At 36.7% G+C, this 62,782-nt stretch overlaps 6 protein-coding genes across 12 annotated transcripts; 2 read left to right on the forward strand and 4 right to left on the reverse strand.

The window, feature by feature from the left end:
- Positions 1-18,005: 18,005 nt before the first annotated feature.
- On the reverse strand, positions 18,006-18,781 carry LOC116174301 (ubiquitin-related modifier 1). The gene is made up of 5 exons (XM_031492199.1): positions 18,639-18,781; positions 18,515-18,588; positions 18,385-18,466; positions 18,287-18,335; positions 18,006-18,232 (listed from the first exon to the last, which is right to left on the reverse strand). Exons 1-5 carry the CDS (start codon positions 18,674-18,676, stop codon positions 18,164-18,166), a joined length of 312 nt encoding a protein of 103 aa, XP_031348059.1. The 5' UTR covers positions 18,677-18,781; the 3' UTR covers positions 18,006-18,163.
- Positions 18,782-18,806: 25 nt separating this feature from the next.
- LOC116174300 (2-oxoglutarate and iron-dependent oxygenase domain-containing protein 3-like) lies at positions 18,807-20,157 on the forward strand. The gene is made up of 3 exons (XM_031492198.1): positions 18,807-19,097; positions 19,148-19,736; positions 19,788-20,157. Exons 1-3 carry the CDS (start codon positions 19,036-19,038, stop codon positions 20,052-20,054), a joined length of 918 nt encoding a protein of 305 aa, XP_031348058.1. The 5' UTR covers positions 18,807-19,035; the 3' UTR covers positions 20,055-20,157.
- A 604-nt stretch (positions 20,158-20,761) lies between these two features.
- On the reverse strand, positions 20,762-26,682 carry LOC116173766 (armadillo repeat-containing protein 8-like). Of its 3 annotated transcripts, none has more exons than XM_031491448.1 (7): positions 26,473-26,682; positions 25,528-26,349; positions 25,311-25,480; positions 25,006-25,116; positions 21,785-22,005; positions 21,055-21,732; positions 20,762-21,007 (listed from the first exon to the last, which is right to left on the reverse strand). In XM_031491448.1, exons 1-7 carry the CDS (start codon positions 26,506-26,508, stop codon positions 20,943-20,945), a joined length of 2,103 nt encoding a protein of 700 aa, XP_031347308.1. In that variant the 5' UTR covers positions 26,509-26,682; the 3' UTR covers positions 20,762-20,942. The 3 variants fall into 3 exon arrangements, with proteins under 3 accessions (XP_031347308.1, XP_031347309.1, XP_031347310.1); XM_031491449.1 differs by having other exon boundaries at positions 20,762-21,005; positions 21,051-21,732; positions 26,473-26,681; XM_031491450.1 differs by lacking the exon at positions 25,006-25,116.
- A 2,476-nt stretch (positions 26,683-29,158) lies between these two features.
- On the forward strand, positions 29,159-37,008 carry LOC116173173 (zinc finger CCCH domain-containing protein 18). 4 transcript variants are annotated; one of them, XM_031490489.1, is made up of 11 exons: positions 29,173-29,314; positions 29,373-29,616; positions 30,706-31,368; positions 32,357-32,556; positions 33,443-33,758; positions 34,370-34,640; positions 34,688-34,889; positions 35,084-35,247; positions 35,307-35,494; positions 36,182-36,400; positions 36,450-37,008. In XM_031490489.1, the coding sequence occupies exons 3-11, from the start codon at positions 30,720-30,722 to the stop codon at positions 36,752-36,754; spliced, it is 2,514 nt and encodes an 837-aa protein (XP_031346349.1). In that variant the 5' UTR covers positions 29,173-29,314; positions 29,373-29,616; positions 30,706-30,719; the 3' UTR covers positions 36,755-37,008. The 4 variants fall into 4 exon arrangements, with proteins under 4 accessions (XP_031346348.1, XP_031346347.1, XP_031346350.1 ...); XM_031490488.1 differs by lacking the exon at positions 29,373-29,616 and having other exon boundaries at positions 29,159-29,314; XM_031490487.1 differs by having other exon boundaries at positions 29,169-29,616.
- A 4,090-nt stretch (positions 37,009-41,098) lies between these two features.
- Positions 41,099-42,152, reverse strand: LOC116173174 (cleavage and polyadenylation specificity factor subunit 4). Its single transcript, XM_031490491.1, has 2 exons — positions 41,977-42,152; positions 41,099-41,925 (listed from the first exon to the last, which is right to left on the reverse strand). Exons 1-2 carry the CDS (start codon positions 42,077-42,079, stop codon positions 41,153-41,155), a joined length of 876 nt encoding a protein of 291 aa, XP_031346351.1. The 5' UTR covers positions 42,080-42,152; the 3' UTR covers positions 41,099-41,152.
- A 1,049-nt stretch (positions 42,153-43,201) lies between these two features.
- LOC116175132 (adenylate cyclase type 2-like) lies at positions 43,202-53,098 on the reverse strand (the record flags this gene model as incomplete). Of its 2 annotated transcripts, none has more annotated exon segments than XM_031493241.1 (15): positions 43,202-43,786; positions 43,830-44,216; positions 44,624-44,843; positions 44,889-45,032; positions 47,493-47,588; positions 47,763-47,880; positions 47,930-48,088; positions 48,134-48,637; positions 48,689-48,838; positions 51,789-51,928; positions 51,976-52,120; positions 52,173-52,291; positions 52,340-52,489; positions 52,539-52,907; positions 52,958-53,098. In XM_031493241.1, coding segments are annotated over 15 exon segments (3,126 nt in total), but the record flags the coding sequence as incomplete, so codon positions are not given.
- Between the last annotated feature and the right edge of the window lie 9,684 nt (positions 53,099-62,782).

Raw genomic sequence — 62,782 nt, forward strand, 5'->3', positions numbered from 1 at the left:
CTTATTTTGCACTTTTGAATTAACATTTTTAGCAATTAAAAACAAACTAAATAAGAAACTAATGGTTTAAGTATAATGTCAGGACAATAAATATTTGCTGGAGAAAGAATCAAGTAAATTTAAACCACATGCATATTCCCTATTGCATTTGATAAAAGAACAAATCTTTAAAACCTAAAACGAACAACACAAACCACTCCTAATTAAAAGAAAATGTTTCTGCATGTCAATAATTAAAACTATTAATCGAAAATAATGGAAACAATAAACTAAATGAATGAACCTAGACGCGATTTAGTCCAGTCAAAATAAACAAATAACAAAAACTCCGACGGGGCCGAATTTTGGTAGAGACCTTGGGTACACCAATAGAAATAAAGTACCAAAAGTCCCCATAGATCCCACGTGTGCTAAAGAAGTTATTCAAGGTCAAAGTCAAAATTTTCGGTTTTCTATTTTTTTCGAAAACGGTTGAGAGGTTCCACCCTGTATATACAACTTACGACGATGCACACATTTTTGAGAGTTGGCAACCACGCAATTTTTAGGAGGGGAAAGCGATTTGCGTCATCTTGAGAGCACGAACAGGGGTTACGTTTGGCATCTCGTTTTGATTAGCGGTCGTGAACGCGTCGCTCCATAAATGTTTGTTGTTATTTTCCAGGTTATTTTGTGTCATTTAATGCAGGTAGTAATTTTTGCATTTCTTGATATCGTATTTGTGTTTTGTATGCCGCATTTTACATTTTGTGTGTTTCAATCTTTGTTTTTGAAATTTACTTGTTTAAGCGCAATGCAGAATGACATGTTTAATACCGTTATCTTTTTGATTGTAATTGTTTACGTTTTTGGTGTAAAGCTTGCTTAATTTATGTTTATTGATGTTGATTACTTGGTCTTGTCCATGAAGTAACATTCATATAAGTTTTGACATTTTATTTTATTATGTGGAAATTGCTTTGATGTATGTAGTGACTTATTGTTTGTAACTAACATTTTCTCCGTGAATGTAGCAGTCACGGGGGTGGTAAAAACTGTAATCAAATTGAGTTACGACACCTAATTCCGTGATTATCTTCGGCATTCAACTGTAGGTTCGAAACCCCGAACGAGGGGCGATGTTACCTACATTGCAGGGGCGAGAGTATGCTAATCAAAACTCTTCGGTTTAGAATCTATGTGCGATAAATGAGCTACGACTCGCTAAGTTCCATATATTTCTGCCGATAGTTGAATTTGCCTACAAGGCCATGTAATTTTCCATCTTGCTTGCAACAAAATGACTTTATTGCACCAAAGGTGAGTCACATCCTGTACCCTTCATCTTTTCTCGGAATTTAGATACGTGATACCTTTAGTGTAGCCAACATTGTGTACTATCTTCGTTAACTAGTGCTCAAACTTTTACAAATTTTAAAAATTATTTTGTAAACTAACTTTTGGACTGTGTTAATCAAACTGCGAGGTCTTTCTACGTCGTACTCTGTTTACCCTTAGCAGTTACTTTTGCGAGAGTACGATACTTTTTGGCTTTACTTGCATTGCTTATGTTAATCTACATCAACTAAATTTCCGGGCTTTCACCATCTTAATAATAACGATCATTATTAAACAAACTTTTCACAATTTCAGTGTTTTATTTTACGTTCCTTCCCTACTGTGCTTCAGGTCATAGCGATGATTACAACTAACGTAAGGGGGCCCTGCCTTAGATGTTTCATCACGTGCCACTTTTCAAATTTTGTTTAGTTTTGGAGGGAATAGTCATTCGAGTGGCCATTTTTAAACGTTACCGGGTTGACTTTATTTCAGTGTTCTTGTAGCGTGAAGGTAGCGTAGAACCTGGGGGTTAAGTACAATACACGGTAGGTTTTATTAAACATGTAGCTCAGAGAAAAATTGTAGATCATTTTATGATCTACAAAACTGATCCTTATACTTTTTTCTTTAAGAATCACCATCGCATAGCAGTGTAAGCTTGATACAGATGCCGGTGCACTGCGGAATAGGGGTCAATGAAAAGGAGGGCGAGTGAAGGCAGTGGGGTTTTTATCGGGCCCGAGCCTACCCTAGGAATTGCTACCTCCGTTGTCAGGGTCAGGAGTAAAGATTAAGTTACCACTCAATTCCAACCATCAACCGGACTCAGGCACTCCAGGGCTTTTTTTAACAGGGACCCTTGGCAAATCTGGGTCTTCTAAAATTCTAAAACTGAATAGAAGCCAGATTAGGAAAATCACCGGAGTCCTCACGAGGCACTGGATGGTCAACTAGGTAACCTGCATAACATATACATACAACGTGCAAGTGCTGACTTTTGTTCGGTTAATTTAAATAAACTTTTTTTTGAATGTCGTTCATTTTCTTTTCTTGCAACTTAAGTTGATCTTCTTTGATCTGCAGCTCTTCTTCTAATTTGTCTACTCTCTTATGTAAGATACTAGTATCTTCAGCTTGCTCTCTTACCACCGCCAAACTTTCCATTATACCTTTTTCTTCAGCCTCTTCAATTTCCCTCTTAACTCTTGAATTAATCTACTTACATTTTCTTCTTCTGTATTTTCCATACTTAATTTCTTCGATTTCTGATTCTTCACTAGTTATTTTTTCATCTCCTGGTCTTATATAGCTAACTGATCCGCCAACCACTATGCTCATTGGACTATCGGTATCCTCCAAACAAAGCTTGTTTTCCCCTTCCAGCACTCCAACTATAACAGATTGGTTGGTTTCTTCGTATGCCGATCTTACAACTCCCACGATTGGCATTGAATTCAGCTGCCAATTTTTCTCAGGCTTCAGCCTTTTGTTTATTCTTCAACATCGGACTTTTTCTTCTCTATCAGATGCTTGTTCATACTAGTTAATCAGGAGTAACCAGTAAATCAGTCTCAACGCTAGTGAAATTTTCATATACTTGCTGTTGTTTTTCCATCTTCACAGAACGCAAAAATACACCGAAATAATCACGTTCGACGATCGCGACGTTCGTTATGAGGTTGATTGATAACCACAGAAATTATAGTTAAACAGCGGCGTTAAGTTTCTGGGTATTTTTAACCCACAACTGAAACATTGGGCCTTAATGGACTGTAATCGAATTAAATTAGTAAACTCGTCATGAGACATTTTGAGAGAAAATCCGCCATTGTAGGCGTTTAAAACTTTGAAGTAACTAAATTGGTTTTAGAGAACTTGGGGGAATGCGCGTTTTAGCATTCGATGCGACCAGTTGTGATCCAGATCATTAAGAGGTTCGCGTGTTGATCGTTGGTGTGGTCGGAGAGCTTTCCAGTTGTATCTGAAGTGACCAACAATTTAAGGTCCATTTTAAAAAAGTTAAACCGTTTTGACCGGAAATCATATTTCTGAAACTCCGAAAAAAGTTTAAAGCTTGTAAAGAAAGTCAGTTTTTATTTGGTGGAAGTTCAAGGAATATTACGTTTGGATATCTAAATAAAACTTTCAACTTTGTCGTTAAAAGTGCGCAATACAGTTTAAATGTTCGAAAAAGAAACGAAAACTACCTCTTCTTTAAAAAAAACCAATAAAATTGGCTGTGGTTGGACAGTATTAACTAAATTCTGTGCTAGTTAAAAAGTGGAACTCTGTAAAGAAAATTTCTTGGTCATCAACAACACGTAACAACCCCCAACGTTCCGTTATCTTTCAAATTTTCCCCGGAGTCACCAATTTCAAAGCAATTTTAAGGCAGTAGCCGTTCGATCCAACCGACATCTGATGAATCATAAGCAGTTTCCCATTGTTCATTGTCAGGAAAACACACTGACATTGCAAATTGTGAGCATTTCTATCTATATAACCACTGTAAATCTAAATTATTTTTTGGTTGGATCCGTTTGGCAAAGCAAATTACGAGAAATAAAATTCTCTTTCATTGTTATAATTTAATAAGTGTACATTTTGAGTGGTTTTACCGAACTGCATCAATTTGGATAAATGAATTATAGCAAATATTTTCATGATCATGTGCATGTGTTCGTCAAGAAAGTAATTTTCTTTACGTCATTTTCTGGAAACTTAATTTCTCATTTGATTAAAACTTCCTTGTGAAAATGTATGTGGTTTTTAATAGGTAGTAAACAGGTGTTTTTAACAGTGGAAATTAAGGGTATTTTGAATATTTATTTTATTACTGGGAAGCAAAACAGATTTAAGGTTCAGAGAGGGTCATTGAGTTGGATTTTATCAATATATTTACGTGAATATCACGTTGGAATGGTTATTACTTATTAACCAGAAAGGTGCACCCAAACAAAATTTAAAGATTCAAGTAAAAAGGGAAAGGATTTCATTTCATTTCATCATAGCCGGGAATTAGTTTAAAAATTTCATTGATAAAGTTCAGATCAAAAAGTGGAAGTTAAGGTGTTTATGTAATAGACAACAGTTTGTGTCCATAGAAATAAATCAATCAAATGCTGTTACAGTGCAGTGGGGAGTTCCTCGGGGTACCATACTAGGTCCCCTATCTTTTACACGGCGTTTAAAGACATAACATTTACTAAATCCTTGCGGATGATACCCAGATTTATACTTGCTTTTCTTAAAGGTGGATTTCAAAGTGCAGTAAATAATACAAATCTGGACTTTCAACAGCTGTCAATAAATTTTAATAAGTGAAAAGTTGTTATTTGGGAGTAGGAGGAATTAATAAATCTCATTTGAATATCTATGAACGGTATCATCACAAAAAATACCGCCAAGCCTTCGGCCCAAAAAAGTCATGAAACTTGTTTGGGTCGCACCTTATAGACGTAATTATAAGCAACGGAAAGTATATTTCGGTGAAGAGAATATACCAGGTTACTGGAGCTGAATTTGAGCGATTCCAAAAGTAGGTAAGTGTGGTGATTCCGAACTTGATGGAGGTAGAAATCCAGATGACGGCCGGGAGTTTTTTTTTTGCAGAACCTGGGGAATAAATTAAACGAGCATTGGTTGCGCCAATTTCTGTACTTTGTAAATTGAACCGTTACACGTTTTGTTAAGGAAATAAAGTCGGTTGTTATTTCTGGGAGTTACCTCATATTTTTTAGTAATTTTTACTATCTTATTATCAGATCCGTGATCTGAGTTTAAATTTTTTTCGTAATGGAAAAGTACTTCCACTTCCAGAGAGCTGCTGTAAACGAAAAAGGAAACGTTTTAATTTATTCGACGTTAAGTTCTAATTTAGACTTACTTGAACTTGTAAATTATGTGTCATTAAGGTTGACATTATCGCCGAATGGAGCTAATTCTACTTCAAACCTAAATGACTAAATTAACAAAGAGCACTCCTAAATCTTAAGCCGCAAAGTATTATAATCAAGATTTCCGAAATACTTTGGCCGTGCGCGCACAATACGGGAACCCTTGTTGTACGTGTGTGTTACTAATTTGGGGCAAAATAAACATCCTCCAAAATAATAGCAGAATTAACATATATTTTCATAAAGGCATTATGAAAACACGGTCTTGCGTACAACAACAATTAACAGACAAGCTGATATTCAATGGATCAGTTGTAATTACAATTGCAAATTAGTAACGAGCAATCCGTGAACTTCTGAAGCTAAAGACACGGAAAGGTCCCCCTCCGAAAATTTAACTTGCAAAATAGATCACTTGTCAACGTATAGATCGGGCCTGGACATCTTGTATACGACTAAAAACAAGTTCGTCTTAAATTAAGTTTTCCGCTACTCCTGAACTTTTCCAAGAAGGATGCCATTAAAGTCATCAGGGCTTTGCGAATCCTTTCTTTGCAGATTATTTCTGTTTAGTAACTTTTCTCTTTATAAATAATTACGGTATATTACATTTGTCTTGAGTGGAAAGTTTGTTGATATCGCTGAAGGGGTGCGTAGGATACATAAAACTGGTGTTTCGTTAAAATTCAGATCAAATAGATGTATCGGGGGCTGAAAGGGATAAAAGAATGAGCGTCGTAAGAGCTTTTCTGTTTTATACGGTAAAGTGTAACATAAACAGGAACCAATATAATTCTTTTTATTTTTTGTGATTTTCGCAGACGTTATGTAACCGAGGATTTTCCGTCATTTCCGGGATCGAGACGGAACGCGATACCATTTTGTTCTATAAATTTTTTTCTCGTACCTATCTAATTTAGTTCCTTGTTCGTCGTACATTTTTCTTACGGTTCCGGACAGAAACGTAATTAACAATAGTCTGTTACAGTTCTTATGAGGTACTTTATTATTCTTTATCAGTATCACTGCAATCTTACTATATAATAGAATACGTTGCTGAAGTCGTGTGCTACGATATTATTTATGACTTGCGCTAAAATACTATCATTTATCATTTAAACATATCAAAAAAACAAAAATATTTGATGAGCCATAAAAGTTACAACCCCCGCAATTGAGAACTGCTATATAGATAAGTATGCAGATGTAAATTTTCAAAAAAATTACTTCATTTTTCACAGGAAATGAACTTTATTTTTATAGGGCAGTTGCAAGGTTGGTTACAAATTATTGAAGCATAATGTCAAATGAATTTAAAAAATTTTAGTTTTATCATTTTTTTGCAGAAAAAAGCTTTTCGTAGAATGCTTAAGATTGAATTGGAGGATTGTAGTGCAATAAGTACGTAGTTATTTTTTGTGTACCACATTTGTTCTTTAATCATCTATGAGGGTATAACTGAAATTACATCCTTGTTAATGTAGATATAACCTTACATTTCTGAACTTGGCGAGATAAAAACCACTGGAACTGCAGAATATGCAATATCTAGTTGCGTGGAAATGATTAACGGCCTTAAATACTATCTGGGATTGGTAGTAACAAAAGTCATTAACCAATAACCAATTGGACACGGTTGTCAGGATTTACGATCCGTCATTGTATAGATGGGAACTCATTCATTCAAAGCAGTAAAGGTTAGTTTTTGAAAGAGATTGATGACTCGGCATTCAAAGCGACCACTACGGTCCTGAAAAAGATTCGGCTTCTGAACGAGAAAACAGTCGCGTTCCAAAAAATTGGGTTTCGATCGCGAAAAGGTTTAGAACAAAAATTCGCGAATAGTAAATATTACAACTTTTCCGTTGAGCCTGTTTTTCTGGAAAAAATTAAAGATGATACTTCTTGTTAACCGAGTGCAAGAATTTCTAAACTGTTGGGTATGGTCTTTGGTATAACGAATAATGGGAATAGTAGATCTCATTCTTTGCGGTTTTTCTGCATGGGCTTTTAGTCAAGTTGTTAGTGTTGGGAATAGCAATGTCTGTTATGAAAATAGATTTTTTATCCATAAGTCCGTTGTTGTCTATTATTGTGAATGATTTTATTTATTGTCCCTCTCTTGTTCTGGGCCCTCAACAGGCTTTCGCCCAATTACAGAGTGACCCGCATAATGCTTTTTAGGGATGCCTCTGCAGAAGGTCTTAATTTTGTCTGTGAATAGTGTCCTACTATCCCAATATATTGTATGTGTGTGGTTTTGACGTATTATCTGTGGAGTGTATTTGTAGTATGGCCTGTTACCGGTTACCAGCTCATGTTTAAATTAAAATTAAATATAGCAAAACCCAAAACGACGTCTGTTGACAGTTTTTACATTTGTAGATAATTATCACTTCCAAACGTGCACGATCTATTCTTTTTTTTTCATTACGCACGGGTGTAGGTAATGGGTAGGTATATCATTACCTCCAAATTATACACTATGAGCCTATACTCTCCTATACCGTTTTAACCGGTTTGTGTGCATTGATGGTTTTTGGTTGAGTGTATTTTTATGTTTGTTGTAGTTTGTGATTTGTTCTCTTGTAGTGTGATTGTTTAGTTTTGTAGTTATGTGTTACACTTGTGTTAATTTTGAGGAACAATTTCCTTGTGTAATCCGACCCGAGTCACTGCTAGTGTCATGTATCTGTATGCTATTTATCGGGCGTTTTTCCCAAGCCGGAAGTCGCCTTTTTTTGTTGGGTGCTGTTTTTTGTGTATATGACAATGTTGGACCTTGATGTTTTGGTCCACACGCCTGAAGTAATGACAGGTCGTTAATTACTAATCAAATGTTCGTTTCAAATCCATTTAATAGGGACATCCCGGCTTCATTTTTCATTTCTAATATACAAAGTACATTAAAAATAAAAAGACCCGCTTTTATATGCGAGCAAAATAAACCCAAAATAAATTATTGAAAAGCTGCGTTTTGAGTCCGAATTTGAAACGCTTCAGTCTAAATACGTCATAAACCTACAACCAATCACGTAGAAGTGAGCCGGCAACATTGTGCGAGAGTGAATGACAAGTGACCAGCGTCTGTGACAGATAACGAAAGTTAGAAATGACTTTCTCCTGCAATATTTCCAAGTCATCTGATTGGTCGGGATTATTTCGTTACAGAGCCCGTACCAATACAGCACATTTTCATTATGATTTCCTAATCAGCCACTATTTTTAAATAAACTTTTACTGTCCAAAAAATTGTTTTATGGTTTCAGGTATACACTTATTAAATTAGAACTACGGAATTCAACTATAGATACTGTAAACCCCTATTATTCTGGTTGGGTTTGTTAAGGATAAACACAAACGAATATTGCGTTCCTAGCTTGTATCCAAGTTACTTGTTTGTTTCGTTGTAAAAAGATTATTTCCTAAAATTGTATAAGGAAATGTTATCTCCCATTTTCATCATCAAGCTTGTTTTGTTAAATCATTATGTGACAGTTCAGATTTAATTTATTGGGCACTTCGATTATTTTTATTAAAGGATGATTATATTATCTAGAGATAAGGATGCATTTAATCGGGAAAAATATGGATTGTTTTCAGAGAAAATTGTTTATTTTAGATAAGATAATTCTGCGTAAAATTTTCCTACGTGACTGAAAAGAGCGTATGGGACAGGTTGCCACGCTCCGTTAATTAGATGAAAAATTTCTATTTAAAGGGGGAAGACACTTGAAATACTGGAGTTAGCGCTATGAGGGGGCCTTTTGCTAATTTCGAGACCGAATTGCTGTTCTTGAAAGTTTAGAAGACGCGCGTCTATGCGTTAAATTTTAGTGGTAAAGTTTGCTCTTTTTCTTCGTATTCCTTGTTGTCTCTTTAATAATAATAATGCGTAACCAAGTACCGATTTTATTATCTATGTTTTATTAGATAAACTATTAATGGCTAACATTTTATTGAAACAGAACATTTAGAAAGATATTCCTGTCGCCTTTAGATTTACACCTTAATAGATAAACAAACACATATCATATTTGTTTAAACCGTTCAATTATTAGTTTTACCGTTAATTATAGGCGGCATTTTTGTAGCGCAATACCTACATTTCGAAAGTAATTAGTAAAGTTCGAAAATTTGGCAACGACGTATAAGGGTGGAAAAACGAACTGAATTGCAAATGTTTTTGTTGATATCCGCATTTTCGACTTGTCATCTTTGATTAAAGGTCCATCAACTTCTAGGGGGCGTCTAACAGTAAAACATCGAAAATCCAATCAATCAGTTCGTGACTTTTCCTTTATTACGTTTTCTCTCACAACGTTCATACCAACGGGAGATGACGTTTTTACCGAGCATATCGGCTGGATTAACGTAAAAAAGCGACAAGCTTTATATAGGTGAGATAAATGCGACGATGGAATTGTAAAACATAAATTTTAATGTCTCTAATTTATACGTACAACAAAAAGACCCGTCAATTCAATCTCGTCGTAAAAATCTATATGAAAATTAATAGAATCGTAAACTTTCGTAGTAAAGCTTGCTAAATGCATTAAATAGTGAAATAAATTTAAAAGCGCCTTGCCACCTTTAACAATGTTAAAAGTTCTACTTTTTCTTATCATAGTCCCGTATTGCCTTTTCTTCGATATAAAAGCTTCACTACTTCCTCGTTGATCATTTTTCATAGGTATGTTTAATGTATATTTTTACTGCATAAGTGGTTGATAACTCGAGCTATACAATATAAACGCAAGGAGAAAATATGTAACTGGCCTGCGATGCAAAAATAACATTCGCTCTCATTTTTATGGTAGGTACGTTATGGATTATACAACGGGATTGCATATAAAGGGGGTTGACCGCCCTTTATTTGAAATAAAATTTTGACTTGCTAAGTGCACTTTAGCAAAATAATTAAATGACCTCCGGTTAGTCCTTAACATAATTTTACGATGACCTTCTTCTGGAAAATGTCTCCTCTTCTAATTTTCTAAAAATTACCGCTTTTTTAATTCTTTTTTAAATATTGACGACAAAATAAATCATGAAATCGATCCAAATCCAGTTGTACTCCATTTTACATGTTTTCTATTCACAACGTACAGTATGATCCACTTTCGTGGACACGGTTCTTTGAGAATTACTTTAATTGGCAAAAGGTTCATACCAGAAAATATACCTTATACTATTCTCCTTGGCCTCATTTACTTCAATTTTTTTTGACAATTCTAATGTTGATGACTTCACTCAAACACATGCAATACAAACGGTTTCAATTTGTCCAAAAATTGCTATCTTTAAGAACGTTCAAATTGGAACTTCGGACTTCGATGGAATGAAACCCAAATTTTTCTTAGTCTCATCCAGTCAGCTCCTAGCGGCTTGACGTAACCCATACAGGTAGGTAATGTCCAGGTAGATCAACAGGTAAAAGGTAATCCAAACGAAATAACGACAGAAATTTAAACGAAAATTATAAGCAAGTGGTGCGAAAAGTTAAAGGAAAGAATGCTGCGTAATCAAGTAGCATGCCTGGCATTGTTCAAACGCAAAATACTAATCCGTAAAAACGTTTCAATGGAGTCGCCATAGACGTCAAAGAGAAAGAAAGAAATCACTCCAGAGATAATATGGTAAGCCAAAACAATAAATCCCTGTTAACAGGTATGACAAGAAGCCAATAAGAGTAATGGCCTATCAAAACAAAAATTCGCATCTAGTCAGTTCGAAGGCAAAAACTTTACTAAAGCGGAAAAAAATACAACTGCGCGGGCAAAATAACTTACTGCCGGTTTGCTTTAATTACTTCTTTCACAAATGTGTATTTTAATCAAACATCTGATGTGCTTTCGAGGATCCCATTAATACGAAATATGCATGCAAAAAAGAGAGACACAAATTGCTCAGTATGGGGATATTAAATAGGATTATACGCTAAAATCAATTTAACGATGTGCAAAGTTTGTTGTAAACTGCAGTAATACTCTTTGGTTGGACTAAGCCGGAATTTCCAGTTGTAACGTAATCCAATTTATGTGAATAAATCTGGTGTATAATTATTTTAATTCTGTTTAATTTTCTCTTTACGTTACGATATATACCCGAGACATAGTTGGGTCTAAAATTTCTCTTCTCGTTTCAGTATTTTTTTGCAAAATAAGTTGTAGCTGCAATGCAAATACTTGCGTTGAAACTGTACTTTTGTCATAAAACTTCGAACCTGTAATCGTAAATCTTAAAGTGGCCGTTCGCAAAAAATTACGATTATTCTTCTCATTATGCGGATACTAACATTTTCTACCACCATCCTTTAAATTGCTGTATTACTATTACTAGCGCGACTCCGCGGGCTACGCCTGCTCGTCTTCATCAATATCAAATCGACAGACATTAACATTTTCATTTATACAGAAGATTTAAATAAAGCCCGCGTTAATTCGCTGGAAGGAAACCGAATGTTGGGCACGAGGTTACTCAAAAATGAAATGTGGACGCGTTTCGGTAAACCGCGGGCATAATTTGAATTATTTAAAGCTAATTCGGAAGCTATGGGTTGTAAATTTTCGTATCTGTATTGTTTTCTCTTTAGTACTGCCGTCGTGGTCTAGCAGCACCGGATCGAACCCATGTAAATGCGATCATAAATTGAACATGATAGCGTTCAACGACTATCGTTAAGCGTACCTTCGCCATTCATTTATCGATGATTATATCCATTTTGTGCATAAATTACGTTTAATGTACCTACTACCTTTAAAAATGTAATATTTTTAACTAACTAAATGGCGGAGTTTTAAATTAGTCATCAAATCAAGATATGTTGCCAACGAATCGAGGTTTTTATGTCTCTAGGTATATAGCATCGAATCTGCATATAGGAAAGCAATTTAAATTTAAGTTTGAATTTTTTATCTACAAATGAAAATTTCTTTTCTCGAAATCGTCATGAAAACTCCATATTCATGCCTACCTTATGTCAGGAAATTTTAGTTATGACCCTAGGAAACAAGGAAATTTAGGGTAGTTTTCACAAAGCATTTGAAAATTCTAAATTAACAAGGGAAGTTTGTAAACATAATAAGTAACTGCAACTAAACTAAGCAGTGTTGGTTTGAAAGTTAATTAACAATGGATTGCATTAACATTAATTTTGGCTGGTCTTGCAAATGATGGTCATAAAGAGTTAAAGAGTGTTATAAATGTCATGAATTCGGACATATCAAGTCGACTTCTCCTAAGAATAAGCTCGACAAGACCAACTAGTTAAGAGTTAAACACTAAATAAGAGCTTGAGAATCTTCCACGGAAATGATCTTCGTTACTTCGTTGCACTTACCAATGGTTGAACTCTTCCCATATGAAATTGAAAAGATATAAGGGTAGTAATAACAGTACAAATTAATTTAGGCACGAACAGAAATACTGGTTTATTCACACCAAATATCAAATCAAAAATAAACTCTACAATGGGATAGCGTAGCACATAAATATTCAAAATTACCTATAAGTTACGTTACACATAAATCTGAGTATTGTTTTTCCAGTTTAACAAACCTCCAGTCAAGAATCATCGATTACCAAACTAATTACTAAATCCTAACAAATAAATTGATACAAATTCGCACGTATAGGGCCAAGTACAAGTAAAACATACCTATAAGGCCAAGAAGTGAGCTCAGTTCTCGGCTCTCAAAACCTGCAAACAAAAGACCTCCCAAGCCGCAGAGCTCGGTACACGATTAATTGAATAATGCCTGAAGGGCCTCGCTTTACTCGTAGTGACTTTTAACACAAGTACGGTACTTAATCGGCCATCGCTTCAGAAGGAAGCGGACTCCAATAGCATTCGCGTGACTAACTCGATCTTAAATTAACCGAGATCGCAAAGATAATAACAAATTACTTGAATGTGGTAGCATATAACCCAGAAAGCACAAAAATAGTTAATGCTAGTATGGTAAAAGCGTACAGAGGTTGCCTCTTTGTGGAGGATTGATTCTCGCTATCAAACCTCGTTCATGACTCGGTGACCCAATTCCAGAAAATGGCCGCTCGTTATCAGCAGGTGGAAAGCACGTCAAAGGAGTGGATAACTCCAAACTCGTACGTCGACGGGATGGTGGGTGAAGCCTTTCCGCACTTAAGATGGTACATTAAGACTAGATTTTGAACTAAAACTTAAATCCTACAATTAAAACCCAAAAAGAAAATCAAAGGTATCTCCTCTTTCTTGATAAACTTAAATGCATGCCTCTTAAATAGAAGGGCTAATTGTAGATGAATGCAACAATCGTCGATATAAATTGTAATATGACAAATATCATTCGAAACCTAAACAAAAGGTTCACTTTAATCTTGGAACTGTTTGAAATTATGGATTCTACAGGCCACATTCAATAAGAAAATTTTTTTTCCGGGTCGACCTGAGAATTTTTGTTTCGGGCCTCAAAAAAAGGCAGTTGCATTTCTTGGGAAAACACTTTTTCTTATTAATTTTGGTGCGTAGAATCCAAAATAATTCGTAGTTTTTCGATCAGACTTCTCAATCAAAAGTTATAGACTAGAAACCAATTTCGAAAGAAAATTCAAAGGGCTGTAACTTTTGAACTAGTAGCCCAATCTTGGAACTGTTTGAAATTATGGATTCTACAGGCCACATTCAATAAGAAAATTTTTTTCCGGGTCGATCTGAGACAATTTTTTTTTCGGGGCTCAAAAAAAGGCAGTGTATAACCTTCCTTTTTTACCAAAAATCGACTGCACCAAAATTTCTCGGGAAAACACTTTTTCTTATTAATTTTGGTGCGTAGAATCCAAAACAATTCGTACTTTTTCGATCAGACTTCTCAATCAAAAGTTATAGACTAGAAACCAATTTCGAAAGAAAATTCAAAGGGCTGTAACTTTTGAACTAGTAGCCCAATCTTGGAACTGTTTGAAATTATGGATTCTACAGGCCACATTCTATAAGAAAATTTTTTTTCCGGGTCGATCTGAGACAATTTTTTTTTCGCACCTCAAAAAAAGGAAGTGTATAACCTTCCTTTTTTTTATCAAAATTCGACTGCACCAAAATTTCTCGGGAAAACACTTTCTTATTAATTTTGGTGCGTAGAATCCAAAACAATTCGTACTTTTTCGATCAGACTACTCAATCCAAAGTTATAGACCAGAAACCATTTTCAAAAGAAAATTCAAAGGGCTGTAACTTTTGAACTAGTAACCCAATCTTGGAACTGTTTGAAATTATGGATTCTACAGGCCAGATTCAATAAGAAAATTTTTTTACCAGGTCGATCTGAGCAAATTTTTTTTTCGCGCCTCAAAAAAGGCAGTGTATAACCTTCCTTGTTTATCAAAAATCGACTGCACCAAAATTTTTCGGGAAAACACTTTCTTATTAATTTTGGTGCGTAGAATCCAAAACAATTCGTACTTTTTCGATCAGACCTCTCAATCAAAAGTGATAGACTAGAAACCATTTTCGAAAGAAAATTCAAAAGGCTGTAACTTTTGAACTGGTAACCCAATCTTGGAACTGTTTGAAATTATGGATTCTACAGGCCACATTCAATAAGGAAATTTTGTTTTGGGTCGATCTGAGCAATTTTTTTTTTCGCGCCAAAAAAAAAGGCAATGTATAAACCTTCCTTTTTTACCAAAAATCGACTGCACCAACATTTCTCGGGAAAACACTTTTTCTTATTAGTTTTGGTGCGTAGAATCCAAAACAATTCGTACTTTTTCGATCAGACTTCTCAATCAAAATCAAAACTAGAAACCATTTTCGAAAAGAAATTCAAAGGGCTGTAACTTTTGAACTAGTAGCCCAATCTTGGAACTGTTTGAAATTATGGATTCTACAGGCCACATTCTATAAGAAATTTTTTTTTCCGAGTAGATCTGAGCAAATTTTTTTTTCGCACCTCAAAAAAAGGCAGTGTATAACCTTCCTTTTTTTTATAAAAAATCGACTGCACCAAAATTTTTCGGGAAAACACTTTCTTATTAATTTTGGTGCGTAGAATCCAAAACAATTCGTACTTTTCCGATCAGACTACTCAATCCAAAGTTATAAACCAGAAACCATTTTCGAAAGAAAATTCAAAGGGCTATAACTTTTGAACTAGTAGCCCAATCTTGGAACTGTTTGAAATTATGGATTCTACAGGCAACATTCAATAAGAAAATTTTTTTTCCGGGTCGATTTGAGCAAATTTTTTTTCGCGCCTCAAAAAAAGGCAGTGTATAACCTTCCTTTTTTTTATCAAAAATCGACTGCACCAAAATTTTTCGGGAAAACACTTTTTCTTATTAATTTTGGTGCGTAGAATCCAAAACAATTCGTACTTTTTCGATCAGACTACTCAATCCAAATTTATAGACCAGCAACCATTTTCGAAAGAAAATTCAAAGGGCTGTAACTTTTGAACTAGTAGCCCAATCTTGGAACTGTTTGAAATTATGGATTCTACAGGCTACATTCAATAAGAAACTTTTTTTCCGGGTCGATCTGAGACAATTTTCTTTTCGCGTCTCAAAAAAAGGCAGTGTATAACCTTCCTTTTTTACCAACAATCGACTGCACCAAAATTTCTCGGGAAAACACTTTTTCTTATTAATTTTGGTGCGTAGAATCCAAAACAATTTGTACTTTTTCGATCAGACTTCTCAATCAAAAGTTCTAGACTAGAAACCATTTTCCTCGCCATTTTCGAAAGAGACAATTTTTTTTCGCCCCTCAAAATACCGAACGATCCTGGAGTGAAACTTTTGGACTCGATAGTCTACGTAACTTAAAAACAATATCCTTAAGACCATGTGTACCAATTTTCAAAGCGATCGCATGTTTCTAAACAAGTTATCATGCACACGGAAAAACGGATGGTCAAAAATGGATCTGTTCCAAAATCGCCAGGATTAATTTCATGAAGGCGTACGTATCATGTGCACGACGTACGATCCCTTTCAAAATTCGTACACGTATTCTTAAGGATATAACTGGTATAAGAAAGGTCCTGGTAGGTACCTCCTATATAATAATAATAATACGCTTTTACTACCCTTAAATTTGTAGGTATATAACAATAGCATATAAAAAAAGCTAACCCCATACATGGTATAACTTGATTTTTTAAGTAGGTAGTATTAAGACTTTTACTAGTAGGTATACTATTTTAAATTTTTAATGTATTTGAGTGACAAGTATTTGAATACTTTTTACTGTATTCGAATACTTTTCAAAGTATTCGAGTACTTTTTATAGTATTCGAATACCTTTGATAGCATTAGAATACTTTTGAAAGTATTCGAATACATTCTAAAGTATTCGAATACTTTTTATTATAGTACCTATTCGAATACCTTTGATAGTATTAGAATACTTTTGAAAGTATTCGAATACATTCTAAAGTATTTGAATACTTATTTTTTAAAGTATTTGAATACTTTTCAATGTATCTGTATCTAGTATTTGCTTGTGCTGGACGTAAAAGTATTTAGTATTCAAATACCTTTGATTTGTGTAAAGTATTTACTATTTAGTATTCAAATACTTTTTGAAAGTATTCTGCCCAGCTCTGAGTAGTGAGCAATGATCTAATGGCATGCAGATTAACAAACAATTATGTTGATTTATAATACAGCTGAAAGTAATCTGTTTTTGCATCTCAACTTAAGAACAAACTCATAAACCTCAACAATATTCATATAGTGTACAACTCTCCAGATTTCAGGCAATATTGAAAATAGAAATAACGCAGATCTCCGATAAGGTCAAACGGCTATAATAAACGATTTCCCACAAAGATGAAATGAAATGGAATCAATGAAACGTCGCCTCTTCATTCACTTAAAACTTGTTCCTGCGATTCGAATCGTTTTGAAATTCAAATCAAATATAATCTTGGCAATAATTATTCCTGTAAGGAGCTTTCTAGAGACGCGTATAATTGATTACAGTTTGGCTTTTCCACATTGTTGCCGTGTACGTGCAAATTTCCTAGCGATTTTGGGTTCGATCAATCAAGTTAAATAGGTACAGTGACACTACGAGGGTTCGCGATAAAAGCGTTTTCGTACAAATGCGGGAAAGTTGAGAATTAATTTTAGACTTCAGGTAACACGGATCTATCTACTACCTAATTAATTATAGGCACTTGTGCATACTTAATGGCCGTTTTTATGGAGAAATATTGATTTATTTGCTTTGCTGTTGTTAAAATGTTGTTTTAAACATTCGAAAAGACGAAAAAAACTAATATCTTTGAAGCGCGCATTTAAAGTAAATATTGTAACGTAAATTATTTACAATTACCTAGTTTATTAATGTACACATTAACTAAGATCATTAACGCCGGTGCAATAGTATTTCATTAGACTTCTCTATTTATTTTAATTTCGGTCCATGGGTGTGTGTATGCAGCTTTAGTTCTTATTAGTAATTGAGTTTCATACCAGGCGGCGTGTAAATAGATTTATTTTATCTTTTGCGTGCGACCGCGCCTTCTGGACAAACCTGGACATTAGACAATGCTTATATACCTAGTGTAATAGGATGACTACTTTACCGTTTCAGAAATTTAAACTTGTGTGTATCGCTTTACAGCGAACGTGAACAAAAGTATGTCTGGCGATAACAAGCGACAAGAAACGTATTAGGCCGACCGCGGTTGCCACGATCTCTCCGGACCTAAAAGTTGCGTTCGTTCCAAAGACCAAAATTATGAACAGTTTTCTACCAATAATAGTCTACTTATGTAGGTATTGCGGTCAATGGCGTACTTCTCCAAGGTCAAAGGGAGTTTATTTTTTTAATGCCAATCAATAGCTTTCATTGAAGAGTACACTTTTTTGTGTTTGTACAGAGTAAGAGGTTTTAATTCTAAACAATAAGACGTATAACAAACATTTCAATATTTCATATTAAAACTAAATCACTACTATCCGCCGTGAAGAGTGGATATAAACACAATTTCATCATTGGGCTGAATCACATAATTGATTGTGTCCTGCGAAAACACAATAATATAAGCTGAACCACCCTGTAGCTATGTAACACCTACCATAAGTTCCCAATCGACATCATTAATTAAAACGAGTATACCCGGCCTCCTAAATCAAATTCATATAAGAAAAAAATTAATACTTTTCAATCACTTACACTGAATTGTCTTGTATAAATAACTCGGGTCTTTCCTTTAATAAATTATCCTGTATCCATTTGAGTAGATCTGAGATTTGCCCTATACATAAGAACTTACTTAAACATACAGAATGCGGTTTCAACTTACACTTGGTAATTTCTTGTACAGGTAATGAAATCGCAAAGTTTTTCTTGTTACCAAACAGCAATTCGGCACCTCCCCTGCAAATTTAAGGAATATTTAGGAAATGATAACAATAGGCTTTACCCACCCGAATCCTATGCTAATTGGCAATGTATCAACAGACATACCTTTCCTATTAAATCAAAAAAGGCCAAAACTCAGGAGAGAAATTAAAATTCAATACCTAACCTAAAAATTGTACATGTTTACTTGTGTCTAAATTCACGTCCCGGGGACTTAGACTAGCATCTAAAAGTAAACGTGACCCTCTTCACCGTATGAGCTCTCAAAATTTTAAAATCAGGAATTATGTGTAAATTAATACATATTTAAATTCTGTTTGAGGATAATTACTTTTGACATTATTAAATTTACCTAAAAAGCATAATTAATTTATTCAGTTTCTCAATATGGCTGCGTCATCGTATGAAAAGCTAGTGCTGATTTAAAAGTCCACTTGTAGTCACTCTGTGCTCGAAGTCCGCATGGCAGTGGCAACCAAAAAGATAAAAGAAAAGGAGGCAAAGATCCCAAATGCAAAACCTGAGTATGCTGAATGTGTCACTAAAAATCAATCCTTTAATGACCTTTCAATAGGAAGCTTAGTTTCGGATTCCTTTCACAACAACGAATATGGAGCCGTTTCGTAGTGATTCTCGGTGTTATAACGTACATTTGGTACACGGCTAAAGATGGAAAGGAAACGCCTCTCGCCAAACAGAAAGATGTTGTGCAGCGCCGAGGGCAAGTTTTCGAATGTGACTCCAATTATCTAACGGAAGTAAAGCAGTTTGCCAATTGCGAACCGAAGAAGTGTGGTCGTTACATTTCCGATAAGATAGTAACAACCAATGAAGTGGAGGTTTTATTGAAAATTGCAAAACGGGGTTTTGCTTTAGGCAGTTCCGACCGTGGCGTGTCTATTTTAGATTTACATTCCGGAGCTCTCTCCTTCGGAGAGCAGTTAGTTAATATACATTCCTTTGTCGAGTCCAAAAATATATTGAATCCGGCAGACTTGGCCGTCTATAAGATTGTTAAAGCTAAAATCCAGCATGCAATTGCAGAAACATTCCAAATCGGTATTAATCAACTGCAAATCGCGCATCCCACTTTCTTTTCTAGGGTGACGAATTTAGACCCTAAAACTGTGCACAACGAGTATTGGCATGTACACGTGGATGAGGTGGTATCTTACGCCGTTTAAACACTAAGATTATCCAGATGTTTGTTTTAGGATGTCAACAAATCATTTCACTATACCTCCGTATTATATCTTGCTGATTACGGAAGAGAATTTGCAGGTGGGCGACTAACATTTTTGGATACTCAAAAGACTAACGTTACTCTTGAACCTCGTAAGGGAAGGGTGGTAATGTTTACTTCGGGACGTGAAAATACGCATCATGTGGAACGTGTTGCTTCCGGTACTCGATATGCAATGACAGTTTCATTTAGTTGTGATGTTAAAAAAGCGATAAAAGATCCGGTTACACCTAAATAGTATTGTTATTTACTGTAGTTTTACGCACTGTTTTGTTATTTGTGAGTGTGAGTGAATTGTAACATGTTTGGTAAAATATACAAGTAGTAAGGTAGCATTTTAATTCAGATTCCTTTTGAACAAGAACATTGAATAGGACTTAAATAGTTCTAGTAGGCCCGCGACGAGCAGAGATGGCTCTGAAAATCTCCAGGCAGGCCTAAAAATGTCTTGTTAGCTTTACAGAGGACCTAAAGAGACCTTAGAATGGAGAACAGGCAAGGCTTTTGAAGATATCTAGAAGAACCTGAATTCTATTGCTCTGCAACACCCTCAAGAGTTCTAGAAAATGTGAAGTCAAAGCTCTACACCCTTTCTAGGGTTTTCGGGTGCTCTAGATAAAAAATATACTTTTGAAAGAATACGTCGTCTAGTATAAAAACAGTCGCAAGTAGCCGCCCACTGCAAGACCACTAATGTCTTTTTCTTCGCATGGGCTAGATAGAGATGAAATAATATAATAGTATAATTTGTGCTTGTGTGTTGAATACCGACTGCAAACTAAAGGGATTTTAGGTACGTCAGAACTCGAAAATTAAACAAGCCATTCTGCCCAAAAGATTTTTTAACCCCTTTGGAAGAAATATTTGTTTCGATCCACCCAATTTCTTTTCTACACACTTATGTTGCACTCTGTAGTACAATAAATATCTTGACAATTAATAAAATTGTAATAATAAATCTTTTATATCAAATATTGTTTTGAGTTACAATCACAAAATACATTTAAAAAATATTTACAACACATCAAGTGTATAATTATACATAACCTACAATTCGCACTATATAACTGAAATAAATTACTAACAAGAATTTTTATAAAAAGGTACGTCATGTTTTTCCTATCTTTCACGGATCAGACTTACAACAGTGGCTTAGTATTCTGGAAAATGCACCAGCGCCATTTTTACCCTGTAAAATATGATGTCAAGCAAAAATTCCCAAAGAACGTCTTACTTATCATATAGAAGATTGTCGGGAGTTGTAGAAAGTTGATTGAGTATGTTTACAACGCCCATCTCTCTTAGTCGTAGTTGGCGCTCGGCGGCGCCAGGTTCTTCCTGTCGGATGAGATTAGTGATGCAGTAAATTGCAGCGATTTGCAAACGTGTAGAAGGATGAGTCATATAGTCGGTTAATTTTTTTAAAACGTCATCATTGGCCATAATATGGTCCTTGGCTCGTTCGCCGTCGGCAATATTCGTCAAAATACAAAGCGCCTGTTCTTTAACGTCGGGCGAATGCGGGCCCTCCAGCACCAGTACGACAGCCTGCATCACCTGGGGCCCATGAAGCGTCATCATAGCGTCCGTATGGGCACGGGGCGACACTAGGTTCCTCAGTAACCCCAATGTTTTCATCAATATCCTTGTATCCGAATCGGCTAAGAGACGAAATATCTGATCGGTTCCTAAAGCAGTTAGTATTTGTGACTTGACGCGCTGCTCCGCTTGAAAAGCGAGATTCATTAAGGCCCACACTCCGTTTAGCCGTAGAGCAGGTTCGTTTCTTGTCGTTAACGTTGCCAGCAACTGTACTGCTCCCTGCTGTAACATAGGCTCTTTTGCAGGTGAAAATTCCAGTAGTAAATTACACAATGTGGAAGACGCGGCGCTTAGTAGTTCAAGAGGGGGTGAACCTAAACAAATATAGTAATAATTAAATGGCACTTCAAGTTCCGCAATGACTACCTGTAAGTAGAGCCATTAAAGGACGCCACACGGAATGATCTTGAAACGTTGTGCGTAACTGTTGAACTGATCTGCTTAAGGAATGTAGGCAACGTATAGCCGCTAATCTAACACCTTCGTTTGGATCACCCAAACCGTCCACTACTCTCTCCATTAGTCTGTTCGTCTCGATAATACGTTTTCGTATGTCCTCATCATTGGCTCCCAGAGATGCGAAAGCTCTAAAAATTGAACAGTGTATAGTTACGAGTTTTACACAAACATATCAAGGTAGGCGGGATGGAAATGAAAAAATTGCGCATGTGGTGGAATGCAATTTGATGATCCGCTTTATTTTGATTTATAATTGCAAATTTAAATTAAGCGTAAAGGGTTAGGGGACATCTGGATATAATTGCGGGTTGTTATTGAAAAAGTTTATCTCCGGTCAGGGCGATAAGAGTTCATTATCACTGCCTAAAGTTAATTACTTTTAGATAAGGAGTACAGGTGTTCAGTTATTCAAAGATGCGCTTTAATTTTGATGAAGGTGGAAAAGAAGGTGAAGAAGACGGGAAACGGATCTTTTTTGGTTAAGCTTTTTGTTCAGGGTGCATTTTTAGTGTCTGCCATAATCCAGCTTGTTTTTAAAAGACGGTCAGTCTTTGAGATTATAAAAATCTGTTATAGAAGAAAGTTAGTGACGTCGTTATAAAAGTGAACGTTAAGCTGAAGCGTTGTTCACGTTTACGAAGTAGTCTAAGTGTGTCTTTTGAGGAGTTATCGCTTACGTGAAGCCTTTCTGTAAGGTTGTCCTAGAAAGTCGCCTATGCCTTTATTTGGTTTTCTACCAAACGGTCGCTAACCTTTAGACCTTTAACGCCACCTTCAAATTGACACTAGAAAACTGCCATATGAGATTTTACATTGAGTCGAGTTAGAATCGATCCTATATGGCTAACAAAAATTGAGTATTACCCTTGAAAATAAAATATAACGCCACAAAAAATGAACATTGACCTCGAAAATGAAATATGACACGACAACAAATTGGAAACATTGGCCTGATGATCTTAAAAATGGAATGACACCGCAAGAAATAAAGTTATTGACCTTTGATAACCTTGAAAATGAAATACGGCACCACAAAATGCGATCTTGAACGGCAACCAACCTTCGCCCTTTGAACGACGACCAACCTGTGGACTTTGCGCGGCGAGTGAACTTTGAACTTCGGCCAACCTTTGGATTTTGAACGGCGACCAACCTTTGAACTTCCTCATCAGAAAGATTTAGCCTTATCGAATTATACATGGAATTTAATTAGAATAAGTCGTGATTTTATAAAAGTCAACAAAGTCGGACTTTCTTTTTTAATTCGCTTAAAAATTAAAAATTATTTATTTAGAACGCACGGGCATTAAGCAGTTGATTGAGGGAGACGCTGCACGATTGTCAGATGATTTCGGTTGCCATAATGGCATCGGATATTTGAATTCGGGGTAAATAATGCAAATTGTTCTCATTGGAAAGTTTGAATTAATTCGCGAATTAAATCACTGACCTTAATTCGCGCCAACCCTGATTTCTCTCTTGAGTGCGGGAGATATAAACTCCGAGTAAAAATTAAGGTCCAAGGTCATTATTTGAGTGATAACTATAGCACCTTTTTTCGGGGCGGACGACCAAACAAGGTCTTGATTTACTTCTCACTTTGACATTCTTGGAGAAAGGGAAGAGGTTGCCCCTAGGTCCATGACTGATCAAACAACTCATTTTCGGAAATCACCACTAGAGGGGGAAATGATTAAGGGTGAATGACGGAACGGACCTCTGTGTTTCACCTTGACCTACTTTAAGAGATCACCGCCAAGTACCGAACGACCTTTGAACTTCTACTTGACCTATGTGGCACCGCAAAAAAATGGGGTCGTTGACCTTTGGTAACCTTGACAGTGAAATTTATATGATAACACAAAAAATGGGCTGAAGACCTTGAAAGCGAATGACCTTGAGCATCACCTGAGGTACTTTCCACAGTCATCGTCACGTGGCGTTTGAAGTTTACTATAACTTGCTTTCCAAGATAAACGCCATGTGTCGACCGACCTTGAACTACGCCAGGTTCGACCTTGCACATTCCAGTTTCCATACCATACAGCATTTTTTTAACTTTTTTAGAATTTTGTTCTGAGCGCACATGCACCCATGTGTTGTACAATTTTTTTGAATTATTGAATCTTATTTAGAATTTTAGGGTACACAAAATTTGAAGTAGTTTTACCCCAAGGAGAAAATCACTGTATAATTTTGGTGTACACTACTAGAATTTTTTTTAATTTTCTGAAATTTTTCTAGAATTTTTTTTAATTTTCTGAAATTTTTCTAGAATTTTTTTTGATTTTCTGGAATTTTTTTATTTTCTAGAGTGTTCTAGTTGTTTTAGAACTTTTCCTGAATTTTCAAAATTTTTTTAGAATGGTAGTGTGCACAAAATTAGAAGTGCTTTTACCCCGAGAACAAAATCACTGTAGAATTTTGGTATACACTACTAGCATTTTGGAAAATTTTCTGGAATTTTCTTACAATTTGTCTAGAATTGTTTAGAATTTTCTATAATTTTTTAGAATTTATTCCAAACGCACATGCACACACAATTATTGTTTTATACAATTTTTAGAATTTTCCAGAATTTTTTAGAATTTTGTTTACAATCAGTGTACACTGTGGATTTTGTTTAAAATTTTTGAGAATTTTCTAGAATTTTTTTATTTGCTAAACCTTTTCTAGACTATTTTAAAATGTTGTTTAGAATTTTAGTTTACACAAAATTAGAGTGGTTTTACCCCGAGAAGAAAATGACTGTAGAATTTTGGTGTACTAGACTACTATTTTGGATAATTTTCTGGGATTTTTTAGTATTTTTTATACTTTTCTACGATTTTTTTATTTTCTAGGGTGTTCTAGAGTTTTTTTAGAACTTTTCTCAAATTTTCTAGAATTTTTTGGGGTGCTAAGTTACCGGCAGATTTGTAAGCAATGGTTCCATAGAGCATTCTGCAACAGTGCAGGTACCAAAGACACCTATAGGTAGGTATTACATATAATAATGTATATGAAATAGTCGGTTGGCACATTAAACCATACCCTAAAAACCTTTTGGGGGTAATTTTGAATTGCTCTAAAATGACAAACTGAATCGCTTCAACAGAATCAAATACATAAACAAAATGTCGGCTAACCTAACATGCCTGTGTTGACCAGATTCTCCATCCCAACCGATCAAAAGCCTGTTCGTTTCAATAAGTCTTTTACGTATGTCCTCGTCATTGGCGGCCAAAGAAGCATACGCACTAAAAAAATTCAATAACATAGTGAATACCACGAATCAATTTGTCATTTTAGAGTGCTCCCGGGAGCTTCAAGGAGAGTAAAAACGTGCAATACTTTCCATTCGTAAATCTGGAGCACTCTCACGTTCGAAATTAAACAAAAGATCCCTGGAGTGCTTTAAAATGACAAATGGAAATTGGAAAAGTCGCACTACCTGAATGCCGCCTGTCTGGCCAACACGTTGTTCGAATTCAACAGCGAATCCGCTAACGCTCCAATTAACTGATTACTAATGGCGGTGGTCTGCTGCAGCTCACTGTCGACTTCGGTAAGGTACGCTAATGTATTTGCTGCGGCTGCTCTGTGAGGAGTCGAATGCTCAATCTACAATAAATAATTCGGTGACTAAGCAATTCATATTTCCAACTCGCCTGACACAACCGAACCAAGCAAGGTAACGTTCTAAAAGTTATCACAGCATCGTACGCCATTATTGCACCTGCTCGATGTAAATTTGTTAAACATCTAGCAGCTTCCAGTTGCATGTCAATAGGTTTATCCCTAGAGAGTAAACGTGCCAAAATAGTAATCACTTTCGTGTCCTTATATGATGTGTTTGTAATCTCCTCCGCGACCGCTCGATTTTCGAACGCCATAGCGGCTAAACATGTTAACGTAGGGACACGCACAGCCGTATGACAAATGCTCAGCATATTTGTGAGCACTTGTGCCGCACCGGCTAAACGTAAAGCGTTTTGTTCCGATGCCCCCTTGCATAACGAACTCAATATACTAGCGACGCACGATTGTCGTAAAATATTTTCTTCCGGTTCTGCAAAACTTAACAATTTCTGTAGATGTCTGTGTGAGTAGACTGTTTGAAATCGGCCGGTATCTTGTTGAGAAAGTGTTCGTAGACAACATAAACACGCGTCTATCAATAAAGGATCATTTTCTTCCAAAAGATCCAGTAAAAGTGGAACTGTTCCACAGTTAATTAGCAGCTCTACATGTTCCCCGGTTCCTTTCGCTAACGATCCTATTGTAACTACAGATTCTAATCGAATTGCGGCTTTCCTATTCCTGTCCTTTAATAGCTGTATCAGTCGTGGTACAATGCCTTGAGCTATAACACTTTCCTTTTGACGATTGGAGCCGATGACAGAATTTTTGATACATATGAGGGAAGTAAGGCATTTATCTGGGTCTGATGAGTACAAGTCGTCTATATATGATCGAGAGTGTTCCACATCCTAAAAAAGGTAAAGTTATCAAAACCACCCACACATAAGCGATTAACTTTTTAAATTACAGCCAAAAAGTTAGCAACTTTTACAGCACTGCTAAAAAAGCCGGGTTATGCAAACGGTACATACCATAAAAGTCATAAAGGGACGAACATCCGACAACATGCTCGCAATTTATAATGTATTTCTTCGTGCGGATTCTTTATAGTTGCGTAGTAATTAAATTAACATCCTTAACGTGTAATTATAATTTAAAAGATTGAGAACGATCATTTTTAATTCTCATCTTTGGTCAGCCACAAACAACGTGAACGCAGGATTGCCAACCAAGTGAACTTAACCTTAAAAATTTGTTTGTATTGGGCGCATTCAATTCACGCCATTGGTTGACGTCTACGGTTAATGTACAGGGTGTAAATCGAAAAGTGGAACATTGGCGTTTAACATGGGAAATTACATTTTCTTTGCGCAAACGTTTCCTAATTATTTTACGCAAAAATACTTCAAATAAAAGTTATAGATATCAATTCTGCTTCTAAATCATGTGAAACGATTATTCTACCTCTTCTTGTACGCGAAAAAATTAATTATAAAGATTCTGTTTTCACGAGTTTTTAGTCTAAGTAGTCATGGACTATGTGTTTCATTTATCATAGTTCGAAAGAAAGCGCCTCATGATTAAGGTAGCAGAATCGTCTGCCATTTTAGGGCTCACTGACAGTCCAAATCTGTGCACAGAAAAACTATGTTTAGTAATGTCTTACCTTAAATACCTTTATGCATTAATAAACGTTAAAAAATCAATCGTTTTTTTTAAATGAGAAGACAATACAATGCAGAACGTGCAATGTTTTGCCACTCGTTTTGCAACTATGGTATATGCATAGTTATAGGTTCATATTTGTATGTATAGACAATAGATCTTGTGGTGGGTTAATGCAATGAGATTTAAGTTTATTTATGCAATTTATTTGTTACGTCACATAAATTTACCTTTTTTTCCTTAATTTAAACATTCCCGTGATGTCAAAACTTTGGGTGCGAATATCTGCAGAACGTAGTGTAGAAGGAAAGTACTCTTAAAGGGCGGCGAGAGATCATCTAAACGAGACACATCTACTGCCGATGTGAAAACTTAATTGTGAATATCTTTAAAAGGGGAAATAAATTACGCATTGCAAGAATAAATTTTGAAAATGGTAGTTTTCACCGACTAAAAATAGATTGGAAAAAAGGAAATGACCAAGAAAAAGAACCAGCCAACAAATTAATATTAAACTGTCTGCCTTGTCTGAAAATGCATTTCACACAAAAAGGATAAGTGGATAACTAAATAAAGAACTCAACGATGCAGATTTGAATTCGCGTCATTTTTAAAAACAATAACACTAACATCATTTAAATCAAACTTAGCACTCAAAGCTCGTTCCATCACATTTTTATAGTCAATAATCTCGAATGAGTATAATAGTGAATAGTAGAAGATAATGTGTTACATTAGTTGATACTAAAGCACAATGAAGTTCAATTACCCACATACCTACCCAATCCATGATTGCAAAAAAACGTTAAGAGCAAGTTGCAAGGCAAAGACTTGTATGGGTTACATGAAGATAACACAACAAGCTAGCTGTAAAAAGGGTGGCTCATGTCATGACTCATGACCTTGGAAATCAAATTCAACGTTTAAAGTAGGTATGAACCAGGCTAAATTGTATGAAATTTGACAACACTATTTCGTTGGCCTATATGATTTTATGTCAGTGTCAGTTATTAGACCCGTGTTTATGGTATGTTATCATGTTTTATTGTATCGAAACTGAAAATTGTGTTATTACAAGTTTATCGCGATTCTCTGTGTTATTCAAATAATTATTGTTGCTAATTTTTAAAGTGGTTTTGTGGGGGACTTATTGCAAATGATCTAGCCTACAAATTAAACGCTGTTGTTGTAAAAACACTTTTTCTTCAAAAATAAAGCTACAATGTGTACTATGTCATTTTAGTAGTGTAAATTTATGTCTAATGGTTTTAAAATTAATTTTAGATGCCTCCTAAATATTGTGTACCCAGCTGCAATAGCAATTATGCTAGCGACATGAAAGAAAATGGTTATGTGGACAAGTTTGGTAATACACAGACTTTTACAATAAAAAACAGAAGTATCTTGAAACCAAACGCAATTCCACGGATTTTCCCAAATCTTCCGAAGTATCTAAACAAGCTAGCACAAGTTCAACTGGAACCGATCTCTTAGAAAGGAGGCAGAAGATTGTAAAAAAATTCAAAGAAAAACAGGCTGCAAAACAGTTACACAGAATTTCTTAATGGTGCCAGTAATCTGCAAAGTAGTCATCCAAAATGTAAAATGAGTGTGGAAACTAATTGTGTGTGTTTATTTTTTAAATTTTGAAAAGTGGTGCAGAGTTTCATCAAGCGTAACAGATCATACAATTATATGTTTACAGACTCTTTGGGTAATTCAAAACAAAAAATTAAGTAACAGAACATACATGTACCTAATAAAATAAGAATAAAGTAAAATTAGTGTAAAAGAAAAAAAGGATTTTTTATTTCAATATTATTGTAAAGAATCTTATTAATTTTATCACACCTGTTAATTACAATTGCTTACAATAAATTTACAACAGTACTGTTTTGTATTGATGCGGTGTTGCCAGCTCTTACAGTAAAGTCTGGTAATTAGGAAGCCGTGATGTGGACCCATCATTATACGTTACACCCTGTATACAATTATATTATAAAAGTCAAATGAATGGTTGAATGTGACAATCAGAATCAAAGTAAAGCGACATCTTTCCCAAGACAAGCGAACTATTGTGGCCATGTCAAATTTGTCTTATTTGTGTCCATTTTATGATAGTTAATAGTGGCATTTAATTCTTCAATTTTGCACTTATATTGTGTGAAAATCAATCAATTTTTAGTGCCACTTGGACGACAAAACAAGGTAAGATCACAAGTCCGTGAAAATGGAAGTGATTTTAAATATTTTCTTCCATGAAAAGCGTTCACCTGTGCGCTACAAAAAGTACACCCATACAGTTTAGTAGTTAAAGTTTAAAATGTATAAAATAAGTAGTAATCAATGTATACAAGTTCATTTCGCGAAAAGACTTCAGTAGTTTGTGTTGTGTTAATTCGAGTATAAATTGATAAAGTTTGGAAAAAATGTATAGTAAGAAGATGAGCAATATTTATGCCAAGTGTTTGTATGGTACTTACTCAACGACAGGGCCCTACAATATACAGGTAAGATTAAACCAGCACGGACCACAACATTTTCAAATTATATTTGACCTCCATTTGCTCCAGTTTTTTTCATTAAAAAACAAAAGACTGGCTGTGGTTTCCCAGGTATTCGGCTTATTGCACATTACAGATTGCGTAGTGTATCACCTTTAAATAGGACCAACTCGTTGGTAGTTTTGGCAAAAAGGCAAATTACCTCATCATCAATGTACAATGACAATTCGTTTTCGAACCTTCGCTCACTGGATAATGGGAGTATGCGAGTCAGAAGCATGTGAAATCATTTTATTTTAATGGCCAATTACATAAAATAATAACAGACCTTGTAAAAGACACATGAACATAGTCCACTGGTATGTAACTGTTCAGTGAGAAGAAAATGTAAAGTAACTTTAGTCTTTTTTACCGCCCGCGCACCAGGAATCTGAATCAAACAATTGATTGTCCGTCTGTCTGTAGCTGTACTCTCATTTCCAGCCATAAAAAGAAGAGCTGAAAAGCTTTGATAAGATTCGCGCATGCGCAGGTGTGGGGTGGTATGTGCTATTACTTTTGAATGAACCAATCGTAACAATAGTGGAAATTATATACATATTTTAGGAAACAATGCCAATAAATCAGTGCAATTGAGCTGATTTTGTATTTATTCCAATAGAATTTATGTTTTGTTTTAGAAATTTTTAATTTTATTTTTGTATTGTTGCTCTTATGCTTCGATTAAACTATTATTAAATTAGTTTATTTTTTTAATAACATACAATTTTTGATATGTACAAGCTAATATTATATGATCATATTTAATAGAAGAAACACCTTCAGGTAGGTACTGGTAATATTAGAGTGTATTTAAGACATGTGTACACTCGAAAAATTGAGTAATCTTGCTTTTGCCAAAATTTTAATATCAGTCTTTTTGCAAACACCCCATTGATATCATGTCACCTAAGGACCTGTTCTACTAACAAGAACCATCAAAGGAAAGTGCACATTATAGTTGCCTAGTCACGAAGTCGCCCTGGGAACCCATCAGCTTAGCTCTCAGTTGATGCACATAAAATGAACTAACATCTGCCTTTATTAAATCGACAGCATATACACTATCAATGGACAGTGACGAATCCCAAGACACTTCATCCGGTAACGATAGTGAAATAGAAACTTACTCCACTAACTCCCGTGATAAGCAATTTACCAAGAAACGTTCGCCGTCGACCAAGTCGTCACAGAGCTCTCGCTCGAGAAGCCGTAGCTCGGAGGCGCAATCTTTAAAGTCCTCTGACAATGAACGCAGTAACCCTCAGTCACCCAGTTCTGTCGACAACGAAGAAGATAACGAAAGGAAACCGCAAACTCCCAAATCTCCGGAAAGTAATGTACAGTCTCCACGATCACCGAACCGTGTACAAACGCCGTCTCCCGAACGTAATCAAACATCGTCGGCGAACTCGTCGCGATCTAACTCGCCTCAACCACATCTAGCTAACAATCATCGATCGCCGAGGCCTAACGGCAACAATGAAGATAGTCAGTCGGGTAAATCGGACAGCAGTCAAAATTCTCGTAAGTCAAAGGTATCACAAGACAAAGACAGTAACTCGTCCGACGAAAGTGTAGCGTCGAGACGATCGCGTGACGCTCACAAGTTGGCCAATCTCGATGACGGTCACACCTCTGATTCCAGTACGTCCAGTGAGGGTTCCAATAGCAGCAAAACAAAAAAGCCCAGCGCACAACAGGAGGATGCGTCTGATGGTAGGTCTTGATTTGCAGAGTTGGACTGATCTTGACTCGGTGACCCAATTTGATTCAGTTTGACTCGGTGTCTATTATTTAAGTTAGTAGATAGATCAACAAAAAATATGAATAAAATTACTACTAAGGCGATTAGTAGACCAGTACAATAAAATAGCCTCCTCCCCCACGGAATACCATGAAAGATACAATTAATTTCTAACTCCTCGCCCGCACCGTCGCCCCCAGATCTCGAAAAAGAGTCGCGCGGGAAAGTTATAGTTTGTACAAACCAATTTATTTCGATGAGACCCTTCATTAGAATACCCTGAAGTACTTGGCACCACCACTAAAGACATGCGTAGACCAAATCTGAAAACCTCTTATCGCAAACGACCAGATGTGCCTACATTTAAATACGCAATCTAGTAAAAATGAATATCATTAATAATTCTGTCTGCTTCTATCACGTGTAGAGAGTACATGCGCACTCTCTTACATCGATGCTTTCCCGCGAGCAGCTGTTACGCTGCGCCCTCTTTCACACGGAATAGTACAGTTGTCGCAATTTTAAAGAGCGTGCGAGAAAGAAACATGTATACTGTTCCGTGTGAAAGAGAACGACGTACTGTAAAAGCTACTAAGAGTGATCTTGACTTAATTTTTTTGGGCAACCCATTTGCGATGTGTTTGTTTACATATTAAGATTGCTAAAAAATCTATTTCACTCGGTAAAAATGGTTGTGTTTCTTATTTCAGTATCGGTTTAATAAACAAAGTAAAATAATCCCCCCCCCTTCTTTTTTAACGTGCCCTACTTTTTGCTTTTAAGAATCTGACAGCCCTACTGCAAGCGTAGATTGTAGTTAAGCTTTTTGTAAAACTCTACCTCTTTAAAGACATATCCTCAGAAACTGAGATACTGAATTAAATTGGGTTTCAGACTAAGGGGCCCAGTCCAATTCTGCTTCTTATAAAGGGGCGTTTCTATTTTGTTTCCGCAATGTAGGCGATGTATCTGAACGAGAAGGTCGGGTAAAAGAATCCCAAACCGAGGAGAATAAAAGGACAGCGTCCGCAAATATAAATATTACACACGAAGATTTGTCAGATGTCTCCGATTTGGAAGATTCAGTCGATCACTCCGATGACGGCACTCAGAAGGACAGCGACGACGCCGTTTCGGACTCTCAGGAAAAAAGAAAGAAGGTGAGGTTGTTTGTTGGAATTCGCTTAGGATTTTCGTCCCTGATTGGTGACCATTTTATGTATCTCAAATTAATTGTGCAAGAGAGTTCCGAAGTAGCGAAAATACTCAAATTTTGAGGTTCGAGAAGCAAATAAAATCAAAACATTTTAATGTTTCTATTCTGGTAGGCCATGGAGCATGTTATCAGATGTTTTCTTTCAGGAAAATGCACTTGGAAATCCGTAGATATTAAATTCTTTTGGTAATGTGTAATTACTTGAAGTGAACATTTTTTTATATTCCAATAGGCTGAATTTTGTAGTTACAATTTCGCCACTTAATACGATTTAATTTACGTCTCTCGCAGTCTCATTAGTTTTTTTTAATGTTAATGTTTTTCTTTGACCCGTAACGGCGACCTCTGTCGGTCAGCACATTTACTTCTGTATCCAAAGGAAGTCTTATTTAGCGTTGCAACTCTGCACTTAAAGAATTTTAAATTTCCTCTTCGGTTTATTCTTTGTATATATGAAAACGCAACTTTTCCAGTTAATAACTGAACATAAAATTTTACACAACACCTTATTTTCTCCCTGCCCCTTATGATTCGAAACGTTAGTTCGAAAACAAGACAACTAATTCAAATTTTTTTAATTGAAATCTTGCAATCTCTTTTCGATTGCTGAGAGACTTCATCTATTTAATTTTTCATAGCTGATTACCAAGCTGTTTCTCACGCCCATCAATGGCGAATTATTTTCAAAATGACTTATTGACGATGGAAAGATAAACACTGTCCTAGGTACTTGGAAGTAGCAAATGCATGTTGGCATTTGTTACTCTACACAACAAGATCCAAATGATCCTGTCATTAGTATTATATATCTGATATTAGTTGAAATTTAGATAATTGAACGAAGCACTCAACGAGAAGACGTCGAAGAGCAGTTAGATTTTGAGGCGGAAGACGGCGAGTGCGCCGAAAATGATAATTTAAAGGAAAAAGACGACAGGGACAAAAATTCTGAACAAGAGTTGGGCGAATTGGACGATGAGGGTAAGATTGAAAAGAAAGATGAGCTGGAGGAGGGCGAATTAACCGATGAAGAAGACGCTCGGCCGGAAGAAACCGAACCGAGACCTGTATGTCGATTCTTTTCACGAGGACAATGTACTTGGGGTGCGAGTTGCAGATTTTTACATCCCGGTGTTACTGACAAAGGTACGTGAAAAGAAACAACTCATAATGTTTGGTTATTGTATCATTGTTGGTTGAGTATCAGTATCAGTATATCAAAAAAATTTCCTCCCTTACAAATAGCATTCTTCTATTTAAAACGATTTCCGTTGCACATGCTTATCTTGAAACTAATTACATAACGCAGCGATAAAGACTCTTGTCACAAAGACTGGAGAAAAACATGAGAGAAACTTTTACAAATACTGCGTAAATAATTCGTAACTGAAAAAATTTAACACGTATAATTTAAATTTACAATAAACAAATCAATTATTTAAACAAAATCAAACATCAAATATGATCGAGATTGTGCTTAATCCCAAATTTTAACCTACATTAACGTTTACAATGAATGAAATTCACATACAGGGTGACCCATCGTTAGGTGCTGAAACCAAAAAAACGTCGCATGGCGTATAACAATATAAAGACCCACAATCTGATGCATGTGATATGTTAATAAGCAGATACTTTAACTGAGTTATTTTTTCAACGACAGAAATTTAATTTGAAGGTTTCCATGGGGAAACGATAGATTGACCAGACTAATGTATCAAAGGAGGGCGTGTCATTTTGAATTTTTCCTCTTTTAGGCAATTATACCATGTTCGACTTGGTGAGACCGGTGGTTCCTGGCGATTATGGTGGAGAACGCATGGTATATAGCGGACGGTCGGATCCCCCTCAAATTGAATCGGCCTGGGAACGTGGTCTAAGGACAGCGAAAGAAATGATGAGAAAATCGATTAAACGAAAAGAGCAAGATATTGACTTTGAGGAGAAGAAAATGAATTTAAGTTTGGCGCAAGAGGAATTTGATAAAGAAAATGGATATTACGCTAAAGCTCCGTCGCCGGAACCGAGGCAAGGCCATTTCTGATTTTACGCAAATTGCTCATTTCTAATTTCAGTCGTTACGTCACTATGAGGCCAGCTGAGTATTCTTCGAGAGCTCCTCATGACGAATATTATGGACGTAGACAAGTAGTGTATGAACCAGATTATGTGCAATATTCACGCGAACGAGTTCGCACGTATCGTGAGGTTCCGGCATACCGTCAACCAGAGTATTACAGTAAGCATGAAGAGGATCCCCAAAGTGTTCATCCCAAGGTGTGTTGGAGAAAACTTTTTAAATGCGCATTATTTACAATTTGCTATTGTGGAACACTTCTTATTCTGTAAATATTTGAACTGCCTTATTGAGGAAGACTCCATGTGCTACTTTTGTAGTTGACATGTTGATAGTGTGTTCAAATATTTTCAAAATAAAAGTAATAAAGGTCTCTTATTCAATATTAATCTAGGTGAAAAGGCCAAAACGGGAGGTTATCGTACAACGGGCAGAGGAGCGTGTAAGTGGTCGAGGTGACGAATGGTCGGATCCTTGGATGCGTTCAAAATCACCCGCAGGCCGGAAAAGCGGAAGAAGGCAGTCGTACAGTTCTGGTTCGAGTTATTCCTCCAGCAGGTAAATCATAAAACAACAGAATCTTTTGGTTTTTTTTTTTGAAATGTATTTTGATTTAGTTCGTCCCGTAGCTCGTCCGGTTCAAGTAAAAGTTCGTACAAGTCTCGAACGCGGCGTAAACGCAGTAGTTCTCGTACACATCGAAGGCAGGTTTCACCATCTGTAATTGTTTCCGAGCGTAAAGCGGCAAACGAGAGAGCAGCTCTTATGAATCCACCTGCACCTCGGAAAAGAGCTCCATCACCAGGTAACCACTTACAACTCTGTTTCACTAGCTTTTTATCTCGAAAATGCACACTTTGTTATCGCTTTTATTCGAGGCATAGTTTTGTTCATGATTACTATGAAGCGGTATACGTGTAAATTTTCCTATGTTGACATGAACAAAATTCAAATTTGAAAATAAAACGTAAAATTCTAAAGAGACCCATTACAGTACCCCCTCGTATTTTTGAAAACGAAGAAAATCTGGTGCAATTTGAAAAACAAATTAAACGGGAGCTTTTTCGTAGGTTAATTGACCTAAACTAATCGAAAAATCCCAAACCTAAGCTAAAAAACCCTAAACTAAAAACCCAAAAAAGAACAAGTAATCAAATATAAACGTGGCGTTCCCAATCGCAGTCTAATTTTACTCTGGACATCACTGGACCAATATTGTTTGAAAAATCTCTCCCCATTTTCTCACGTATCCCTGTTTAGTTCTTCCCAGGCTAGCTGACAGGAGGGATGGTTTTGACTATCCAACTTCTTCGGTTTTTGTTGCAACATTTGGTTGACTGAAGGGTTACCGTGATTGGTATTCGAGACATACTTTTGTTCACGTTCGCTATGAAGCGGTATATGTGTAAATTTTGCTGTGTTGAACAAAGCTCAAATTTGAATCAGGGTTAATTACACTATTTTTACTTACTATGCCTTATTACAATTTAAGGTATGATGAGAGTTGGTGCACAAAATCCTCCTGCCCCCTCCAAGTTCGATCAGTTTGGTCGATCACGTACAAAATTAGTCGCCGCTTTGGCGAGGGTTAAGGGACATTCCTCACGTTCATCATCGGGTTCAAGTTCGGGCTCGAGTTCCAGCGATTCAGAATCGTCAGCGTCGAGCAGTTCTAGTAGTAAAAATGCTAGTCCGCCGAGGCGACCGACAGGTAATTACCTCTTACACGAAAATGTCCTAATGGTCCCTCATTTTTTAAGGTGTAGATTTAGCCATAGCTTTAAAAGCAAAAGCGATCGACGCTTTAAAAAGTGGAACGGAAAAGCGTCAAATAAAATTGAACCTCAAAGGCACGCCAGGAAATAAGAAGGCGGAATTAACGGAATTACCTCGAAAACCGGAAGCGCCGCAGGGTAAAAAGAGAGTGACGATCTCGCCACAGCCTGCCGATCGCGATCCAAAGAATGCTAATAACAAAAAGGCTAGTTCTCGACGAGAAGAGTTACTGAAACAGCTCAAAGCTGTGGAAGACGCAATCGCAAAGAAGAGATCCAAACCCAATTAATAATTAAAATTTATATTTTTTGACGAGTAATACTTTAGTATCGAGATGTGACTATGACTGTACCTCTATTCTCCCGTCACATTGTCAGTCTTTTTTGTGAGTGCCTGCATCATATCACGTTAAAATTTTTTCAACTGACAAAGCGTATGTGAGTATAAATTGTTTAATTTTAACATTGTCGTTAATGTATTTTCCATCAATTTTTTTTTTATTTAAGATGCATTCAATAAAAATTGACTTATTATATAGTTAAACTAATTTTATTCATACACTTTAACTGATAAGGCTTAAACCAAAGGTTAATTCTCATGCTTTAGCAAGATTAGAGCCACGTTGTGAGATGCATAGCTCTACCTGAAAGAGAGCACATGGACACTGGACCTAAATGTGAACCAAGCAAAAAGTAGTATTCACTGTTTTTTTAGATTGTACTTCTCTTTAAAAAAAAGTAGTGAACACTACAATTTAGCTGGAGTTAAAGAGGGAGCTCACCATTTCGGATCTACCGACCAGAGCATTGATAGGATAAGATATGTATTGCAAGTAATCGTAGGCCGGTTCACGCCTGCTCTAATTACAAGAAGAACTGGCAAAAAAAATGTAATAATTTCCTTTTTTGATTTTTTTTAAACTGTTTTACAATTAAATTTAATACATCTTAATCAATACTCTAAAGCATTAATAAATTGTAAAAGATATTCTGTAAATTTTCCCTACAATGAAGCGAGTTAGCAGGTAAGACCCTAAAAACCCTCGTAAAAACCTGATGGCCTAAGTTTCCGAGGTGAAAAATACATTTACAAAGGTTTCACTTTACCGGGAAATCAAGTGATTCATTGCCAGATTGGACTACATCTCAACACTCCTTGCAAGTTTACGGATTATCCTTAATACAACACTCATTAACGATACATATATGGTATGTGGGAGGTTTTATTAGGTAACCAACCCAAAGATGAGAACTTATTAGCTTCATTAATTGCCGTGTGTTCGCCTCAACGAGAGAGGGAAGGACCATGCAATAAGGCCACAATGGATTATATCGACAAAGGAATGAAATCATTAGATAAAGAACCTTATAATGGTAGGCAGAGTTAGCGCTGCGTTACCTCAAACGCGCCACATAAACGGCCAATACGTTTTTGTATGTTAATTTTTGAATGCATAGAAGTACAACAAGTAAAAAAGTAATCGTAAACGATTTACATAAAGCGCATTTCCACTTGCATTCATTTCCCATTTGTAAAATGCAACTTCTGTTAAAATCGTAAAAATCCGGCCACAAATATGAAAGATAGCGTTGCACATGAGCAATCCATTTTTGACATGCTATTTCAATTTCAGTTTATAAGAAGAATTTCATTTCAATGCTTTTCTAAACAAGGAAGTTGGAACTGCGCATGCGCAAACCTAAATTTTGAAACTTAATGTTAGATTTTCCTTTGTTCCAAGCACCAAAGTATCAAATTTACTTCAATGCTTCCATAGATCAAAAAGTTGGCACTGCGCATGTGCAAAACCAAATTTTGAAATTGGCGTTTGATTTTCCTTTATTCCAAGTGCCTATGTATCAAATTTCGTTTAAATTCTTCCATAAATAAAAAAGTTGGCACTGCGCATGCGCAAAACCAAATTTTGAAATTGGCGTTTGATTTTCCTTTATCCCAAGTGCCTATGTATCAAATTTCGTTTAAATTCTTCCATAAATAAAAAAGTTGGCACTGCGTATGCGCAAAACCAAATTTTGAAACGCGTAAAAAAGTTTGCAATTCGGTTTATAAATGGTCGAGATGCGAAAAGGGCACTGTGAATTTTGAATCGATTCGACTCAACTTTTGGCATTGCGTATTATATGGCTAAAGCTATGCCCATATTTCATTTCATGCAATTCAGTTAATAACTAACGGAGATGTAAAGGCGATCGGACATTTCTAAACAAAGTTATCGTTCACACGGACAGATACAGGGACAGACAGACAAAGGAACAGACAGCAATACAACATTATAAACGATCTCTAGGATCGTTAATAAACGGCAAAAGTGTAAAATTGTGGAACATGTAAGAAACGGTTTTTTTGTTTTTTTTACAATAACTTTTTTTGTAAGCGGTACAGAAAAAATTCCTTCCTTGGTGCAAACTTCGACACCATAACGAAAAAAGTAGAACGATAGCTCTTAAGATAAAGAACTAGTAGCGTCGCAAAACGAGCGAACGGCGGACGGACAAAGTGGCCACAATAGCGCATTTTTTTTATATTTTTGTGGAAATGCGCTAAAAACGCAGGCTGTAGCAGTCCTAAGACCCTCTGCAGAGGCATCTCTAAAAAGTATTATGCGGGTCACTCTGTAACTGGGCAAAAGCATGTTGAGATTCTATTACTTCCAGTATTTATTATTGTGTAATCAATTAGGTACCGACCTCCTTATTCTTCCTCCCATGTGTGTACCTATTGCCCATCCCTATCTCTCTCTTTGTTACCCTCTTTACCGCCCGCATGTTAGAAAGGTATATTGCATTGGAGTAAAAAATGACCCCCTCACTTTTTACGGAATTACAGTTTTGAAGCACCAGAAATCTGAATCAAACAAAATCTGATGATGTCGGTCCGTCTGTACTCTCATTTCCGGCCAAACGGCTGAACCAAATTTCATAATTCTTAGATACAGAATGGCAGAATCGCGCAGGCGTGTCGGTGGTATCTGCTTGCCGCAGCAAATTTTTTATCTTGATTTTCTTTCTAGTGTTTTCCCCAGCTCTGCTCATTTATTCTTTACTCCTTCTAGGATTGCTACTACTCCTTTCTTCTATCATATTTTATTTTTTAAGTGCTGACTGTCACGTCCTATTGTTAATTTATTAGCCCCTTCCAAACGTCTAAACAAATTAACGTGGAACTATAGTAGTATAGGGGCCACCTGATGACAGACAGTCACATGAGGCGACAGACTTGCGTGAGGTCTCGGGAACCTTGTTGAGATTTGGCCGGGGGCTCGGGGTATTAGGGTGCCACGTAGGATGAGCGCGAAATATGTTTGTCAATGGAAACAGGTCTGTTTATCAGAAATGGGGCGGTTGAGTCTGTCTCAGGAACAGGTCGGTTAAAGGAACCTCGTTCTGTTCAACGCGGACCTATCTCTACTGAACGGACCTGTTTCTGTTTAACAGATCTGATTTTATTGACTAAACCTGTTTCCGTTTAACTGACCTGTTTCTGTAAATTTTGGTAATTGGTCCGGGGTGCAAGGTCAAATTTTGGCAATTCGCTTGGGGTGCAAGGTGAAATTTTGGCAATTTGAGCATTTCGGGAGTTGGCCAGGGGTGTGACCCTGGGGTATTTCGGAGGTTGCCCCCCTGGGGGATTATTTTGTCAATTGGCCCGGGAAGTTTAATTTTATTCTAGATTTTACTTATCTTAATTTGTCCCCAGTCATCTATGCGATAATCCGTCCAGGTTCATAGCCTCTTACACAAGACACATATGACTTCGCGTGTAGGTACACCGACACGATCTCGAAGAAGACTGACAGGACTTGGTTGTGTTGTGCGTTAAAATGACGCATGCGCACATTTCAAGGTCAGATCAAGGTAGGTCAAGCTATCGATCAAAATCCACCCGCTGTTCAAAGTCCAAAGGTTGCTGACCGGTCAAAGTCCATTTGTGTATAGTCTAAAGGTTACCGAACGGTCAAAATGCCAAAATTTGACCTTGCACCCCGGACCAATTGCCAAAATTTGCCCCCAGGCCAATTGCCGAAATTTGACCCGCGCCAACTGCCAAAATAGGTAATTTCCCACGGTCCCCAGAATTTTCCCACGCACAAGCGACCCAATACCTACTGAACTTCCACTTAGAGAAGCTGGTAAAAATATCACCCATTCCTGTAGATGGTTACTGGGAAGAAATTTGAGCCTAAACAATCATCACATCAATAGACTTGATTTTTCTACCTAGTGTAAAGCAGGGCGGTTTCCCCCCGTATTTGTATTTGCACCTCATAAAATTCTACAAATACAGCTAATTGCAATGTTCACATTGTTTATTGAAAAAACCTGGATCCACCCTCGAGTGTAAAGGAAGCAATAAGGAGGTAACAAAAGGTTCAAGCCGGGGAATGTAACAGGACACCTTACTATTCTCACGAAGAACATTTACAAGAAGTGGCCCCATGGGATATCCTGCTAGTAAAATACAACAAAGTATAGCATGCTCAAGCATAAGGAACAACGGGAAGTGAAGTAATTATGTACATACATAAAATTACTCCCATGCATGGATGCAGTGGTTAAGTATACATACAGAAAATATTATTCTGGTGGTCTCTGTTAGGTCATAAAAAAAGTTATTATTATAAAGATATTATTATGTTATAAATACATGACAAAAGTACAGTTTTTCCTTATACATTATCATCGTCCTTCTTCTCAATTTCTCCTAAACCTTTTGTTTGTGACAAGAATGCTAAATGTCCTTTAGGACATCTATTCGCGTAGTGTCCTTTAGTTCCACATTTGTAACAAGTAACATCTTCTAATTTTTTCGGTATCATTCTATGGTAAAGAGTTGGAGGGCCGCTACTTTCGTTACTTTCCGCATTAGCAACAGTTGGAACTTTGAAATTGTCCTTATTAGCCAGTTCCTTATTATCGGAAGTGATTTTGTTGCAGTGTAACGCTTTATGTCCGTGTTCGCCACAAAAATGACAAATTATTACTGGCGGCTTCTTCTGGTCCTTGATATTTTGATCGGGTGGGACAGGCAACTCAAAACGGGGATGCATGTATTTGCAGCTGGGTCCGTCCGTACAGAATCCGGCTATATAATTTGTACACAACACTCTTCTGACGTGTCTGTGCCGACAATGAGGACCGTGCCTACAGAACCCACGATCGTACCATGGGCAATCCTTAATTTTACTCTCGGGATCGATGTGTAAAAATGGACATTCTTTGTTGTGACACGCATTGAACCTCGAGTAAAAGTAACACTCCGGCATTTTGGTCATATCGTATTCGTGTAAGAATTCACATTGATCTCCTTTTTTGCATAATCCACGAAGCCAATGTTTACATACGATAGTACGATCACCACGAACGTGCCTAAATGGACACAGAGGGCCCTTGAGACAACCCGTTGGTGAAGTATAAAATTGACAAACTGCAGTAATAGATTCTACAACAACCATGTTAGCGACATAAAAACAACTTAATTTAAAATAGTTACTGTCCATTCCATGAAATGGTAAAGGCAACGCTCCATATTGTTCGTCTAAAGCTATTTCTATATCAAATTTAATGCCGTCCACGTTTGCAATGATATATTCCATTTTAATAAAGAATAAACAATTATATGTTAAGATGTAAATAGTCTATTATGGGGTTATGTTTTTTATAGTGGTTAATAGTACGGCTTGTGACGCAACCAGCATCTAAAACTAAATGTGACTCACCTCAAAAAGTTAAGTGTTCAGAAAGCGCGTGTACATATACAGGGTGGTGTCTTGCGTAACGCATCATAGGAATTTCAATGTAAAATTCATAACATGCGATTATTGGCTTTTTAGAGCAAAAATCAATTAAGGTTTTTTTTATAGAAAAAAATTTTTTACGTCAATCTAGTTTTCAATGTTTTTCATAATAAAGACGAAAAATTGGAAAAATAAAAAACCCCATCTTTTTGAATAATCTGCGATGCCGTGGAATTTTCTAAAACAAAAAGATATCCAGTAATTATCAATTAGCAGCAGTTCGAAATGGATTTGATGATCGACTTGGTTACTGTCTTGCAGTTAATGGTGACTTATTCGAAGATTTATTGTAAATTGTTATATTAGGAAACCGTTTTTAGTAATTTGGTCTTTCTTTATGTTGAATTCGCTAATACTTTTTGATAGAATTTGATTTGTTTTATAGCAGATATTCCATGGCATGACGGATATTGGCGTAGTTTTTGTATTATAAAATTCCGTGACATCACAGATTATTGAAAAAGATGCGGGTTTTATTTTTCCAATTTTCCGTCTTTATTGTGCAAAAAAATTTAAAACTAATACGTTTGATTGACGTGCAAAATTTTTTTCTACAAAAAACCTTAATACATTTTTGCTCTAGAATAATTTGGGGAGCCAATAATCGCATGTTATGAATTTTACATTGAAATCTCTATGATGCGTTACGTTATACAGGGTGGTGTACAATGCGCGTACGTTTCAAAATACTGAGCACAGAAGTTGAGAGGGTTTCCATTCATGGCACAATTACACTGACCACAATTTTAAACAATACGTATTCTTCATGTGTCGTGCTTTAGTAAATAATGATTTAAATTTTTGACGCTTTAACCGAACACCCTATTGTAGCGTAATTACACTGATAGCAGTAATAGAAAGTTATTTAAAACGGAGTGTTGCAAAGATGTATATATATATATATACCTATATTTCCTATCTTTTGTTATGTAATAACGAAATCTACGCGCGCTCACTATTCGTATAAAGCGGCACATAGGCAATTTTACCCATGCCTAAAATTCGAGAAACTCACTTCTTCAGACAGGGTCACACAAAAAATGCCTGTTGGAGGATGTGTGTAAACGTAGAAGCTATACTGGAAGTTGAAAGATCAGTATAGAGTTTCAATGTCTAAGGAAGAGCGAAAAGAGGGAGCTCGTTCATCGAGTACTCTGGAGCATTTAACACACGATTCCATTATATAAAATAAAAAATTTCACAATAATACTGTAAAAATAGACTATAACCTAGTGCTATCATAATAAATTAAATCGTCATCATTATTCAGAGAGACAAAATAAGTGGGAACTTTATGCTCCTTCCCCTTCACAAAGACGAGGTCTCTAAATTGGCACTCGATCCCATTTTCTCTCAGCGTATTCGCCGTATCCTGAGTAACCTGGATCATTCCCGGCACACCGGTCGAATCCATTCTCGACGCCATGTTAACCGTGTCGCCCCAAATGTCGTACAGAGGTTTCTTGGAGCCGACCACTCCACCCATAACCTTTCCGTTAGAGATACCTAAAGCAATTTTAACGTAAATTAAAGGACGATGTGTACGCACCTATTTTCAGTTGACACTCCGACAACGTTTCCGTGTTAATTTTCTTTAGCGCCTTGATTAGGTTGGTTGCGAATTTTAAAAGTGAAACCACGACGTCTTCTTGGGGGGCGTCGTCGATTACCAGATCTGTTCTGCAGGTTTCCAGCCCGCAAGCCGCCATATACGTTAGATTGCATATTTTGATTTTCTCTATGGGGCGCCGCACTTTGTTCGATAACTCCCTGTCGAAATCCTTAACGATACGATTGACTATTTGAAGAAAATATTTGTCAGATACGCTGTCTACCGGTAAATTGACAAGAGATGCAAACATCACAGCCACATTGTCGTATTCTTCGTTGTAAATTACGTTGGTGTTGTTCCGTTTCACATCCAGGTAGAGTTTCGCTGAAATGCATGTACTTATTATTTTATTTATTATTATTTTATTTATTATTTCTCTCTTGTTCTGGGTCCTCAACAGGCTTGCGCCCAATTACAGAGTGACCCGCATAATGGTTTTTTTAGAGGTGCCTTTTAAGTTGTTCTATACTACTCCGGTATTTACCTTACGAATTAGGGAAACTGCAGGAAAACCTAATTCGAAGTAGCCGGCAGAATGCTCGAAACTGGTCTAAGGTAATTCCCATCTCTGCCATAGATGAAAAATTCACCTCAACCCAGGTTCGAACACCCGACCTCCGGATTTATAGTCCAACGCTCTACCACTGAACCATAAAGCCACAATACGAGGGTCGGTGAAAAAGTTTCTGGAAGTATGCGCCTTTGCCTACGTAATTTGAGCTAGAGCTTACCCACGTGAACGGGAAGAATGTTTGTTAGCAACATCTTTGTAATTTTATTCATCGTGTTCACCTCCATTTGTTCAACAGCTAGCTGTTCGGTCCATAGGAAATCCAGTCGGTGCAAGTAATCACTTTGTCTATCGATCAAGTGCAGGGTGAATGTCAGAAACAGCAAACTCATGAAGTGGACAATTTGCGGACGTATCATGTAATTGAACGTTTCACTATCCTACAAGGGGTGGTTCATTATAGCGTATTGGGCTCTTCAACTTACGTCATAATATGATGGATTAATGTTCCATACGGAGAGTGCGTAAAAGATGCTCACCGATAACGCAAAAAGCACTTTTAGCCATATGTACATGCGAAGAAATAGGAAACCCGCGAAAATTGTGAGCGATATGGTCTGGCTCATGTGCTGAAACAAACAAATATACTGTATCTGTATTCTGTTATATCTACTTGTTCATTATGAGACGTTTTGGTTTTTGGTTTTGTATCAACATTACGCGATATTTCCAAAAGTGCATATTATAGTGAAATACAAGGGGCATGTTAACCAATTAATATAATTAGTTATAGTTGCACACAATTGACAATAACTCATCTTGATGATGACTTTAATTACATCTTCCCTAAGTCATGGCCTATCTGTGAACAAAAATTGGGCTGTATATGTCAAACCGTTTTTGAGTTATCGTGCGAAAAATAACGTCAAAACCAGTGATTCGCTGTTTGACTTAATTTTCAAGCTACTTGACTTGCCTTTTTAAAGTCGACAAGTCAAGAAATGAAAACGATACCCGTTTACCGGTAAAAAAGGTATTTTCGTACTATATACTGACAGATACTTTTTTGAAAAGAGTTTTGTCTTTTTGATTGATGTAGTTATGTATTATGCAGGACAATAAAAGGATAGCGTCCCTTTATTGTGGTAGGTACATAATACAAAACTTTATCTTATAGCAGAAGCCATTATAAAACTGAATTTAATTTAGACATCAAAAATAGCAAGCTTGTTCTCCCATCGTTGCGATGGAAACAACATTGTTTTCTGTTCTGAACTTCATTTTATTTTGTGCTCTACATCTAGTTTTCCTAAGAATGACAAATGTCATTAGAATGCACATTCGTTTGTTTCACATTACGTACCAATTTTCAATGCCAAAAGAAAGCAATTTTTGTATAACAAAAACAGACTATACTCCTGTCTCATAGATCCTTCGACAAACGACTGGTCTCAGTACGACCGAGAAGAAACTGTTTCTTATAGATTTTGGCCTGTAGGCTCGCGTCCGCTTTCTTGTTATCGCTTGTTATAGTCAGACATACCTTTGTTCAGGTTCGATATGAAGCGGTATATTGTAAATTTTCCTATGCTGAACCAACTACAAAATTTTAATTCTAAAGCGGCCACCCGCTAGAACCCTCGTGTTGGAAAAATACAAGTGATACATCGAAATTTTACGCTCTTTTCAAAAAAACACCAAAATATATAGGGGGGTTCCGTATGAGAAAATATAGTTTAGGGTCGTATAAAAGAACTCTGTATAAAAACTGTATCGCAATGGATTTTACATAAAAAAGTGCTTTAAAAAAAATTGGCTAAACATTATGGAGCATTAAAGAAATCGACTAAATTCGGGAAACTCCCCCTAGCGGCCAAACGAGATAACATTTTGTTTGTGCCAGTGACTTTCTCTTTAAAAAAAACTCGATGTAGCAACTCCAGTTTTCATTGTATCCTTGCCCTTTTCGGAAAACCCGGATCTGAAAAATCACGGTTAACCTTACTAGGGATACGCTAATATATCACATAAGTCCCTAAATGATGTGTGTATTTTTTTCTTCACTGAATGTAACACATCGAAGAATTTGTTTACAAAATCATCATTGCAGTGGTGTAGTATGCTAAATGGCGCCTAGGGCAAGCATTCAAAGTGCGCCCCTTCGTAAAATCGCTGTCTCTTTTCGCTCTAGAGACGGGTAACAGACAGATGGACGGACAAAACCATCGTATTAAGGGGAATTCTTTACATTCGAATTTCCCTTTCTGCATTGGTGGTTGTATTAACTATTCCGAGGTGACGCTTCGACGTTTCTGGTAACGGTGTTACGTACGGCACGTTGCGCCGGTGCTTGCGTTGGAAGGCGCTATTATGTCCACTTCATCCGTTCGTTCGTCCGTCCGTCCGAGGTCTTAACTACTCCTACAGTTTATTTAGTTCGTTCTTCTTGCATTCGGTAAATTGCCGCTATGGCGCCACAACCAAGAAAAGTCTTGACAATTAAAGTGCGCATGCGCAAACCGCGCAATGTCATCTTTCTTATTTATGGGGATATTTTTTCATATTTTTAAACAAAGATTTTTCTAGTAAATACAAACATATCGTATAGTGTAAAAATCAGATATGCGCACGCGCAAACTGCGCAATGTCAACTTTCTCATTTATAGAGGTATTTTTTTGAAATGTTAATCAGATTTTTCTAGTAAAGACAAACATGTCGCATATTTTAAACATCAGATATGCGCATGCGCAGACTGCGCAATGCTAAGTTTTTTATTTATGCCATAGAAAAACACTATTTTGACGAATCAAAAGTTATGGACAAAAAACAGACTTCCAAAAAAGGAAACTTTTGATGTGCTGATCCAATCTTGAAAAGTATGATCGTTTTGTGTTCTACAGGCCAAAATCCATAACAAAAAGTTCTTACCTGTTGGATCTAAGATTGATCTTAGACACCTTTTCTTAGGCCTGTAAAGCGTTCGAAAAAGGAATGACTTCAAATCTAGTGCGCCTAGGCAATTATTTTTGCCATATATACCTACTACATCAGTCTTTTTACGTAGTTCAAAAACACAATATATAATTACCCATGGTATAACGCAATAGTCGTGTAACTTCTCGTGGTAATGAGCAACCTTAGGCAAGTACCCAACGGATTCTTTCCGGCCATCTGCACATTCACTCTGAAAGTAAACGTAACCATTAGGATGGACACAATTGCTATAAACACTTACAAGCTCGCCCAAAACGCAAAAAAGGAAGAGACCACACGTTACGACGTATATTCCGATGCGCACCATCGTATTATGTGTAATAAAAGCGGAGGCGGAACAAAGAAACTTTGAAACCAGATTCACCAGCTTAAATTTCCTATCCAAACGCCTGTTGAACAGCGAGCTCGCCCAAGTGAGTGGTACCAAGAAAAATATCGCCAGCGACAAAGTACCATAGTAAAACCACAGTCGCCATTCCCAACTGAAGTCAAATTTTCATTAATAATCGCACCTCGCGTCACTCTACTTACTTCGCAAGCGTCAAATTTTGAATTACAATGGTGACCAACACTAGCAGTATGTACACAACTATGTAATACTTAAATAGCTTATCGGGTAGATTTATGTATTTCTTCTCGGCCTTCAGATTTCGAAATGTTAAGATTATGGGGTGAATATGATCCCAGTGGCTGGAAAATTTCGATAATCTCGTTACTTTTGGAGTACTAACCTACTCAAACTTTGTAAACGGCATTTCCTCAATTGCGACTTTCATGTTTTCCTTGGTTTTCTGTAGTAGTTTTTTATATCTGTTAATGTTGTTGTCCATGAATGCGGTACGCCGCTTGATGTCGGTTGGCGTGATACGTCGACCGACGTTGGGGTGTCCACTGGGTCGTCTGTTTATGATGGTACCGATGGGCGTTTGGTTGTTGCGGAGAGATTCTCTGCGTTGTTCAAAAATGGCGTCGTTTTTTACGTCAAAGTCGCACAGGTTAGATGTGCTCGCGCTTTTGACGATACCATTCGGCTTCGCCTCCTGCTCGCCAATAACGCTCAGTTTCTTCTTCTGCTCCGCTTCGTGTGGCCGGCCATTTTCGACTGATCTTGGGGTTATGAAGAAAGTTTGGACGTTGTAGGGTTGCAAGAGTGGATTGGTTGATCCGCGATCGGTTTTGACAACCTTGTACTTGTGCTTGGGGAGAAGATCGCGAGTTTCGCTTGTTATGTGAATTTTTCTAAAAATTGAATATTTCAAAAAGATCGTAAGAAGGTATAGGTGTGGTTACCCAGCCTCGCTGGTAGTTTCCATTTTGTTCGCTATTAGTACGTCTCTTGACCATATATCGAATTGCCACTTAGCCAAGCCAATGAGACCGCTGAGGATTTTTCCGGAATGTATTCCGATTCGCATATCAATGTCTAATTCGTTATTTGCTCTGTAAATAAAAATTAAGGTAAGTCGATCTCAACAATATTCGTTTGAGGGTAATACCAAATGCTAAATTATATTTTTAAAATTTAAATTAGAGCTGACTTAATTTATTGAACACTTTAGCGAAGAGTATATTTTAGGCCTCTCTGGTTGAAGCTTCGAGCAGGCCTTGCTGTCATGACTATCTGCGTAGTGGCCGAATTGAAGTTCACTACGGCAGTCGGAAGAGTTATGACCGAATTTTTGACACTTAAAGCACCGCACGATCCGCATATGGTCTTGTATACGGCAGGCATTCCACCTGACGTATACACGATGGCTCACCAAGACATGCTCGCGTACGGCCCGGCTTTCTCAAGGTTCTCAAGGTCTACAGTGATTTTGGAAAAATCGCTCTTCTCAGTTTCAAGTTTTACGGCGTTCTTACAGATCTTGGCTATCTTGTCAAATTATAAGCCCAGACTTTTAGAGTCTAGGCCTTTCATGAGTGCTGTCTTTGTTACGTCGGGAGATTTAGGTACCACGATGACAGTGGACAGACGCTACAGATTTCCCCGAAGGAATTTTTACAAGATCGGGAACTGCTGCTCTGATAGTAGCGGAGGGGGCTGGGGTAGAGAAGGGACACCTTATACTGGGGCATACAAACACAAGAGTTCCACCTTTTTGCCGTACACTGGAAAGTGCTAGGCGGATCTACTGCCTGTGCTTCGTTGCCCGTCTCTCACCACGAGGAGACCCGTGGAGGGAATATCGAAAAACGAAAGATTTATTCGCATTTGAAGAGAAACCAGAAGATTTAGTGAAACTGCTAGGACGATTTACAACAATTACTAGAAACTTTTTAGGAAAAAAAGGATTTCAAGTAGCATTTCTGAGTTGGCCGAAAATGTCACCTGCATTCCCAGATAAATTTGTAAGGTTTATGAGAGCCCAAGAATGTTGGTAAGGAAATTTTTGTGATCAAAGTTACTAGAAAGACGGAAAACGCGTCTTAGGTATTCCCTGGAACGGGTATTTCCAGATCTTCAAGTACCATCTTTAAAAAGAAATTTACAAAAAGGGTTTCTGTGAAAATTTCTATGATTTCAAAGAAAAAATTTCCAAGAAAGGTTTTTAAGGATAATTTTAATGAACCTGTTACTGAAATCGTTTCTGAGAAGAATTCTAAGGCGTTTAAGGACCAAAGAATATTTCTACGACTATCTCTATTGTCTTTCAACTCAGTTTCTGAGAATTAGCTCTAAAAGAGTACTGCTAATATTGTTGGAAACTTCCTGAGACGTCTGGAAATTCTACAAATGATTTCTAAGAAAATTCCTCCTCTCTCGAAGGACGAGAAAGAATTGTCTCCTAGGATTTAAATTTCTAAGAGCGCATTTAAGAACTCATCCAGAAAGCCTCGTGAAATTATCTACAATAATTTCTAGATTCACCTGATTTTTTTAAAACTTCATTTAAGATTTTTAGAAGACTTTCAATTGTGCCTTCCATGACTTCTCGCTAGCGTTTAAATTTTCAAAAGAATTTAGCGCGCCATATTCTGTGAGACTTGGGAGGTTTTATTTGTCTGATCATCACCAACTTGGTGTAGTATTGGTATATAGTTGTATACTCAGGTTCATGGCAAATAAGGTGCCAATTTTTGCTAAGGTGTGGAGCGATAGTAAATTCGGAGAGATCGGAAAAATGAATTTGTTTTTGAACCGTCGAAAAGAGCTCATTGCGGGTAACTAAAGAGTAATATGGTTTGGGGCGGTGTAAAGCTGAATTATTATTTGGTTATTAAAATTACCTAGTGCTAAGCCGTCCACCAGCCCAAATTCGACGAGCGGTAAATAACCGAATTGAAAAACCAAGTGAATTATCGTGAATGCTCAGTGACCTTATTCAGAAGAAAAAACAAATTTTAACAGTACGAACGGACTTTTCCGGCGCATAAATCAAAGTTTAGAGTCACGTTTCGATTAATAAGTTCCCAATTTTGGAGTGTAATATTAACCTCGTTTGGTCTTTTCGGTGCGCTAATAATGCCTTATATTATAAGAAAAGAAAATCAAGTTGAATGCATACAGTGTAAATAGAAAGTTCATTGCTCGGTCATTTCCACACGACCAAGGAGTTGTAAAGTAATATCCAGAAAATGTCATCAATAATTCTTTAAGAAATCAAATTTTCGTTTCTATATAGTCCAGCTTTGTGCCACCACCTTTTGGGAAAGGACCGGATCGTTTTATATCATAGGGAAACCATGGATTCTAAGAAAGGCTATAATTAAGTAATGTAATTTTTTTGATTTGTATAAAAAATAACGATCGGTCTTTAAGAAATTGCGTTAAATTTTAGTAAATGTAATAAAAAAATTCTTAAAGGAATCGATCTGTGTAAATTGACTACATGGAACACATTTGCATTGTATTTAATAACTACAATGAATCTCTTCAAGGAATTTTGGTATCCATTTTTTGGAAATCAGTTTCAAAAAATACTATGAACCATTCTGATAACATTTTCAAATGATTTAGGAAAACGGTTCGAAGGACTTTACTAAGAAGAATATTCCCAAGAGATACGGTTTCAGGGTTTCTAGCAAATCTCTTCTAAGAAAGCTTTGAAATAATATTGCCTGATTAGATTTCCACGTTTCGTAAGATTTCGAAAGCGCGTTTCTTTCGAAGAAGAAATTTGGTTTACTTATGGGTCGTTTTAAATGTTTCGAAAAAAAGTCCTTAGCATTTCAAACTTTCCCAATTTCAAAAAAGGAAGTATTTATTGTTATCTTAGACACTTCTTGAAAATTTCACGGGCCTAGCTGTTGCGGGGGGTCAGTGCTGTTATTTAGATATAAATTTAGAGCAATCAGTGACTACTTGAAAAATTGTCGTTATCATTAATCGCCGGTATTCTGTTCGCGTCATCTGCCCAGCTGTTTTGTACGTGAACGGAGAGTTTACCTGACTGTGCGAATAATTGAGATCATCTTCAAGGCCAAATCCACACAAGCTTCGGCGTGGTTCGGTGCTGGGTTCGGTGGTAAGCCAGCCACGCCGTAGTAACAATCTCCCAGAAACTTAATCCGCAACACATTTAATTGCTAAAAATTACCATTACTAACGCACTACTTTAGTTCTGATCAAACACCTCAGAGGCATCATCAAATCCAGTGAAGAGCTCGTTCAAAACATCAACCAGCTTGATTACAGGTAACTTGGTTGTCATGGCAGTATAATTAACAATGTCTGCGTATAAAATGGTTACGTTGTCGTATTCTTGCACGTACGGTATTCTGAAAAACCTAGAGGTAATGACACCTTGGAACCCGACCTAGTATGACTTACTCCATCGGATCACTGCGCGGAATATTCTCCATCCGTTCCACGATTTCAATTTTGCGCAAAATATCCTTGCGTACCTTATCTATTGTATGCTTTGGAATTATGCTCAACATCAGGTGCTCCTGTAAGGATTGCTGGGATTAGCTCTAACCCACAGACAACATACGCACCTCTTGTTCCTTGTCGAATGTTAGTTTCAAGGTAGCTTCCACGCAAGCTCTGTGATCCAAAAAGGCTCTTCGCTTGTTCAACTCGCTCGCCCAGCGGTAGTAAAGCCCAATCACATTTATGGACAGCAAAAATATGCAGTCTGATCCAAGCTGGAAGAGAAAGTCGCTGACAAGTGCCCATTACCACGCAGAGGCTTACTCTCTGCCAGAAGTAGGTGTAATCGCTATACGTTACGAAGGCCAGAGTCAGCAAGTGGGTAAGCGTCACAACCAATCCAAGCGTGCATACCAGCAAATCACTGGCAATACCCAGGAAACAGAATATCACAATAAGTATATGGGTGACGTAGGCCGGTCGCAGATGTGGATCATTCCTGTATACACCATATACCGGCACAGACCAATCGGAGATGTACACAAGAATTAACATAAGAAATCCGACGTATCTTACAATGTAAAATTTATGCTTCAAATATCGCTCGTTCATCATCAGAATTCCTACGGACAAACATCCCGTGATACCGTAAAGTATTAAATCGGGAAGAACGGATTCGGTGGTTTGCGAGACCTTAAAAACAATTCCCGATTATACCCAAACTGTATCATCGACGTACTTACCAGGTTTACACCGAAAACAATTGAGAAATGGGTCACGCTGAATAAAAATTGCAGTATTAGAAATACTGAGAAGTATCCTTGATTTATTCTCTCAGTGTAGCGCTCGAATAATTCGTCCAAGCCTTTGAAGTTGAATTGTTCCTGAAAAATAGAGGAAATTAGGGATTTTGGAACCTTTTTGGCCGCTAGTTTTGGTTTGGTGACCAAGTAGTCTTGACTCTAACTCTAATGGTTCAAGAAAAGGTTTCATTTCGTTCCAGATAAATTGTAAATGTTGCAAACAATGCAAGCGTTTAAAGTAAATAGATCTAAATTTGTTTATATGAGATATAGAAATAATAGCGATCACAAACGTCATTTTTATTATCTTTCCCATGAAAAGTGTTTTTTTGGCACATCCCAATCACCAGGTAAATTGTGTGAGTCACATGTTTTTGATCCTCTTTCCTACTAGGTATCATTGTTCCTCACACACTCTGCCAATACAATGGAGAATATGCTATGAATAGGCTCTCTCTCTTCCTTTCTTTCTTTCTCTCTTTCTTTCTTTCTCTACCTTCTCCCTACGGCATTATAATAGAACATGTTGGGTTTGTAGATAACGCATCAACTCTGCTTCGTACATTCCGATAATTGCACTTTTCGGTTGAAAACAAACAGATACGGTAGACAACCTGACTAGACACTTAAAATGTGAGTGTCGTTTTTGAGATAGGTAACTAATGCAATCCGTCCAACGGTACCAGCCAGCTATTAAAGCGAGTTCCACCGTCTCAGGGAAAAAGATCAATGCCGGTTCTATACGGATGCCTTTCGGATCACGGAACGCACCTGCAACCGTCCAGAGACTAGTTTAAGAGACCCCTGGTCACGAACTTATAAATTAAGATGGACTGCTGATCAAACAGATGCATAGAGATAGAAATGGCCCTAGCATGGGCGCCGCCATGATGTGCACATTTTAGTTATTTTCTAGGGGAATTTTCCTAGTGCTCAAGTTTTGAGACTATTGCAGCCTTGGAAAATGACATGTGTCACAGTAATTTATTTAGAAAACGTGAGGTTAATGTTGGGTTAATGCTTGTTTATTAGTTGATTTGAATTTCGCGCCAAGTGAGTGCACATCATGGCGGCCCCCATGTAGGTGTCATTTGTTAATTCAGCATTAGCAGTCCATCTTAATTTATAAGTTCGTGCCCCTGGTTCAGCACCTACTCGCTTATTTGGACGGTCTAATATACTGTTATCGCCAACGCTTGAAGAACACATCAGGACCGTAGAGATCCTCCTCAAAGCTCTCCAGGAGTTTGGATTTTGTGCCAATCGAACCAAATGCCACTTCTGCTGCAAGGAAGTTACATAGGTAGGTACACTGTGTCATGTTATATCGGAGAAAGAAATACGCCCGAACCCAGAAAAGGGGACCGCCACACAAAATACGCCGGAAGTCCTCACCTTTCTCCAAACCAGTTCATTCGTGGTATCGGAGATTCATAAAAGTCCTTGCAGCTCTAGCTAGGCCCCTCAACAAGGTAACTAAGAAAACGCTGCCTGGTGGTGGACGTCCGAACAACAGTTCTTCAAGACTTTAAACGATAAAGCGCATTTTTTAAACCGAAATATCTTAGTAAATGGTTGGGTTATAAGGTAGTAGCAAGCTATATTTATTTGACCAATCCCCAGTAAATATGTTTCGTGCTGACGTTCCACTTCCCCTTTATGAGTACCCTCGTCCGACACTTCGTTTTGAAGATATTCGCTCTTAAAGTTTTCTTCTAGACGGCCCAATCGTCCTTTGTGAGTACCCTCCTTCGACAATCTGTTATTGAGATATCCGATTGCGATAAGGGGAAGAGGAGAAGGACTATGGTCGGTAGAAATGAATTACTTTGGTTGAGCCTTGCCATTAGAGTACCGTGAAGGATAAAACCAGCCCCCTCCCCCTCTTTTAATAAGAGGTCAGAAGGAAGGGCGGTAGTTCTACTACCCCCCTTACCCGGGCATTCCCTGATCTCAAAAACGAGTCACTCTGGAAAGTTATAGTTTGTACAAGCGAATTCCGTTCGATGAGCCTCTCATCACAATACCAGGAAGGGTTGAATGTGTGTTAATCCCCCCGTCCCCCGTCTCCCATTTTCAAAAGTTTTACTTGGCACCATTACAGCCACACGCGTGCAGAATTTGAAACCAATTGGTTGTCGCATGTAAAGTGCCTTACTTTTAAAACCGCATCTCGGGAAATAATTCATGCCCCCTAGAAACAAACGAATTTGTGCTACATCCCTTCCAAGGTGTAAGCTACCCCCCCTATTGCAAAAATTCCACTCTAGTTGCCATTCCCCTAAAAGTGGATTTAACACAATAGAGGTGGGTCTGGCACGGACAACGGCCAGACCGAGAACCGCAAAACAATACCACATTTTAATAAAAAATAATTGGATGTTTTTCGTCACCAGCCGCTCGATGGTTATCTGGCTGTGAGATGGATGTCCCTGCACCGGTACAGCTAACGACGGAGATGACGATATCACTAATCTACAGTGATTAGTGATACCTGACGTGATGAACGCAAATCCTTCAGGAATCATTATGAATATGATCCAACCCGGCACTTGGGATCATAGAACCCGTATCAAAAATCCCTATTAACTATTGGCCCTGGATGTACAAGATGTGGGTGTGCAACAACAGTAGTAGAGAGGCCCTTGCGCCGCCATCTTGGATTTTGTGACGTCAGCTGACCTTGGGTTTTTCCCAAGGTCATGGGTTTTTCCCAAGGTCGTGGGTTTTTCCCAAGGTCATGGGTTTTTCCCAAGGTCGTGGGTTTTTCCCTGACCTTGGGTTTTTCCCAAGGTCGTGGCTTTGGGTTTTTCCCAAGGTCGTGGCTTTGGGTTTTTCCCAAGGTCATGGCTTTGGGTTTTCCCAAGGTCGTGGTTTTGGGTTTTTCCCAATGTCGTGGCTTTGGGTTTTCCCAAGGTCGTGGTCTTGGGGTTTTTCCCAAGATCGTGACTTTGGTACAGGATCATGGTCTTGGATCCTGGGGCAGGGTTGTGATTATGGATTCTGGATCAAGGTCGTGGTCTTGGATGCTGAGTTGAGATTGTGTGATTTGGATTCTGGGATTTGAGTTGGACTAAAATTGTGCTCTGGGATTTTCCTAGCGAATTTAAAAGAGAGAGGTGTAGAGAAAAATAAGAGATGTTGTATTACAAACCTAATCTAAGTACATACTCTTAGAAAATGGTAATCCATACATTTCAAATTTTACAAAGAAGAAGAAGAGGAAAAAGCAAAGCGAGAAGCAAGCAAAACAAGAAAATATTTGTGTACTTACTTTTTCTTAGTTTTTGTTTGAAAATCCTTGTTTTTTCCAAGTTTATCCACACACACACACACACACCCTAACACATATAAGAAAGAGAGATGCACAGATTAGCACTGTATAATTACGTAAACTGCAGTAGATTATGCGAGGCTAATAAAACTTGTAACAATACGTTAGGTGATGTTAATGAGTCGTTAGTCAAATACTAACTGAAATTAGAGCGTACATTTCTTATTTGGGTATTTCCCTCAAGTCATGGCCTTGGACTATGAACTTGTCGTAGCATTGGGTTTTTCCCAAGGTCATGGTCTTGGACTTTGACCTCCCCAAGGTCATGGTCTTGGACTTTGACCTCGAGTTTTTCCAAGGTCGTGGTCTTGGACTTTGACCTCGAGTTTTTCCAGGGTCGTGGTCACGTAGTCGACCGCTATATGCTTTAAACCAACTTACTTATCAAATGCATTTAAGATATCCACACTCAACGGGGGTTGCACGAGGTCACTACTAAGAAGCTGTATCAATCTAGTTGGTAATAATCGATGTTAATTTCTCAACTACTGTCGCTTACTAAGCGAGATAAGAAAGGAATTGAAACAAGTTGTAAATCAGCATATGCATGATTAAAGCGCATTTTTGGTAATGCAGGTCAGTATTTTATTAGCGAAGTTTAAAATTATCGATCTCACGAGCTGCGTTAAATAATTAATTTTATTTAATTTCAATTGACGGTACGTCTTCATTTTGTAAAACAAATCACAAAGTAAATAATAAGTTTTTATACTGGTAGCGCTATCTAACGGTAAAATTATAGCACCTCCGAAACCCATATCGAAATTATTTTCTTCAATTATGGATCTCACAAGTAATCTAACTCAAAATAGACTAGTGCCTGCACATCTACACTATAGCAGAAAGCTTTTAGTGAAAATTTGAAGTCTCTAGCTATTGTAGTTGTGGAGATCTAACGCGGACAGCCGGCCTGCCAGCAATGACGAATATAATAGCGTATTTTTTTTCAAAAATGCGCTAAAAATGCAATTAAGAAGGTGTAGTTGGAAAAACAAATTAAGCTGTGCTAGTGAAAGTCTTTGTGTAATGACGGTAATACGGTGGAACTCGACGACAAATTATTCAAAACGCTGCTAATTGTAAACGATCAGAAGGCCAAAATAAATTCTCATTACCCACAATGTGTATTTTAAATATTTTTGCACGTTCACTATTGAAACTAGGAAAATTACTAGATTTTAGTTAACAGGCCGAAATTCGTTTTATTTTTTCACGTAAATAGTCTATTGAGTTACAGAACTTTTAACGAAAACTACACTTTTGTACTCGGACTCTTATTAACCGTACCTACTGGTTGCCTTTAAATACATAAACAATGATTTTTTACGAATAGAAATAAAAGTCAAAATTGCTCATAACCGAAAACTCTTGCTAACGGACTTCAACTAAATTACACATACAAAATTTAAAAGCTTTCAAGCTCAAAGGAAATTTAGTTTTTAAAAACGTGTACCTACTGTCTTTATTGTGCATTTATATGTTTTCAGTTCATTTGATAGCATATACAATCACAAACATTTTAAAGACAAAATACGAAAGCAAAACAAAATGATTCAGGGTTTGCTCTGCCTTTAATAAAAATCTTCGAGTTTAATTTTATAGATTCATAAAAAAGATTAGGAAGATATTCGAAATAATACGTTTCAGAACTTGTAACGTATAAGTGCCATCGAAATCATTGCGTATGTTGAGAGTTTATTAACTCATAAAGATCATCATCATCATGTAAGTGATGTCCAAGCTCATATAGATTCCAATTAAAAAAATTACATTATCAACAATTTTATTTAGAGGAAATAACATTAAGATAATACATATACCTCTTTTTTTGCGATATTGTACTTTCAATAACATAATTAATAAAAAACAATTACAAAGGAATAGTCAATATTTAACATTCTGCTTACAAGTTGAAAGTAAAAAAAAGTGATTGTTGTGATTCAAGTTTGTTACGGTAATTATACACCTAATTGCTTACTGTTATTTAATTTGTAGGTAGTAGGGTAGTGTCAATATAAAAGAAAAGAGCATACTTGTCTGTTTATGTAATTTGGTTTTTATCATTATATACGGTTATAATGGAAGACCTAGTACGCCTATTGAATTTATCTGTAAGTGTAAAAAATTTGGAAAAATTAAACGAAAAATACAATTTAAATATTGAAGAGTTGTCAATGTGTTATAGTGCCATAAATCAATTGAGTGCGTCCTTTTTTGACCGAAATTCGTTTTGTAGTTGAAATTTTTTCAACTTTTTCGAATATTCAAAGAAATTGTTGATGGAATAAAATTAAAACACAAAAATTTTGATTAGAAGTTATGTGATGGTCTGTTTTCATAAAAGTCAAGTAGTTTGAATTATATAAAAATGAGGAGATGAGGAACAAAATGTTAATTTTCGCTAAGTTCAAATTTTTATTAAATTTTAAAAGCGATTGCTGTTTTCTGATATGAAACTTTTATATGTATTTATGGAAAATAGCACGTGCGTGGTATATGTTTCAAGATAGAACTTGCAAAAAAAAATCCAGTTTAATTTTATTTAATTAATTTGTTCAATCGTCTTAGTTTTTTCTTGTAGCCAAGTAGTGGGTAATGATCCTGTACCATTTCCACAGAACTTGCAAATTTTTGTTACGAGTTTTGTAAATCGAGACAATCACAAAAATTCACGGTATTGCGAACGAGTATTGTAATAAAACGAGTACGTAATAGGCTTCTCTTCAAGATACACTTCAGCCACGTCCTACAAGCATATTAATCGGATATTTTGCTCGGGGCTATATGCCCGGAGCGATATTCTGATTGTAAACCGAAACGTAGTAGTCTTGAATGTTTGTGAAAAACTGGGTATCAAGTTTATCTACTTACCAAAGTTTTGTACGATACGCGCGAAAATCGTTGTGTAGTTGTAATTTTTTTCAACTTTTTCGAATATTCAAAATTGTTGATGAAATAAAATTAAAACACAAAAGTTTTGATTTGAAGTTATGTGATGGTCTTTTTTCAGAAAAGTAGAGTAGTTTGAATTATATAAAAATGAGGAGATGAGGTACAAAATGTTAATTTTCGCTAAGTTCAAATTATTATTCAATTTTAAAAGCGATTGCTGTTTTCTGATATTGAACTTTTATATGTATTTATGGAAGATAGCACGTGTGTGGTATATGTTTCAAGATAGAGATTGTAAAAAAAAAATCGAATTTAATTTTATTTAATTAACTTGTTCAATTTTCTTAGTTTTTTCTTATAGCCAAGTAGTGGGTAATGATCCTGTACCATTTCCTCAGAACTTGCAAATTTTTGTTACGAGTTTTTGGATGTTTTGTAAATCGAGACAATCAGAAAATTCAAAGTAAAGACAGAGATTTTAATTAACCTTTTTTTATCGACATAAAATTAAACTTGAACAATAAAAGATTGTTTATACCCCTCGTTAAATCTGTTTATTATATATACATGACCAATTGTAAATTAAGTCCCTATATCTACTATAATACTGTCTATAACAATCAGACATACTAACAATATTTATACAAATCCTTTCGTATAAGTTTAAGTAATTAAAACTAACATCTACAAAATAACTATTATTAAACAACTCAATATCTATATCATCCTTAATTTTATTTAAACTACCTATTAGAGTATCTACAAGTTCTTGACTGGAAATTAAATAACTATTTATGTCTCTCACTCGTTTAACTAACTCTGCGTCCGTTTCTTTTTCAAGATGTAGTAGGTCTCTACCGAGATCATCTAGCTTCTTCTTTTTCCACGACAATTCCGTTTGGATATCGATTGGTAAATTAATCCATTCAGAAGGTCTCCGCAGCATTTTTTTAGCACACAAATTGTACAACGTGTCATTTGGTACGGGAACGACGGCACGTTCTAGCATTGTATCTATGCTACACCAAAAAGATTGACATTTGAAGACAAAGTTTTCAAAAAAGGACGCACTCAATTGATTTATGGCACTATAACACATTGACAACTCTTCAATATTTAAATTGTATTTTTCGTTTAATTTTTCCAAATTTTTTACACTTACAGATAAATTCAATAGGCGTACTAGGTCTTCCATTATAACCGTATATAATGATAAAAACCAAATTACATAAACAGACAAGTATGCTCTTTTCTTTTATATTGACACTACCCTACTACCTACAAATTAAATAACAGTAAGCAATTAGGTGTATAATTACCGTAACAAACTTGAATCACAACAATCACTTTTTTTTACTTTCAACTTGTAAGCAGAATGTTAAATATTGACTATTCCTTTGTAATTGTTTTTTATTAATTATGTTATTGAAAGTACAATATCGCAAAAAAAGAGGTATATGTATTATCTTAATGTTATTTCCTCTAAATAAAATTGTTGATAATGTAATTTTTTTAATTGGAATCTATATGAGCTTGGACATCACTTACATGATGATGATGATCTTTATGAGTTAATAAACTCTCAACATACGCAATGATTTCGATGGCACTTATACGTTACAAGTTCTGAAACGTATTATTTCGAATATCTTCCTAATCTTTTTTATGAATCTATAAAATTAAACTCGAAGATTTTTATTAAAGGCAGAGCAAACCCTGAATCATTTTGTTTTGCTTTCGTATTTTGTCTTTAAAATGTTTGTGATTGTATATGCTATCAAATGAACTGAAAACATATAAATGCACAATAAAGACAGTAGGTACACGTTTTTAAAAACTAAATTTCCTTTGAGCTTGAAAGCTTTTAAATTTTGTATGTGTAATTTAGTTGAAGTCCGTTAGCAAGAGTTTTCGGTTATGAGCAATTTTGACTTTTATTTCTATTCGTAAAAAATCATTGTTTATGTATTTAAAGGCAACCAGTAGGTACGGTTAATAAGAGTCCGAGTACAAAAGTGTAGTTTTCGTTAAAAGTTCTGTAACTCAATAGACTATTTACGTGAAAAAATAAAACGAATTTCGGCCTGTTAACTAAAATCTAGTAATTTTCCTAGTTTCAATAGTGAACGTGCAAAAATATTTAAAATACACATTGTGGGTAATGAGAATTTATTTTGGCCTTCTGATCGTTTACAATTAGCAGCGTTTTGAATAATTTGTCGTCGAGTTCCACCGTATTACCGTCATTACACAAAGACTTTCACTAGCACAGCTTAATTTGTTTTTCCAACTACACCTTCTTAATTGCATTTTTTCAATTCCTTTCTTATCTCGCTTAGTAAGCGACAGTAGTTGAGAAATTAACATCGATTATTACCAACTAGATTGATACAGCTTCTTAGTAGTGACCTCGTGCAACCCCCGTTGAGTGTGGATATCTTAAATGCATTTGATAAGTAAGTTGGTTTAAAGCATATAGCGGTCGACTACGTGACCACGACCCTGGAAAAACTCGAGGTCAAAGTCCAAGACCACGACCTTGTAAAAACTCGAGGTCAAAGTCCAAGACCATGACCTTGGGGAGGTCAAAGTCCAAGACCATGACCTTGGGAAAAACCCAATGCTACGACAAGTTCATAGTCCAAGGCCATGACTTGAGGGAAATACCCAAATAAGAAATGTACGCTCTAATTTCAGTTAGTATTTGACTAACGACTCATTAACATCACCTAACGTATTGTTACAAGTTTTATTAGCCTCGCATAATCTACTGCAGTTTACGTAATTATACAGTGCTAATCTGTGCATCTCTCTTTCTTATGTGTTAGGGTGTGTGTGTGTGTGGATAAACTTGGAAAAAACAAGGATTTTCAAACAAAAACTAAGAAAAAGTAAGTACACAAATATTTTCTTGTTTTGCTTGCTTCTCGCTTTGCTTTTTCCTCTTCTTCTTCGTTGTAAAATTTGAAATGTATGGATTACCATTTTCTAAGAGTATGTACTTAGATTAGGTTTGTAATACAACATCTCTTATTTTTCTCTACACCTCTCTCTTTTAAATTCGCTAGGAAAATCCCAGAGCACAATTTTAGTCCAACTCAAATCCCAGAATCCAAATCACACAATCTCAACTCAGCATCCAAGACCACGACCTTGATCCAGAATCCATAATCACAACCCTGCCCCAGGATCCAAGACCATGATCCTGTACCAAAGTCACGATCTTGGGAAAAACCCCAAGACCACGACCTTGGGAAAACCCAAAGCCACGACATTGGGAAAAACCCAAAACCACGACCTTGGGAAAACCCAAAGCCATGACCTTGGGAAAAACCCAAAGCCACGACCTTGGGAAAAACCCAAAGCCACGACCTTGGGAAAAACCCAAGGTCAGGGAAAAACCCACGACCTTGGGAAAAACCCATGACCTTGGGAAAAACCCACGACCTTGGGAAAAACCCATGACCTTGGGAAAAACCCAAGGTCAGCTGACGTCACAAAATCCAAGATGGCGGCGCAGGGGCCTCTCTACTACTATC

The sequence above is a fragment of the Photinus pyralis genome, unplaced genomic scaffold (genome assembly GCF_008802855.1).
Source record: "Photinus pyralis isolate 1611_PpyrPB1 unplaced genomic scaffold, Ppyr1.3 Ppyr1.4_LG6, whole genome shotgun sequence".
Lineage (NCBI taxonomy): Eukaryota > Metazoa > Arthropoda > Insecta > Coleoptera > Lampyridae > Photinus > Photinus pyralis.

Coding starts and splice junctions, on each gene's coding strand:
- LOC116173174 (XM_031490491.1), bottom strand. CDS start 42,079: ATGGAATATATCATTGCAAACGTGGACGGCATTAAATTTGATATAGAA. Junction 41,926..41,976: donor ACCATTTCATGGAATGGACA/GTAACTATTTTA, acceptor TGGTTGTTGTAG/AATCTATTACTGCAGTTTGT.
- LOC116174301 (XM_031492199.1), bottom strand. CDS start 18,676: ATGTCTGTTGATACATTGCCAATTAGCATAGGATTCGG. Junction 18,589..18,638: donor CCAATTAGCATAGGATTCGG/GTGGGTAAAGCC, acceptor TTAAATTTGCAG/GGGAGGTGCCGAATTGCTGT. Junction 18,467..18,514: donor TGTACAAGAAATTACCAAGT/GTAAGTTGAAAC, acceptor TCTTATGTATAG/GGCAAATCTCAGATCTACTC.
- LOC116173173 (XM_031490488.1), top strand. CDS start 30,720: ATGGACAGTGACGAATCCCAAGACACTTCATCCGGTAACGATAGTGAA. Junction 34,890..35,083: donor CCCAAAGTGTTCATCCCAAG/GTGTGTTGGAGA, acceptor ATATTAATCTAG/GTGAAAAGGCCAAAACGGGA. Junction 36,401..36,449: donor TCCGCCGAGGCGACCGACAG/GTAATTACCTCT, acceptor TCATTTTTTAAG/GTGTAGATTTAGCCATAGCT.
- LOC116173766 (XM_031491448.1), bottom strand. CDS start 26,508: ATGTTGTCGGATGTTCGTCCCTTTATGACTTTTATG. Junction 25,481..25,527: donor GCTTGGTTCGGTTGTGTCAG/GCGAGTTGGAAA, acceptor TATTTATTGTAG/ATTGAGCATTCGACTCCTCA. Junction 25,117..25,310: donor GCCAGACAGGCGGCATTCAG/GTAGTGCGACTT, acceptor GAATTTTTTTAG/TGCGTATGCTTCTTTGGCCG.
- LOC116174300 (XM_031492198.1), top strand. CDS start 19,036: ATGGCAGTGGCAACCAAAAAGATAAAAGAAAAGGAGGCAAAGATCCCA. Junction 19,098..19,147: donor ATCCCAAATGCAAAACCTGA/GTATGCTGAATG, acceptor ACCTTTCAATAG/GAAGCTTAGTTTCGGATTCC. Junction 19,737..19,787: donor GGCATGTACACGTGGATGAG/GTGGTATCTTAC, acceptor TGTTTGTTTTAG/GATGTCAACAAATCATTTCA.